Raw genomic sequence first — 60,519 nt, 5'->3', positions numbered from 1 at the left:
TCAGGAATGAGCCAGCAGAAGCTGTACATAGATGAACCAAGTGTGTACAGGAGGAAGTGAGAAGAGGCATCTGTAAATAGGGAGGAAGTTATCATCCCATAATAAAACAACAACAACAAGCCAAAGACTGATTTTCTGTGTCCGGATGAAAGAAGCAAATGCGGGGTGACTGGTTGTGAAGCAGTGAGGAGTCCTTTCACTTGCAGACCCTGCGGGGGTTGTGCTACATACATATAAGGCATCCCATGATTGGCCTCACTGTTTTCACATTGAGGGACAGCAGGTGCATAAATACAGAGATTGCAGATAATATTTAGCCAGGAATTATACAGAAGAAGTCAACAGAATGTAAGAATGAAATGGTAGACTCTACACGCAATGTAGGAGGCAAATCTAGCCATTTATAGACCAAGCACAATAGAGGAACCGGAACACTCCACTCATCTCTCTGCTTCAGACTAGGTTCACACTCACAGTGGGAATGAATTTGTGCGAGTTCACCTGAAGTCACACAATTTCATTCCCACATGTCAGTCCTGACTTCAGGGGGGCAATTTCAGAGACATATGTGTGGGTTTATGCACAGATGTCAATGGAAATCGCACCCCGAAGTCGCAAAAAGTAGTACACAAACTACATTTGGGAATCAGTGCGGCACCGCAAATGTGGTGCTGCGACGATTCAGATGGTGCCATTGCCAGCAATTGCCTCTGATTTGGCATGCGATTTGACATGTCAAATCGCATGCCAAATCACTCCAATGTGAACCTCTGTCAGGGATAGAAGGCATGCCTAGACCAGAAAGGTAACAAGTAACCTGAGATATCTGTAGAGTGAGGTGAGCCCAGTAAAGATGGTGACAAAAGTATTCACCTTTTCCTATTTCCCATGAAAGAGATCTCTTTGTATACAGCACAATGTATGGATCTGTCTATATACAGCACTATGTCTGGATCTTTATATACAATACAATGCACTGATCTGCATATTACAGTAAAATGTATGAACCTTTCAATATACAGTACAATGCATGGCTCTCTATATACAGTACAATGCATGGCTCTCTATATACAGTACAATGCACCGATCTCAGTGTATACAGTGCAATTCATTGATCTGTATATACAGCACAATGCATAGATCACTATATACAGTACAATGTATAGTTCTCTCTATATATATACACAGCACTATGCATGACTCTTTATGTACAATACAATGCAATGATCTGCATATTACAGTAAAATGCATGAAGCTTTCTATATACAGCACAATGCACGACTCTCTATATACAACACAATACATGGGTCTCTGTATAAAGTACAGTTTAAGAATCTCTCTATATATGATACAGTGCATGAATAGGGTTGCCACCTCATCCCTTTAAAACCAAAGCCATTAATTACACAGGTTCTGTGGCTGATTAAGATGGTAATTGGTAATATCTGCTTTAACCACTTAATAACGCTCTTCGCGGCCGTTTACCACGTGATCGCTCCGTCAAATGACGGAGTGATCACTTGTAAACAAACCATGACGCCGGTTCCTCCCTCCCCCTCTCTGTACCGATCGGAACAGCGGAGGGGGAGGAGATCGGTGTCAGCAGCGATGTGGGCTGCATCTGCAGTGCCCACATCGCTGCTCACCGAAAATTAACCACTCAATTCCCTGCAAATACTCTGCAATACCCTGCCATTACTCTGTATTACTCTGCAATACCCTGCATTACCCTGCATTACTCTGCATTACCCTGCATTACTCTGCATTACTCTGCATTACTCTGCATTACCCTGAAATACTCTGCAATAGTCTGCATTACACTGCAATACTCTGCAATACCCTGCCATTACTCTGCATTACTCTGCATTACTCTGCATTACCCTGCATTACTCTGCAATACCCTGCAATACCCTGCAATACCCTGCAATACTCTGCAATACCCTGCAATACCCTGCAACACTCTGCAATGCTCTGCAACACTCTGCAATGCTCTGCAACACCCACCAATACCCTGCAACACTCTGCAATGCTCTGCAACACCCGCCAATACCGTGCAACACTCTGCAATGCTCTGCAACACCCTCCAATATCCTGCAATGCTCTGCAACGCTCTGCAACACCCGCCAATACCCTGCAACACTCTGCAATGCTCTGCAACACTCTGCAATGCTCTGCAACACCCACCAATACCCTGCAACACTCTGCAATGCTCTGCAACACCCGCCAATACCGTGCAACACTCTGCAATGCTCTGCAACACCCTCCAATATCCTGCAATGCTCTGCAACGCAATACTCTGCAACGCCATACTCGGAGATACCCAGCCATACTCTGATATACCCAGCCATACCCAGCCTTAGTCAGTGATACCCTGCAATACCCAGCCATAGACACCCCCCCCCCTCCCGCCGCCCTCCGGTGCTTCTACCGACTCGCCAATACTATCAAATCCAGAATCTTTTTTTTTTTTCAGGCTTCCCAGCTTAGAGGTGAGATGCAGGGTCTTATTGACCCCACATCTCACTGTAAAGAGGACCTGTCATGCCATATTCCTATTACAAGGGATGTTTACATTCCTTGTAATAGGAATAAAAGTGATCAAAAAATTTATTTTTGGGGAAAAAAATGTCAAACTAAAATAAATAAAGTAAAATGAACAATAAATATTTTTTTTTTTTTTTAAAGCGCCCCTGTCCCCATGTGCTCGCATGCAGAAGCGAACGCATACGTAAGTCCCGCCCACATATGAAAACGGTGTTCAAACCACACATGTGAGGTATCGATGCGTACGTTGGAGCGAGAGCAATAATTCTAGCCCTAGACCTCCTCTGTAACTCAAAACATATAACCAGTAAAAAAAAAAATTAAATCGTCGCCTATGGGGATTTTTAAGTAGCGACGTTTGGCGCCATTCCACGAGCCTGTGCAATTTTGAAGAGTGACATGTTAGGTATCGATTTACTCGGTGTAACTTCATCTTTCACATTATGCAAAAATTGGGCTAACTTTACTGTGTTTTTTTTTTTTTTTTTTAAGCACAAAACTGTTTTTTTTCCAAAAAAAAGCATTCGAAAAATTGCTGCGCAAATACCGTGCGAGATAAAAAGTTGCAACGACCACCATTGTATTCTCCAGGGTGTTTGCTAAAAAAACATATATAATGTTTTGGGATTCGATGTAATTTGCTAGCAAATAAATGATGATTTTTACATGTAGGAGAGAAATGTCAGAATTGTCCTGGGTGCTCCAGAACGCCTGATGGCGCTCCCTGCATGTTGGGCCTCTGTATGTGGGCACTGTGTAAAAGTCTCACACATGTGGTATCGCCGTACACGGGAGTAATAGCAGAATGTGTTTTGGGGTGTAATTTGTAGTATGCATATGCTGTGTGAGAAATAAACTGATAATATGACAATTTTGTGAAAAAAAAAAATAAAAGTAAAAAAAATCTTGATTTTGCAAAGAATTGTGGGAAAAAATGACAACTTCAAAAAACTCATCATGCCTCTTACTAAATACCTTGGAATGTCTTCTTTCCAAAAAGGGGTCATTTGGGGGGTATTTGTACTTTTCTGGCATGTTAGGGTCTCAAGAATTGAAATAGGCCGTCAGTACTTCAGGTGTGATCAATTTTCAGATATTGGCACCATAGCTTGTGGACTCTATAACTTTCACAAAGACCAAATAATATCCACCAATTTGTACTTATTTTTACCAAAGATATGTAGTGGTATAAATTTTGGCCAAAATTTATGAAGAAAAAATTACTAATCTGCTAAATTTTATAACAGAAATGAAGAAAAATTCATTTTTTACAGAATTTTCTGTATTTTTTCTTTTATAGCACAAAAAATAAAAAACCCAGCGGTGATTAAATACCACCAAAAGAAAGCTCCATTTGTGTGAAAAAAAGGACAAAAATTTCATATAGGTCCAGTGTTGCATGACTGAGTAATTGTCATTCAAAATGTGAGAGCACCAAAAGCTGAAAATTGGTCTGGTTATTAAGGGTGTTTAAGTGCCCAGTGGTCAAGTGGTTAAAATAGCCTCAGAACAGAACCTGTGTAATTAATATATGCTCAGGTTTAAAGGGGTGAGATGTCAACCTTATGCATGAATTTCTGTATACAGTATAGTGCATGGATCTCTCTACAACACAGTCCACATATACACAAAGCTTCTGCAAAATCTCAGCATATAAACAAGCAAAATTGACATTCCAAATTTTGCTACATCAATGTGATATTAGGATTAGTCACTGCTTGATTTCTACCTCTCTGAACTCCATATCAGATCTCATGGATACCACTCACCTCTCTGTACACCACTTCCAAAGAACGTCTATGGCTGCCAGCACCAATGAAAGAAAAAACCTACACACAGCAGGGAGCAATGACCCCTTTGGTGGGATGACTATTATGCTACCTAACTGAAACAGAACCTGCAGTAGACTTGCAGAATGTTTGCAAAGAAAGTTGATCTGGAGTCATGCAATGCAGACTTGCTGCAATTGTGCAACAAGCTTGTGAAGCCTGGCAAGTCTAGCAATAGCATAGCAAGTCATTTTCAAACTTGCAGCCCAATTACTTACTATCTGGGTTGGATCCTCCACTCTTTCAAAAGCACCCAAAAACAGAGAAGAGTCTGTGACTTTGTTTTTATTATTTATTTGCGTGTTAAAAACTTGGATAGGGATGGGAGGTTATGGGATGTCCACTTGACTTCAGAAAACTTTCAGCAAAACTTCAGGGGCATCTTCCTATATACAGTATATATACAGTCTCCTTTACTTTTGTCCTGCATAACTTGCTCCAGTTGAATCACTTTTTCTGACAGGCTTAGTCAGATTAGCAATAACCCTTTACAGGCAGGAACTTGTAGTCCCTTTTTGTGCAGCACAGTGTAGTGAAACAGCTTGTAACTCTTCCTCTGTGGTCACTGATCCCAGCACCACCTCTTCAGGCACTGCCAACCCACCTGGTTTACTCTCCACACCAGTCCACTTGACTGACTCTTTACCAGCCCACCCGGCTGACTCTCAGGAGATCTCTCAGGGAAGGATGAAGACTTAAGCGCACCACTGTCTTCAGGGAGACTGGCTACATATGGCAGTCTCTCTCCTTGTTAGTCCCCAACAGTGATGACTACTCACTCTGTCCTCTCTTGCTCCCGTGCCTCCAGGGAAGCCTCCTCCTGTGGGATTTAGTAGGATTCTTCCAATACCCGAGCCCTGGTCAAGGGAGGGTACCCCCCCCAGACTAGGGGGCACCCCTGAGGGCCACCAACAACCTCCACAACACTGTATCTCCATCTTCCACCAGACTGCCCCTGCTGGCCTGGCCTATGTTTATTTATGGAGTGGTCCCATCCCTCAGCTAAATTTTTCTTAGCAGCTATGCGTTGTGTATAAGCATGTGTTTCATGTTTATTTATATAATGCATTGTTTCATTACTTGCCCTGCCACTTACATGTAGTATTGCTGTAGCCACCCACTTCACCACTATTGGGGCCCTTCCATTAAACGGGAATCTATGCAGATGTAATATAGGGCCACCCAAGCTGACAGCTGCGCATCTGTCTTCCCCCTCTGTTTTTCTCTGTGGGGGGTGGAGTGGACGGTGTGTAGCTCGCGGCTACTGTGGTAACGCTGTGATGCAGCGTTCCTCATTGTGCATGTGTAGAGTAGCGGGATGAGTGCTGTGGATGTCTATGCTGTCTGATGCGCACGCATCTTCCGACGCATGTGCAGTATTTTTCTGTCTGGTCCAAGTTGACGTCCACAGGCGTCCTGCGGTGTGGCAATATCCAGCACACGTTTTCTGACTATATAAGGATTTTCGGGATCAGTGCTTTTCAATAGATAAAAGATCTTTGAGGTATGTTACATGTTCAAGAGTCAGCAATTTTTGATTGGACTATAATATCTTCATAGTCACCTGCCAAACTTGTTAGTGTTCAATTTCAGGCTGCAAGGTTACCTCTAGCTCTTTTATTTCCAGCAAACTATATCAGTTTGATTAAGCTGAAGTATATCAACCAGTGGCTTAGACTACTGGTGCAAAAACAATGCATTCTATCCATATTTATATATTTTTTTATAAGCGCATGACTATAGTATAACTGATGTTTGCACTGCTGCTACACCGACCACCCAACTCCGAACCTTATCCCATTACCATTAAATGAGACCACACCTTTTTGGAGTAATTAGTGGCCGTAGCAGCCCCTTTATTAATCAAAACCAATAATTAACATATCAAAACCAAACATCAATAGAATTATCATTTAACTGATCAAACTGAAACTCGTTGGTCTTCTGCAGGGCATTCCCCCTCCCCACACCATTAACATAACGAGCAACATGCACTGCGGTCGTATTAACGGTAACTAGGCCTCAAGCTGACGTGCTAGCTCAGAGACAACCAACTCTTGACCGCAGTGCACCCATTCACCATCTTCCATATAAACCATCGTTATATGGCATCTCAGCAACGAGCCCATATCTCCAATGGGTCCCGCATCAAACTCAGTGGGGAGGGGTTATCTTCCTTTACCTGCACCGACCAACACCCGCCAACCGCTACGACATCCAGCACCCCTGCGAAAGCAAAAGAAGTTAGCACCTACCAAACTACATCACCTCCAGTCCAACCACCGCCCAACAAACCTTCCTTTATTGTCTGCTTTGATAAGGGAGGGAGGGTGGGAATCTTTCCTTGCGCCGACTGACGCTGGGGCGGGGTGCGCTCTCTCCTCCTGGCACTAGCCCCGCCCCCCCAAAACTTTCCTACCCAATCCCCTGCTTCCACAGTTAACTCTACTCATGCCAGCCCTCCGCCTACCCCGTGGTCCGTCTCCAGGCTGTTCTTGACTATAGTATAACTGATGTTTGCACTGCTGCTACACCGACCACCCAACTCCGAACCTTATCCCATTACCATTAAATGAGACCACACCTTTTTGGAGTAATTAGTGGCCGTAGCAGCCCCTTTATTAATCAAAACCAATAATTAACATATCAAAACCAAACATCAATAGAATTATCATTTAACTGATCAAACTGAAACTCGTTGGTCTTCTGCAGGGCATTCCCCCTCCCCACTCCATTAACATAACGAGCAACATGCACTGCGGTCGTATTAACGGTAACTAGGCCTCAAGCTGACGTGCTAGCTCAGAGACAACCAACTCTTGACCGCAGTGCACCCATTCACCATCTTCCATATAAACCATCGTTATATGGCATCTCAGCAACGAGCCCATATCTCCAATGGGTCCCGCATCAAACTCAGTGGGGAGGGGTTATCTTCCTTTACCTGCACCGACCAACACCCGCCACAGCAAGCAAGGATAACACCTTATCCTTGGGCGCACCTCCACACCCTCAAGGCTCGCTCAATCCCATCCTGTAAACCTAAGGTCCATAGATCGATCCCCACGGCATTAAGACGCACTCCGTCATCTCTCAGATACCGCCATGTGTCAATCTCCAACTCCAAATGCCGAACCGCCAACCCCCCATTCCTTACTACAAAACGCCTAGTCTCTCGGTTCACCTTCCTCCTGGCCTTGTTACTCCGACCCACTGACCTCGCGAACCTCCATGTGGTCCTGGCAACCATGTCCGACCACACAATGATCATCCCAGGAAAATCTGCCTTAGGTGCAAGAAATCATACTTGATGTCCCGCGTTATGTCCAACTTCTAGCGAAGGCCAAGAACATTGCCCCCCACATGCAAAACCAACACATCCCGGGGCCTATCAAAAACCCGCAAAACGGTGCACCTCGAGCACCATCCTGCTCCAGAGCATGCCCAGGAAAACCAAACCACTTCAATCATGCCTCCCGCCTTGAAATGCCCAGCTGCCCACCTTCCGGCCTAGCATCACCCCTCCTAGCCCCCCAGCAGACGTAAGAGTGACCCATGATCCAGACCAACCCTGCTGGAGCACCTGAAAGAAAAGAAAACACAAACCAAATAACAGTTAATGTACAGCTGTAACACAAACCCATGCTGACAGCCCCTGGTTCTCCCAACTAAACCCCCACCAGTTCCGGCCCAACGTAAGAACGAAACCTCCACGATACCCACCGGCCAATCCTCTTCACAGACACCTCATCCAACCCCCATCCGACCGCCTCCGTCACGGCCCCAATCTTGAACGAACGTGAGGAAAACTTTTCCCCTCCCAAACCCAAAGCCATCAAACCTTTCCGAAAAAACCCCTATAAACTGTAATCGCGACAAAAATTCCCCATTCGCGTGCATCAACAACGGGCCCGGCAAGGCCGGCCGACGATCCAGGAACTCACGCACCACGAAAACAGGACAAAGCTTACAGTCCGGAATTGCGAACACCACAACTTCCTCGCCCTTGCCCCCTTGGTCCGTTTTCGATATGCGCACCAGCATGCTCAACCTGTCACCCGTACAAATCACATCCTCAAAAAAAGAAAAACGACCCCCCCGCACCTTCTTAGCCGGGCTGACCAATTCCCCTATCCGGAAAACGCCAAAAAATGCCACAACAAACTCAGCTTTAAACAAAATTATTTCCTAAGTCGACACACACGCCACCGCCAGCTGATCACAAAGCCGCCCAATAGATCAAAAGACACCGGTCTCCCGTCATCCTTGACCTGCCGACCCTTCTGATACCCCTTCACCGCTTGCCTCACCCAAAAATCCTTTGTGCAATCGTGTTCCCCCCGCAGTTCGAACCAGAACGCCAAGCCGGCTACTTCCGCCCCAGGCCAGAAATCGATATGCCATCCTCCAATTGTCGGGACAAAAAGTAAAGGACCATGAACCTACGATCCCGAACCCCCGCCCCAACTTGTGTGCCCAGAGATTCCCACTCCGCCCCAATCTTCTTACAGGCCGCCCAAGTACCCGCACTCACCGACCGCCTGCTCCAGTCGGAGACTCTTCCAACGCAATCTACCACAGTCCCTCCGGGCACGGAACCCCGGAAACATCCGCCGTTGGTGCCAGCTCCCGAAACCTGTAGATGAAGATGTTCAATTGCAGACATCGCCGAACCAAATGCCACAGCATCCTCCCCACCGGCGGAGAAGCTGCCGATATCCGGTTCAGTACCTGCACCACTCCCAAATTGTCAACATGAAAACGTACCTTCAGGTGCCTGAAGGAGTCCCCTCAAAGGGTCACCGCCAGCATTACTGGAAAGAGCTCCAGGAGCACCATGTTTGTCAGCAAACCACCCGTGCTCCAGGAATCGGGCCATGGGCCCGCACTCCATTGTCCTCGGAAAAAAGGCCCCAAACCCTGTCAACCCCGCCGCATCCGTATAGAGTTCCAGATCGAAGTTGCCCACCGGCCCCGACATCCACAAAGCTCTCCCGTTGAAACGTTACAAGAACACATGCCAAATCCGAAGACCCTCCTGAAGATCCTTCGACACTCGCACAAAGTGCTGCGGTGAAACCACCCCCCCGTGCTAGCCGCCAGCCGCCTCTGAAAACCCTCCCCATGGGTATTATCCAGCAGGCAAAGTTGAGCTTCCCCAGCACAGACTGAAGAGTCTTGAGCTGTACCTTACGCATGCCCACCAACCCGCGTATCCCCGTCTTTCACGCATCCAGCTTGTCCGCCGGGAGACGACACTCCATGGCCTCCGAATCCAAAACAATACCCAAGAAACGAATCACCGTAGTCAATCTTTCTGTCCTATCCGGGGCCAAAGGGATACCGAAACTCTCCGCCACACACTCCAGCGTTGTCAACAGCACCGCACACACCGCCGACGAAGCCGGTCCCACGCACCAGAAATCATCCAGGTACTGTATAACGGAATTCACTCCCGTGACGTCTCTGACCACCCATTCCACAAAGGAACCGAAATGCTCAAACAACGCACCCGAGATGGCGCATCCCATTGGCAGACACCTATCCACATAGTACCCGTCATGCCAACAACAACCCAGAAGATGAAAACTGTCCTGGTGCACCGGAAGCAGCCGAAACGCTGCCTCAATATCCGTTTTTTGCCATTAGGGCCCCCCGGCCATAGCGCCGAACCCCAGAAAAACCGCCGCATCGAACGACGTGTAAGACAACGCGCTCAACCGGGGGTCAATGGCATCATTGACCGACCCCCCTCTTGGGTGCGACAGGTGATATATTAGCCGATGCATACCCGGCCCTCTCTCGGGTACCACCCCCAACGGAGAAACCACCAGATCGGGAAGGGGCGCACCCGAAAACGGGCCTGCTCTCCGACCCAACGCCACCTCCTTCCGCAGTTTCACTGAAACCACCTCCGGACGTAGCAACGTGGACCGCAAATTTCCAGACGCCGGCGGGACCACCCCTAGGACCGCCGGGATCCGAAACCCTTCTGCAAACCCCTGTCCCAAAAGCCACCTCCCTATCCGGATATCAATCTAGAAAAGGTCGCATCTTTTCCAGTCTCACCGGCGGCGACCCTCTTGTTCGCAGGCTCTCCAACCCGACCTTTTTCTTGCTTGAAACACCGAGAAACGGGTGGGCTCCCCCACAGCTGGAGCACTCGAGTCTACAACTCCTGAAAAAACGGATTCGGCATCCTTGCCGACGACACCAAGCGCATCCACAGACTGATGTCCTCATGATCCCAGCGAAGTCTGATCGCCCTCCTTCGACGAAATTGCTCGTCATAGCGTAGCCACGCCAGTCCCCCGTAGACTCTGTGCGACTCACCCATCGCGTCAAGGTAGCGAAACAGCGCCGAACAATGCTCCGGGTTCCTCTCCCCTCTCATGCTGGCGAGAATTGCAAAAGCATGCAACCAGTTCTGGAACATCCGAGGGATAAGCCTGTAGCGCCTCTCCTCCTCCTCCTCGTTGTCCTCCGGCTTGACCCTATCTGAATTGAACTTCCCCAAAGGCAACAGGGAGAATAACTCCACCTATTCCCCTTTCCATATCTTCTCCCTAACCTCCTGCTGTAAATGCGCACCCAGCGGCCCCTCAAAACACACTCACACCTCGCAATGGGCCGCATCAGCCAGTCTGATCACATCCTGTTTTTTGCTCGTGTCCCCCGACGCCCCGGCTTTTTCCCCAGAGGACCCTGGTGGCACCGCGGACGCAGCAGCCACCCCCGCATCGCCCGCCCCAATTACCATGGCCTCAGCGGGCGCCGCTGGCGGAGGCGCCCCCGCCGCGTCTCCCCCCGCCCCCGCGGACCCCGACTGGTCCGGAAACCCCACCTGCCCCCCCCACTCGGTCCCCAGGAGCGATCCACGCAGCCCCCGGCGAAACTGTCCCGGAACCGCCCTGCACAAATTTTTCCAGCAGCTCCCTCAGGCCCACCCAAAACCCCTTCATCCCCCCCATCCGCCGGGGCGCGGTCAAGGACCCGCTGGGCCAGAGGGAGGGGAGGCGGGGAGGAACCCCCCGCCCAGCGAAACATCCGCGGCCCGCTCCCCACCCCCCCACAGACCCCCCAAACCCCTCCCCCCCAAATACCCCAAATCAACAGCAGACTTACCGGGCCGCCTGGAAGAACTCCCACCAGCCGCCGATCGACCCTCGACCGATGACGGAACGCCTCTCGGCATCTCTGCTTCGGATGATGGCAGCTCACCCTCGGACCGTTCTGGACTCTGAGCCTCCTCTCCTCGCGGCAGCCGTCCTGATGGTCCCGCCCGGACTGGCGGAGAGCTGCGCCTGGGCCGCCCCTGTCTCCGCCCAGCGATCGATGTTCCAGTCGTCATTCTGTGCTGTGCGCCCCCGACCTGTTCCCGCTCGCCGCCTCCCCTGATTCCTGCAGTCCTCTCCAGTGGAAGCATATGAGCCAGCAGCAGCCTCCGTGTGTCTCCCTCGGAGGAGCCCCGCCCCCGCAACGACTGCACCAGGGGCCAGGCCCAAGTCTTCCCACTCTGCATGTCAGTCCGCCTTATTCCCACCGCCGGTGCGGCCGGCGGCCGTGCGATGCTGTGCCCGCCCTCCCGCCACCGTCCCGCGGCCGCCACAGCCCTTACGGCCGGCCGTTTTGCTGTAGGTTCGTGGGGGGGGCGGCGCCAGCGTTCCCCGCCTGGCGATGCGCAGGTGCCCTGGGGGAGTCAGGGGAGAAATGAGCCGGCGGGCGGGAGCGCCTCGCCCGGGCCGAATTCTCCCCCGCTGGCCGAATACTGTCCTGGGCATCCCCCAACACTGCCTCCACCCGATCTCGCAGCCAGCTCTCACCGTTGGCTGCCGCCGCGGCGCCGCGACTGCTGCACGAGATCTCCCAGGGCGGATGCCATGCTGTTCCGAATCTTTCCTTGCGCCGACTGACGCTGGGGCGGGGTGCGCTCTCTCCTCCTGGCACTAGCCCCGCCCCCCCAAAACTTTCCTACCCAATCCCCTGCTTCCACAGTTAACTCTACTCATGCCAGCCCTCCGCCTACCCCGTGGTCCGTCTCCAGGCTGTTCTTTATACTTAAAAAGGCTATATGCAGAGTTTTAGAGAGTAAATTGAGCATATATGGAAAACTTTTTAAATTGTCACGTTTGTGGCAGACCTCCCCCTTGATGAAGGTATATTTGTCCCTGCCTCAATAATTATACCTGTTTTCAGAGTCAATATGGTTTCATTAATCATTAATTTGATAATGATTATGTTATTAAATTCATCTATACTTTATGGGATTATAATTCAATCTCATCTTTTTTTGCTCATTCAGAAATCAAATATTTGAAGTGCCCGTCGCTGAGTCTCTGTGAGGGTCCAGGGTAAGGTTGAAGTCCCCCCCAACAATCAAAGAGACACAAGTATAAATGATTCTCCTTCAATGCATGATAATAGCCTGGAAAAGTGGCCTGCAGTAACACACTGTTAGTAATAAAAATTGACTCTATATGACAGCGTTCTATTCAGCAACATACACCATTGTCCCGTTTTTTTTTTTAAAGCATTTTTTGTACATTTATATTATAGTTACCCTATGCACCCCATTTTACAATCTCCATTCCTGATTGTTGTTTTTTTTGGGGGCCCCACAGATCCCTGAGGTCATCCCCTCCTATCCATCAGGAGAGCGTTTTGTGGTGTGGTAGCAGTGATACTTTGTTGGCTTGGCAGGTCTGAGCCTTTTCAATACTAAGTATGGTGAGTTGACACTAGATGCATATATAAGTACGCATTGATATTGTATATTTCATATTTACATATATTGTTGGTTTTTATTATTCAAAAATTTCTCTTTCAATTAAACAAAAGCTCCTTAGGAAGCGATAATATGAAAACCGTGAAACATGTTGAGCACCCAGTTGTTTTTAAATCTTCAGGACCTATGAACACCCCATCAACATATGCCACGTCCTAGTGGAGGTTTCTTTGATTCGGTTATTAATACCCCACAGGAAGTACACAAGTGGTTCTAATCCTTTGGGGTTGATCAACGGGTTCTTTTCATTTTTCTTTTTTTCTTTTTTCTTTGTATTGTCTAATTAATGTGTACTGTTTGATGTGTATTTATGAATTGAGAATTATTAAAATTTTGATATCATTTTTTACATGTGCCTTTAAAGTCCATTCCTTTTTCCATTTTTCAAATACCTCTGAGGATTGGTTGAGGCTCCATAAATATTCAAGGCAGCTCCTCCTAACCTCCACCCACTAATTCTGGAAGATTCTACAACCTTCTAGACCAGAGAGAGGCACCAGAGAGTTGTCAGGCTGAGTCAACAAGTACTGAACTTTAGTAAACCCTGACTCAGATTCCATAGCTCAGGCTTAGCCCTGAGCTAAACTATAATTTTCCTACTCTCATTTCTAGCACACACTCAAGGGTGCTATCGTTATTTTTGCTAATTCTACCTACAAAAGTCTTCCACACTTGGACTATTCTATGGCTGTTATGGTAAAATCATCTAGTCTATTTTAGAATCATTTGCAAAAGCCATTGGGGTTGATTTTCTAAAACTGGAGAGAGCAAAATCTGGTGCAGCTAACTAATCAGCTTCTAACTTCAGTTTGTTTAATTAAAATGGAAGTAAATCCTCCTATCGTTTTCAGCCAAGGAAGCTGCCACCTTAGCCTCTGTTTAATCTTCAACTGTCATGATGCTGCATATGTGATCAGGTATGACATCAGCCATTGGATGGTTTGATAGTTTGGTTGAGAGCACAACCAATGTGACAGTTAGCATTTCCGGCATGCCGGGATTGTAACTGTTTTTTTTAACTACTAAATCAATGGGTTTACTTCCGCTTTAAGATTTGACCAGAAAACCTGGAAGCTGATTGGTTTATTTGCAGAGCTTCACAAGATTTTTCACACTCCACTTTTATTTTATTAAATCAACCCTATTGCATCCCCAAATTTTTAATGTTGCAGGTGAGCTTATCTTTTTCTTTTCTTTTTTTTTTTATTCTTTATTTACGGATTGCAGGTAATACAGAGACAAACTGTAAAAAACACAAGTCACTCAAGTTTCCAAGGCATTGAAATTAACATTTAGTACATCATGGGGGACGGATTATAGCTTATCCTATTACAGCTGTACTGGCCCTAAATATACCAGGGCCACAACATCATCTCAGTTCTTTGAGCTGTCCACCCAGTAATCTCCTATTTGCCAAGGCAGTCCTCGAGGTGGCCCTCCTCCAAGCCAACCCTGAGGGGTCTCTGTTGATGGCTGACCATATTTCTTAGAATTTAAAGTCAGACCCGGGCCACTCCAATGGGCGACAATCCCTGGCAGGAAAACTGAGAGAATAGCATGATAAAGCCCTGGTAATCACCAATTATTTTAGTTAGGATTGGGAGGTAGGGGAAAAGGGGGGGGAGGAGGGTAAGCAGAAAGAAAAAGAAAAGAAAGAAAGAGTGGGAAAACAGGGCCAAAAGGCAGAAGGGGTACAAGGAGGGAAGAGTGGACCAGAGTGGTCCATAGGAGGAGAGAGAGACGAAGCGGACTCTAGTGGTTTCCCAAGACCGGGTCTTTCTCACTGCTCTCTTGTCAGTGCTCACAAATAAGTTCTGTATTCATCAGAAAACCTGAACAGGCTCCAAGGCATCCATCGAGTGGTGTGTTGCTCCTCCCTATCACCCAGTGCCGATGTGAGCTGTTCCATGCGATAGATGTCGCAAACTCTCGCAAACCATTGTGACACTAGCGGGGCGAACTGCTGCTTCCACATGTTAGGTACGCATGCCCTGGCTGCATTCAAGAGGTGTTTAATAGAGACTTATGATACTTCTTACCTGCAAGTGGGGTCATGTTGAGGAAGATCGCCGATGGATCGTTCCTAAGATCAATAGCCGTGAGGTCATGTATAATCTTGAGGACCTGCCCCCAGAAATGGGACAACCGTGGGCACTCCCAGAAGTTATGTAACAGCGTCCCAGCTTGCTCACCGCATCTCCAGCACAATGGTCTGTGCCCAGGGAACATGGCTGCTAGGACTGTGGGGGTCCTGTACCAGCGGGTCAACATTTTGTAAGTGATTTCCTGGTATTTACTGCACAAAGATGATTTGTGTGCAAAGAGAAGTGCACTAGTCTTTTGGTCTGGCGAGAACTTGACATTGAGGTCCCTCTCCCACTTTCCAAGGATCAACGGGTCTCCCTGGGATAGTTGGTTCAGCAGGATACGATATGAATGAGAAAGAGACCCACGGATCGGTCCCTCTCCCGAGCACAACTCCTCAAACGGTGTCAAGGGTCTGCAGAAACCATCACTATTTGGCAAAGATTTTAGGAAGTGAGAGAGTTGGGCAAGTTTCCACTTGCCCATGGCTGTGGTCTCCAGTGACCCGTACATAGTCGGGACATTCTTCCATGTCCTCGGGCCTATAAAGTGAGAGGCTCTTATTAGGTCTTGGTCTGGGCTTAGGCGAAAGGCCTTGTCTGCCATACCTGGTTCAAAGTGTGGGTGACCAATAATAGGGGTCATGGGTGAAGAAAAGCTGGGCACACCCGCCAGTGTGAAATATCTGTCTACTTCCCGTAACATAGACTCAATCAGGGAGTGTGCCCGCGTTACCCCTGCACAGCCAGGTCCACTCCAGGGTAAACCCTCAATAGGGAATGATAGTGACTCTCGCTCAAGATGGACCCACAGCTTATCCTTCAGATGTTTGCACCAGTCTACCGCCCTGTTCATATGGACAGCCGTACCCCACCCCTGTTCTTCGGCCTAAGCAGCAAGGTTTAGCTGAGCCCTGGTGGCTTGCCCTGCCACACGTATCGGACAAAGATGGAGCGCAGTGCTTTAAAGAATGATTGGGGAATTTTTACAGGCAAGGCTTGTAAAAGATATAGAAGCCTCGGCATTACATTCATTTTGAGCACGTTGCATCTTCCAAACCAGGAGGTTGCTAAATTTGACCATCTCTCTAGGTCCATGGTGAAGGTTTTCAGGAGGGGCTGAAAATTCAGTTGGAAAACAAGGTGCGGGTCCGGGGGAATCTTGGTACCCAGGTATTGTATGGAATGAGATGCCCAGCGAAAGGGAAAGTTAGTACTTAGACGCGCCTGAGCGTTGGAAGAAAGAGAAACGTTAAGTGCTTCCGATTTCTGCAAGTTAATTTTGAAATCTGACAATGCTCCATATTGTCTTATTTCCGATAAGAGATTCGGTAATGTGGTATGTGGCTCTGAGACATAGAACAGGAGGTCATCTGCAAAGGCAGCGACTTTGTGGTGATATGACGAGGTTTCCAGTCCCTTAATGTCGGCGTTTAGTCTGATATGATGAAGTAAGGGCTCAATAGAGAGCACAAATAGAAGGGGGGACAGGATCGGTACTTTAAGGCACCTGGCTCGTTCTATGACATTCACAGTCCTCGTAGTGCTGTCTCTGGCTTTCCTGTTATGAATAAACCCCACCTGATCCAAAGGTATCAGGCGTTGAAGAATAGGCGCCATCCGTTCCGCCAGTATTTTGGTAAATAGTTTAAGGTCGCAATTCAGTAAGGAGATGGGTCGGTAGCTAGCACAGAGAAGCGGATCCTTCTCCAGCTTGGGTATAACCGATATGCTTGCCTGTTAGAGTTCTGGCGGGACGGACTGGCCCTCTAATATGGCATGGAAGGCCGAAACAAATGGCGTGGCCAACAAAGAAAGGAATGTCTTATAGTAAGGGACCGTAAACCCATCCGGGCCAGGTGCCTTGCCTTTGGGTGAGACTGCCAGGGCAGCCGACAATTCCTCCGGGGAGATTGGCTGTGAGAGCAACTCCATTTCCTCCAGCGTAAGGGAAGGGAGGTTCGCCGATGCCAGGTATGAGTCAATGGCCGCTGAGCTGGCCTGTAGGGCATCTACCAGCACCTGGGGGTGCAAATTGTAGAGGACCTCATAGAAGGAATGAAAACACTCCGCAATACCCCGTGAATCATGAATTTTGGTTCCCATAGGGGAGGAAATGGCCGGAATAAAGGACGCATTTCGTTGCACTCGTAGGGCGTTCGCTAGAGACCTACTGCATTTGTCCCTCACCTCCACCTCTAGAGCATCAGTCGGCAGAGATTTGTGTCGCTGTTCACACGCATGTAGTTTGGTGATAAGTTGGGTGAGAGCTTCAGTTCTAACAACTTTGAGTCTATGTCCATACTTGATAAGAATGCCCCTAATGTAACATTTATGAGGCGCCCAGACCATGAGAGGGTTGGATACTGAATCCGATTGTTTTCAAAGAAACTTTCTATTTTCCGAAGTAAGTCTGAGTGGGTCTCCGGGTCCTTCAGGAGAGACTCATTCAGCCGCCACCAGGACTGACCGCGCGATTCCTGTTGTAGCTTCAGCATCAAGGAAATCGGGGCATGATCGGACAAAGCTATATGTCCGATTCGAGTGTCAGAGACCAGTGGTAGGGCATTGTGGGCAACTAAGGACATATCTATACGCGAGGAGCCATGAACGGCCAAGAAGAACGTACAGTCCCTCTCCTGCGGGTGGAGGGTACGCCACACGTGTGTCAGCCGGTGGGAGTGGAATAATTCTCTTATGTGGGTACGTGTTCTTACAGATAGGGCAGAAGCGCCCGTCGATGAGTCTCTGTGAGGGTCCAGGGTAAGGTTGAAGTCTCCCCCAACAATCGAAGTACCTTCCGAGTATGCAGCCAGGGCATCCAGACATGCATCCAGGGCTGGCAGTTGGTCCACATTCGGCATGTATAGATTAGCAAGAGTAAAGGTTTGCGAGTGGAGTGTACCCTTAAGGAAGAGATACCTCCCTTCACTATCGGTTCGGATGTCTAACAGTCGCCACGGCAAGTTTTTAGCAAGGAGGATGCACACTCTCCTCGATTTTTAAATAGAGGAGGTACTATGGTAGGCTATAGGGAAATGTTTACTGTAGAGCCGCGGTATTTGATCTGCCCTGAAATGAGTCTCCTGGAGGAAGGCCACCTGGGGCCTCATCCGCCACAATTCTGTTAAGCAGCTGGATCTTTTTTCAGGTATATTCAGCCCTTTTACGTTCCAGGAAACCAGTTTCAGGGCCATGCCGACCGCTGTACCTGTTCGGTGGTCACCACCAGAGTCCGAGAAAAAGGGGGGAGCCCAAGTACAAGGGAAGGGTAGGTAAGGAAGGAAGGGTAGTAGAGAGTGGGGGGAAGCCCCAAACTAGTGGGAAGAGGGGCGAGGGTAGGGGTAAGGATGGGTCGGGGAAATTCTAATGCTCCTATCGGAGTGAACCTGCCGGTTAAGGCAGCGAGGCCTAGTGGGGGAAGAGGTAGGGCACTGCAGAGGGAGGAACTTGTCAGTGCAGTACCCCTCCAGCAGCCCAGGGTCAATGCAGCCTCAAGCGGGCCTGCATGGGGTTTCTTCGGCATCTCAACAGCAGTTCAAAACTTCAGTCTGCATAGAACAGTTAATAACATTAAAACAATGTAAGATTATATAACCATAATAAACCTTTTAACTCAGTTTGTATATAGCCTTGTACCACCCAGGTACCAACCCACCTCCCCCCTCCTCATATCTCCCTCCCCTTCAAAAGGAGGAAGAAGGAGAAAAAAAAGGGAGGGGAGTCCTCCCACCCAGCTTGGTGGCATGTGACAGGACCACGGGTCTCGTGGCTACTCAGGTTGGCATCCTGTCTCCCTCAGAGGCCTCCGGGAGGACAACCAATCCGTAATGCCTCTGTCTCTAGGTGTCAAGAAGGGGGGTAGGAATGTCTCCAGGGAGCATCCGGGTAGTGTGGCAAGTCATCCCATAGTAGTTTCTGGCTCACCCAAGATGTCCTAGGGGGCCTGTAGGCAGACAGTAACTCACAGCCTTACACAGCTTTCTCCAGCTCAGGCCCTCATCCAGGTGATAGTTAGTTCAGGCCCGCTGTCCCCGTTTCCCTCCCCCCCTAGGACCAGGGATGGTGAACTCTGTGAGAGGTGGCTCTGGGTGTCTCTGAGGCATAACAATTAACTAAAGTCCATAAACTCCAGGTGTCAAGATGGGTGAGGAAACTCTACTCACTCAGGGTTCGTGGTCTTGAGGCGCCTGCGATCTCCGGCGTTGGGATCGACGGATTCGTCTCGACCTCTGGGGTCTGGCCGGTGGGTTGTTCGCAGAGGCCCCAGTACTTTGGGGAACAAGAAATGTCAACCAGTCAGGGATAGAGACCGGGGGTAGACCCAGTGATTCCAAGAAAGACGGAACCTCCGAGGGGTGTCGAAGTGCATAGGGCCTACCATTTTTGCGCACTATGAGATGAAATGGGTGACCCCACTTGTAGGGGATTCTCTGTTCATTCAGTTTCTCCAGGAGAGGCCACAGGCAGTGTCGCATCTGAAAGGTTCTCCGGGAGACATCTGGCAGTAGGGTGGTCTGGGCTCCGTCAAATTCTATGCTGCCTTTGCGCCATGCTGCCTGTAGGACATCCTCCTTCACTTAGTAGTTGTGAAGACAGCACAGAACGTCACGTGGCCTGTTCTCAGTGGGGCTTCTAGGTCCCAGTGTCCTGTGAACTCTGTCAATGGCAATCTCCGTGTCAGCAGAGCGGTCCAGACAAGTGTTAAAGATGGCCGTGACTGTAGCTTTAAGGTCAGCCTGACCAGTAGCTTCGGGCAAGTCTCTGATCCTAATATTGCGTCTGCAGTTGCGATTTTCAAGGTCATACACTAATAGTTGTAGTTGTGCAACTCTGTCTGTGAGGGTATCTTGTGCGTCTTTCAGGCCTGCAACATCAGTGTTCAGAGAAGTCACATCAGTCACTAATGTAGCCACCCGTGCGTTCGTGGCCGAAACCTCCTGTTTGACCCCTGCTATTTCATTTCTGAGGGTCATTTCAATCCTGGCCACCATGCAGCTAAAGTCCTCTTTAGTGGGGAGGTTCTGGAGTAGGGCCCACACGGTTCTGTCCCCCAGAAGTGCTGTTGGGTGGAGCAGTTGCGTGTCCCTCTGGGTACCTGAGGCGAATGCAGGCTGGCTGTGCGGCTCTGGGGTGAGGGATCCACCGCGGGAGGGCCCCTGTGAGAGCTTATCTTTAAATCAGGAAATGGTTTATTTTTTTCACATAACATTTTTTTATCCAATATAGAAAATGTATACAAACAAAACAGTACAAAAATTCAATGAAGTCACATTACTAGCTTCAAATGGAGTCTACAGTAATCGGATACAACCTATGAAACAGCCTGGGATGAATAGACCAGGAACAAAATGTGTGAGTAGGACGAAGCGTTATTAGGTGGAGGGTCTCTTTTTCATTTTCACCTCCCCCTCCCTCCCTCTCTGACACAACCAAGGATAGGAGATAGCTTAGAAATTTGCTCCTGGTCAGAATTACGAGCGTATCCTGAAGTGGTGTAGTTAGTGACAACAGAAAAAAAAAAAAAAAAAACACAAGAGGGAAAAGAGTGGGGGGTAGAGTAGAAGTTCAAGTCAAAGGCAATGTTTTTGACCACTAGAGGGGGAGGGGAATAGGTTGAGATAATATGGGAAGGAGGACAAGATAGGGAACAAGGAGAAAAAGAGATGAGATGGAGGAGAGAGAAGATAAGGGAAGTAGTGGGGGGAGGGGGGAGAGATGAGCTTGGTCTAGATGGGTAGAAGCAGGATTTGATGGGGTGAGGGGAGGGGATGTGGGGCGAGAGGGGGTGTTTGCAGGTCAGCCTCATGTGGATCTGGTCCCCAATTCCTCCCATATACTCTAAATTACTAAAGGGCCCAAAGCCGTTTTTGCAGGTTAGCCCTATGGAGCGTATTGACGGTAATGGTTGGTTGTTGTAAAATGAATCCAACATGCCCAAATGAGTGGGACTTTATGCATCCTTTCTTGAGAGATATGTATCAATTCTTTCAAATTTTTTATTTTTGAGACTCTCCCCAGCCATTCCCTGACCGTCGGAGCGTTTTTAGATCGCCAATGCTTAGGTATGCAGAGTTTAGCCTCGTTTACCATGTACACGGCTAGAGATTTGTAGTAATTCTTTTTTGCTAATGATGTGTGGTGTAGGAGGAACTGGGCAGGAGTATAGTCTAGGGTGAATGTAGTGACATGGGTAATGAGGCTATGAACCTCTTTCCAGAAGGGATGAATTTTTTCACAGTCCCACCAAATGTGGAGCATAGTATCCTCCATCTTCTCACATCTCCAGCACATATTAGAGATGGTAGTGGAGAATTTGTGAAGGCGGGATGGAGTTCTATACCATCTAGTTATTTATTTGTAGCAATTCTCTTGAATGGCAACATTCAGTGAGCACTTGTGACCATATTCGTATACGGTATTCCATTCCTGTTCGATTAGAGGTGTGAGAGGTCTTGATCATGGTTGTCCTCTTCCGAAAGGAGGGTGTATAAGAGGGATAAAATATCCCTATGTGGCGTTTTGCGGTGGCAGAGGGATTCGAAGGGTGTGAGTTGTCTCTTCCACTTGGTTTGGTGAGTATGGGTGCCGAATTTGTCTATAGATCCAAAAGGGAAAAGAGGCGGTCCTAGTGATGGTGTTTACTTTCTCTAGAGGGATAAGGGTCCCACCAAAGAAAAACTGGAGGGCTAGTACATCTTCAAAAGGCCATTCCTGGTGTAGAAAATGCTGGGATTCGCCCGGAGGGAATGCAGGGTTTCCTCTCAGTGTGGTTAAGGGGCCTGGAATAGGTGCAAGTGACCCAGAATGTTAAGCTTTCTTGAATGCCAGGAGAGAGGGGTAAATGAGCAGATGGGATGAGATGGTTGGTGGCCAATGCTTGTGAGGTAGCCATGGAAGTAGGTGTAAGGGTTTGGGCGTAAAGGAGTTGTCAAGGTGTACCCAATTTGTTTTTTAGAGTGTGGATATTCCAATCTGCGATTCTGGCAAGATGGCACGCTGTGTAATACCTGCATAAATCTGATAGCCCAATACCCCCTTTTGTTCTGTGCAATGTGAGGCGGGAGTATTTAATACATGGTGGGGAACTCTTCCATATAAAAGCGGAGCAGGCTTTCTGATAGATCACAAAAAAACTCAGTGGTAGATGTATCAGTACAGATTGAATTAAATAGAGAATGCGCAGGAGAATGATCATTTTGATTAGGGCTGATCGGCCAAACCATGAAACATTCAGTCTCATTCAGACTGCGGACATACTGTACGAGATTACCAGAGAATGCGGACATACTGCACAAGATTACCAGACTGCGGACATACTGCATGAGATTACCAGACTGTGGACATACTGCACAAGATTACCAGAGACTGCAGACATACTGCACGAGATTACCAGAGACTGCGGACATACTGCACGCCATTACCAGACTGCAAACATACTGCATGAGATTACCAGAGACTGCGGACTTACTGCATGAGATTACCAGAGACTGCGGACATACTGCATGAGATTACCCATGAATTGGGGCCCCGATGACAGCTTTGCAGAGTGCACAGAGGACACAGGAGGCTGTATTCACCCACTAGCCAGCAGAGAGGGGGCGGGGCTGGGAGAACCACTGACGCTCTAACCCCACCCCATGTAGCCTGTATGCTCAGAACAAAGCAGCTGTAGTGGGAGCCAGTGATCGGAGTGGGCGCGTCAGTGGAGCTCTGGCCCTGTCTCCACCCCGGACCTCTGTATTCCCCAGCCAGTATAGAGGGGCAGGGCTGGGAGATCCACTGACGTGCCCACTCCGATCACTGCTCTAACTACAGCTGCTCTGGTCTGAGCATACAGGCTACATGGGGCGGGTCAGTGCGCCAGTGGAGCTCCCGGCCCCGCCCCCTCTCTGCTGGCTAGATCAGGAATACAGCCTCTCATGTCCTCTGTGCCCTCTGCAAAGTCGTCATCAGGGCCCAAATTCACGGGTAGCGTGGGCCCCCCTACAAAGGTTGGGCCCAGGGCAGGTGCCCCGTTTTCCCTGCACTAAAAATGGCCCTGATTGAGACAATTGTATGTTTTCACTGCACGTTTTTGGAATTTAGAGTAATGCTTGCAGTAAATTGATTGTGCACACCTGTTTTCCAAACAATGTTGTCATATATATAGTGTGTGTAGACTGCATTCCTTTGTGGTATTCATAAACCACAAACTATTGTGTGAAGCGCGTCTACCCTTTTTTGTCCTTTCCCTGCCTATCAGTATTGTTTTCATGGATTTGTGACACAGATATGAAGCCGTTTTTTGCATGGTATGAGAGTGTAGCCATCAAGGTTTTTTATAACTGAAAGCTAGTTTGAAGATCTTCAAAGGTCCTAAAGGAACAGTTTGTAAATATACCGTATGTCTCAAGTGAGTGACACAATTGTGTCCATCTCCATCCGCAGCTTATCTTTAGCACCCATTCATTTGGGTACATAAAAATATAAATTATGGGTGCGCATGCGCGAGGGTTCCAAGATGGCCGCCTAAGCCGGGAGCTCCGCGCCACGCCGTCTCTCCAGCACTGCTAGCGGGCCACCCAGCCAAGCTACCATTTCTACGCGCTGTGCATCGGACCCCACATACATTGGGGATCACCCGGAGACCGAATCGTTGACCCGGAACGAGCGTAGGCCTCGTAGAGGCCGAATCCCATTTCCGCGGGGTGTACCAAGATGGCCGCCGGACTTTAAGCACTCGTGCACTCGTGCTGAGAAGTTCTCACCGCACCGGAGGGCTCAAAAACTGCATCTAAAGGTACACTTCAATCCCTTCCACAATAAGCGCCCCTTGTATGCTTAAAACGGGGGCCAGGAGGAACTTACACGGGGAGTTTAACTCCACCACTCCATCAGGGAGTCACAAGATGGCCACCGCAGCGGCCACTGCCACTCAGCCCTCACCACAACATCTAGAGCTGACTCCAGACCACAGATCAGTCATAGCTCCGGCTATCCTCCACTTCACATCAGGACCTCACAGCATGGGGACTCCCTCCCCCACTTCTACAGAATTGCTACTCAATCAAGCTTTTGGAGACCAGGCCCTCTCCCCGGCGGTCCCCCCTGCTTTACCCACCCCCAGCCCTCAGGGCCCAGTTACAGATATGACTCAGTCATCCATGGAAGAACTATTTCTCAAGTTCTCAACACTCCTAGGTAGATAGGGGTCTAGCGGCTAACGCTGCAGCCATCACGGGCGAAATCAGGGCTGATTTGCAGAACATAGGATCCAGGATGGATGCTATGGAAGACAAAATTGAACAAACAGTAGCCATCTCCCATCAAAACACCGGGCTCATTCAAACTCTGCAAGATCAATTGGATACAGCATTCTCACGCATTGACGACCTGGAAAATAGGTCAAGGAGACTGAACTTTAGAATTAGAGGCCTACCAGAATCCATTACAGATGTTTCCACGGCAACTCAAGATTTGATCCGAGCTCTGTTCCCCAATATCCCAGCAGCCCGCCTGGAACTAGACAGAGTCCACAGAGCTATGGGAACCCCCAGGAAGGACGGGTCTCCCAGGGACATCATCAAACTAGCAAAATTAATACACGAACAGGGATTGGCAGATGTCTGGAGAGAACTAAACCCCACCAAACGAGACTATACTCACTTTTCACACCCCCACAATTCTTACGCCAGAATTGACCACCTATTAGTGAAATCTTCAGTTATCCCTGCCATACTTCGATCAAAATTATTGACTCCTCCCTTTCGGATCACTCATTAGTTGTCATGACCATCCGTTCGCAATACAATAGATCGGGCCAGAGGCAATGGAGGCTGAACGAGTCCATCCTATCAGATCCTGTCCGAGTCTCTTTGCTATCTGACTCCCTTAAGGAATACTTTCAATTTAACGACGGAGATGATGTATCGGCGGAAACACTTTGGGCGGCTCATAAAGCCTTTATTAGGGGGGAACTCATCAGATTATCATCAGCCATTAAAAAGGAGAGAGAGGCAGCAATTAAAAAACTAGAGAACGACTACGTGTCCCTAAAAACCAGGCATAAACAAGACCCGACCCTTAATTTACTCCCTCAATTGGACAGGACCAGGCTCGAACTGAACCTAGCTCTGACAGCTAAAGCCGAAAAACAAATGAGATGGTCGCAAAATAGATTCTATACACAAGGTGATAAGATGGACTCTATGTTGGCCAATAAATTGTCTCCCAGACTCAAAACACAGGCTCTACCAAAGATTATAATCCCTGGACAAGGCCCCACAGCTAACCCTACAAAGATACTGGGTGAATTCACAGAATTTTACAATAAACTTTACTCACCATCCCCAGCCCCTGCTGATCACTCTATAGACGCTTTCCTAAACGACCTTCTTAAACGCAGCACTTATAACTGTCATCCCAAAACCTGATAAAAACCCAGAAGAGGTTGGGAATTACCGCCCAATCTCTTTAATTAACTGTGACATTAAAATACTAACCAAAATCCTCGCCACCCGGTTGGCAGAATTCATTAATGCGTATGTACACAAGGATCAGGTGGGTTTCATTCCTGGTAGACAAGGCCCAGATCAGATAAGGAGAACCATAGATATTATGTTCATTCTCCAAACAAACTGGGTGGGAGGACCCCAACAATCGGGTATGCTTCTCTCGCTTGACCTACAGAAGGCCTTTGACTCGGTCTCCTGGCCTTATATTTTTGCTATCCTCCGCAAATGGGGCTTTGGAAAATGCTTTACTGGCCTAATATAGGCCCTATACTCAACCCCTACAGCGAGAATCCGAATCCAGGGCTTCTACTCCAAACCCATTGCCATAAGACAAGGAACTAGGCAAGGATGCCCATTGTCCCCTTTAATTTTTGTGATGGCAATCGAGACCCTTGCTATAGCTATTAGACAAAACCAAGACATAAAAGGGGTGGTATGCGGATCTCGTGTTCACAAGTGTGCCCTATTTACGGACGATATCATGCTTTACATCACTTCTCCCATAACTTCCTTGCCCAATCTAAACGCCATGCTAGATTCCTTCTCCAAGATGTCAGGTCTTCAAGTGAACTACAGTAAATCCCAGGCTCTCAACGTCTCTCTAACTCCCTCCACTGTCGAACTTTTAAAGCAGAACTTCAATTTCCAATGGAGCGAATCCTCCATCAGATACCTAGGTATAAACCTCACAGCTATGATAGAGACTTTATACAGTCATAACTATCCCCCGATGTATCGTAAACTAGAAGCAGATTTACAGAATTGGTCCCATCTTCCCATATCATGGCTAGGCAGGATACACGCTATCAAAATCACTCTATTACCCAGATTACTTTATTTGTTTAGATCCCTGCCAATCCCCATTCGTAAGGATCACCTCTCAACCTTCCAAAACAAAATCCTAAAATTCATTTGGGGTAAGAAAGGTTATAGACTAGCCCGCAATACCCTCTTCGCTCATAGGAAGAGGGGTGGTTTAGGCCTCCCACATTTATTCCGCTATTACCAAGCAGCTAGGCTAACACAGTTATCCGTAATTTACTCAAAATATGAGAAGCCGGACTGGATCCATATTGAGAATCAGGCAGCCCCCACTTTTACCCTAGACTTTTTACTATGGACCCCCCAGAAAAATAGACCCGCTATCTTGTCCCCAACTCTCTCCCACTCATTTAAACTATGGGATTCCCTGCGCTACTCTGCCTCCTTGGTCTCAGCAATTAAACCTTTAACTCATATTTTCAATAATCCTCGCTTCCCTCCAGGATACAATGTACTTGCCTTCAAATGGTGGGTTGATAAGGGTCTTTACAGGATAGGACACTTTTTCACAGCCACAGGACCTATCACCTTGCAATTTTGTATTAAGAAACTAAGCCTTCCTAAGACCGAAATTTTTCGGTTCCATCAGATTCAACATTTTCTACACTCCCTTTGCAAAGGTAACTCAAACCCCCCGCTCTTTACAGAATACGAACTTTGGTGCGGTCATGCCATGGACCAAAAGGGGGAGATCTCCTTAGTCTACACGTCTCTCACCACCCCCAAAACAAAGGCACCCTACATGGTCGCCTTGGAAACTGACTTCTCTTTCCAATGGTCATTGGATAAATGGCACTCAATAGGGACTAGATCCTTTCGGGGTCTGCTCAACACAAACCTTATGGAAGCAGGGACAAAAGTACTAACCAGATGGTATTACACGCCAGTCAGAGTTGCACACATGTTCCCAAAAGCCAGTCCGCTCTGTTTCCGGGGCTGCATGCTTACGGGGACGATGTCACACATCTGGTGGGAATGCCCAAGAATCCGCCCCTTCTGTAAGAAAGTTTTTCACCTGATTGAAAGATTGATTGGTGCCAAGGTTCCCAGGTCTCCCACGGTGGCTCTCCTTAATGATCCAATTCCCCATCTCTCTAAACCCTCCAGCAGGTTGACCCAATTTGTACTGCTGGGAGCAAAAATCTCCATAGCCAGGAATTGGAAGGAACCAGGGGTTTCTTTTACAGTAGTTAAGAAAAATATTTCCTGGATCATGTCTCAGGAGAGGCTCGCCAGTATGCTGGAGGACACGTCTGATAGGTTCGTAGCCACCTGGGAGCCCTGGGCCCGAGTAATGGGCCTGACCAACTTCCCATATGTATGAACTTCTCTTATTAAACCTGACGCAAGTAGTGACGCTCTCACCACCCCTACCCCCCTTTATCTCCCTCCTCTTCCTTTGTCTTTATCTTTCCCTTTTCTTTCTTCTTGTTCGCATATGTTCTTTTGGTTTCCATACTATGGACTAAGGCTAGTCCGGAAAGGTATAAAAGTTTCTATAAATGTCTCTTAGGCAATGTTTGTTGGTTGACACAAAGAGTCTGCTGCGATTTGCTCTGGTTTGCTTCTCCCAACAGAGGAGCCTTAGAACGGCCCATGGGCTGACCGGCTGGTAAAACAGGAGTTCTCTGGTATGTGATGGACAACTTCCTTTCACTTATCTCCTTTTATGTTCATAATTTGTGGGCGCCTATTGCCCCCGACACAGTGTGATCCCAATTGGGGTGTCGGGGGTGCTAGGTGGCATCCCGTCTATATTTTTTATATCACTCCCAATTGTCATGTCAATCCATACCAGACACAGTGAGCTCCTTTCCCTGTCATCTTCATTTGCTTTTAATAATACAGATGCCTTACAATTCGCAGTGTGCCCTCTCCGGCTTATGCTGTTTGCCTGTACAGTTTGACATGTTTACCACGTTCTTCATATATATGTGAGACGACATGTTGTCGCTGTCTATTGTATGGATTTTATTTTTCTTTGATACAAATAAAAATTTTTTGAAAGTAAAAATATAAATTGTTGCAGTTTTCTTTTGGATAAAGCTGGGAATAGTTACAGTTGGTGTCAAACGTTTTTATATTTGTCTTCACTGAGGAGATTTTACCTTACTTCCGGATGTAATTGTAAATTACATTGTCATACGCCATTCGTGATGGTCACCATATGAAATACTATTATATGAAAACACATAATATTAAAAAAGATCTAACCGTAATAATTTAAATAAGTAATCAAAACATGTTTGCCACTCTTTACGCGAGTGATGATACTTTTGATTGCACTCGTGCTGAATCCCTTCTCTCAACTACTACTTTGCTTTCTCTTTCGTCTCTACAATGCAAATATCTCGAGAAACCAATTAAAACTGAGGAGGTTTTGCTGGCTATAAAATCTGTAAAAACCCATAAACACCCAGGCACTGACGGGTTCTCAGACACGTTTTACTGATCTTCTAGCCCCTGTACTCGTTAGTAACTACATTTAACGCCATCCTTGCCAGTAGCACATTTCATTCTTAAACACTGACAGCTGCCATCTCTGTGCTTCCAAAACCCCAGACTGATGACTCCTCTTGATCAAACTATCGACCCATATCCTTCCTCAACCTAGACATCAAACTGTTAGCTAAAATCCTAGCCACTAGACTTAACCATACCATTGGCACCCTAATACATAAAGACCAAGTGTGATTAATCCCAATTCGTCAGGCAGGGGACAACATCCACTGTGCTATTCTCTTGACTTGTTTAGCCCACAATCGCAAAACTCCCTTATACCTCTTGTCTTTAGATATTAGAAAGGCTTTTGACAAGGTTTCCTGGGCTTGCTTACGATTCATACTAAGGCGATGGGGATTTGGCTCTCAGTTTCTTTCCTGGATCTCTGCATTGTATGCCGTCCCCACAGCCTTTGTTTGTTATATTGGCCACACGTTGGAGTTTATGATCAAAAGAGGTACACAACAGGACTGTCCGCTCTTATAGTAGGTGAGGTTAAAAAAAGACACATGTCCATCAAGTCCAACCTATGTGTGTGATTATATGTCGGGATTACGTTGTATATCCCTGTATATTGTGGTCATTCAGGTTTTTTGAATAAATGCTCTGTATCTCCCTGTGTGCATAACCCTCTTATAGCTCACTGACACTGGCTATTATAGTGTTTCTAATTCATGTTTAGTTCATACTTGGACCAATGTTTGCCTATACTTTACCTTATACCTTCAAATATAATTGTTTGAATAAAAAAAAACGATTGAAGCTAAATGTTGGTTGTGGATGTGCAATGATAAGGTAGTACTGATAGGCAGCACTAACAGGCGGCACTGGTGGGCACTGATAGGTGGCACTGGTGGGCACTAAAAGGTGGTATTGATGGGTGGCACAGATGGGCACTGACAGGCGGCACTAAAGGGTGGCACTGAAGGGCATTGCCAGGTGGCACTGAAGGGCACTAATAGGGGGCACTGATATGTGGCACTGATAACTGGCACTGATGGGCACTGATAGGTGGCAGTGATGGGCACTAATGGGTGGCAATGATGGACACTAGTAGGTGACACTGATGAGGCATTGATTGGCATCACTGGTGGGTATTTATATGTGGCACTCATGGGCATTGATGGCACTGATTTATTGGCACTGATATACACTGTTGGGTACTGATTGGTGGCACTGATATACACTGTGGGAACTGGCAGATGGCACTGGCAGGTGGCACTGGCAGGCGGCACTGGTGGCCACAGATGAGGTGGCTGTGCCTCTTCCTCTTCAGGACTGATGTCCCTTTCACAGGCCAGGCTGTCAGCGTGAGGAGAAAAAAGTGATTGCCAATCTTCTGTCTTTATCACGTGATCAGCTGTCATTAGCTTTCAGTGGAGACTATGGTCATTATCATTATCATTGTCACCATGTAAAAGACAATAAAATTTAAAACAGTATTTACCAAAGAGAAAAAGCTAATATTTATGATACGCAGTCCTTCAACAAAACTGAATATCATGAAGTTAAGTTCACATTTATACAGTCTTGTAAGGTGGCCATTATCTTTTTTTTTTTTTTTTTTTTGTTTACAAACGATTTTTATTATTTGTAAGGTCAGAGTATAAAACAGTTAAGCGAAGGTACAGGTATAAAAGCATATGATAATAACAATAAATGTAGTACAGGAATATAACAAGGATTATGGTTAAATGAATAATAGAAAAAAATCTGTAAATTTGCACATTGTTGTAATGTTGGCTATATATAAGTGGTAGAGGTGGGAAGGGTTATATAGCGATTGATACTTGCATGTTGCGGTGGGGGGGTGGAAGATAGTAAAAAGCTGAGCCTAGGTTCACCTTTTCTCACCCTATATCTCCCATTCTCTCTTAAATTAAAAGAGCGGTATCCCATGGCATCCACTTCTTTTGGTAAAGGGGCATTGAGTCGTATAGCATGTGGTGAATTCTTTCTGAAAGTTTGATGTTCATCATGCGGTTAAGGATTTGTGGCCAAGGTACCGTAGTGGAGCACCAATTAAAGGCTATGGCCCAATGTATTGTGCTTAGGAATGTATGGATTAGGGTAATGTTGTTCTTTGGGATATCTTGTAAAGGGAAGAATAGGAGACATATTTGGGGCGTAAGAGAGAGCTTTTTACCGGCTATTTTTTCTATAACTTTGCTGGCCTTATGCCAAGTATTTTTTATGTGAGGGCAATCCCAGTAGATATGTAATAGGGTTCCCTGGGAGGGGCAACCCCTAAAGCAAAGAGGAGAAATTGAGGGATAGAAAGTGTTAAGTTTGGCAGGTGTAAGGTACCATCTATGTAACAATTTGATGGAAGATTCTCTAATTGAGGTTGTTTTTGTGCATTTATGTAGGTTTGTAAGGATAGAGTCCCACTGCTCAGAAGTATATGTGGTATTTAGATCAGATTCCCACTGTAGCATGGGGAGTGTTTTCTCAGGCATATTGGACTCGTTTAAGCACTTATAAATCTTGGAGATTATGCCCCTATCTCGAGGGAAGGAAATGCAAATTTGCTCGAATTGTGTGTAAGGGGGGTGGAGTGTGAGTGAATAAAATTTCTGATAGAAGTGTTTTATATTGGTATAGTTCTCTAATTCCGAGGGTGGGAGATCATATCTTATTTGTAGACTAGTGAAGGTGAGAAATGAGTTATTGTGAGAGAGTGATTTTAGGTGCGTTAGATTATGTAGCTTAGGTGGCCATTATCTAATATACCTTTGTCCAGGATTGGTATGGAGGTTTAATGTAAACCACAATATAAACTATCCACCTAGGTAAGTGAGAAATGTAAGGTTATGTACACTTTGAATATCTAATTGTGTGTAAGGAAATAAAACAAAATAATTTTTTCCTGTACAAGATTGTATGACTGAAGTGACCACAGCTGCACCACATTTACCAAGTGAAAATTATTTTCCTGAAATAATCTTTATGTATTTAGAAATTGGAGGGAGGTGAATTGATAATTCCCTTCAGCATTTCCGTTCATTTCAGGAGCAGTTGCTCACCACTACAGTGATGCATTACAATATTGCAGCTTTGGAGTCTTGGGTTCACTTGTAACTTTTTCTCTGTCAGTATGTAATTTTATATATTGTCTTCAGGCTTCCTCAGGTTTCTTTCCACAGTAAAAAGAAAAAAAAAACGTATTGGCAGGCCTGAATCAGCATTCTGACAATTCTGAAATGTTTCAGAATTCCTGGGCTGACCAGACACAAGATTCTATACATACAAAAACCCCTAAAATAACAGAATAAATTACATGCTGTACATCTATGTGTTTCCCGTTTAAAGTGGAGCTACACCCAAAAGGTGAAGTTCCGTCTTAAGGCCTTCTTGCCCGCTCCTGGGTATGAAATGGAGCTCTTGGGGAAGAGGGGGGTAGGGGGAGCGGGTACCCGATTTTGACAGGTACTCACTCCCACTTCCGCTCTGACTACCTAGGTGATCGGAAGCTGAAGTTCTCCTCTTACCCTCCCTCTTGCAGTCATCTGGGACACATAACAGGTCCCAGAAGACTGTGGGACCATTCACAATGCGCAGCATCGCTCATGCATGTGCATTGGGCACCCAGTTGTGAAGCTGCAAGCTGTCACAGCCAGAAGCCCATAGTTAAAATGCCAGCACCGGGAACAGAGGATACAAGATAAAAAAGCTTGGGCTGCACATACTGCTAGATCATGGGATAGGTAAGTGGCTGTTTATTAAAAGTCAGCAGCTACAATTTTTGTAGCTGCTGCCTTTTAATTCTCACACAGGAGCCTGGAGCTCCTCTTTAATATAAAATAATGATACTGAACTGAATCCCTATTGCTATCACTGTTTTATTCTGGGGTCTGGGGGAATCCTTCAAATATTGTCTATGTCCTGGGGATCCCCTGATACCAATAATTATACTCACAGGCTATTGCACATTACTATGGTCAAAAAGGAGCAAAAAAAAAAAAGATTAAACAATGTAACCTACCTATCATATTTGACAATAAATCAACATTATTTTCAGTAAAATGAACTACAAACAGTAACAAATGTGGTGTTCCCTAACAGTAGTTGGTGAAAAAAAAGCATTCTTTCATTGATGGTCAATGTAAAATTATCCTTTTTACAATGGTGGTCAGTATAAATGGGAAATCAATTCCAAATTGCTGAAAGCTTTTTGAACCCCTAGCAACTTAGCAGGAATCCTAGGATGTCACAGAACCCTGGTAGAGAAAGGTTGTTCTAGAGCTGATCGTTAGTCCCATTTGGTGTGGCTGGTAGGTTAATCTGCATCTACCAGTGCATGCACTAAAGTGTGTCAGTGGGACATTATACAATAGACTTTAATGGGGCAATAACTATTGGCAATGGTAAAATCTGCTTAACAGACATGCATAATATGTGTTTTCTGTATAAATTAGGGTGATATAAAGAGGAAATTAGCTGAGTTTTTCTCTTCATCCATTTTTATACTCCCAGTGCTCAAAATTAGAATTGTAAATCAACAACTACTGTAAATGTATTGTGGGAAATGAAATTTCAGCTAGTGTCAGTATTTATAATTACAACAGATGTCAGAACATTGATAACTGTTTATTGAAGCATTTTAAAGCATACAATGTAACAAATATATACAACAAACATTATATTTAGACTACACTAATAAGCAAGCCAGCACCCCTAATTCATATATAGACATAATATGAAAAGGAGATTTCTACATTTCTATGTAGGCTTTTATGCCATGCATCGATTGAGCATCTTCATCACATCTCTGTATATAGGTCTTCACTTTAGCAGTGATGTCCATGGCTGGAGTGATGCTTGCTTATGGGGACATGGTTTCTGGAGCTGAACCCTCCCTTATGATGATGGTGGTGTTGGTGGTGCTGGTGTTGGTGATGGTGGCCACTAGCTTCATGGGACTTTCCTGATGAATGGTGTTTTCCTCCAGTGCTGGAGTGCAGGACAGCTGTAACAAATGGATACGTTATGTCAATATGATAAGCTTTGCCATTCCAGGCAATATGTAAATACATGTTCAGTCAAAGTAGTTCAGAAGACAGTGCGCTATTATGAATCCAGCAAGTCTACTAAAATTTTCTTCAAGGGCAAGTATACTTTAATCAAAGATAAATTAACCCACCCTCCTTAGTCTTCTTTGCTCTATATTTTAGAATATAAAGATAGGTGTAGTTAGTTTGGATTGTATTTGCCTGAAATTAGAAATTGCACATCATGATGTGTGCACAGTATTAATAACCCCAAAAACATTAACACATAATAGTTTAGAGTATAGTATCTGTGGTAAGAATAACTACGGTAATAGAAATTATAAATTATTCATTATGTAAGTAAACTATATTCAAAATATTTCCACACTAAATGTGGGAGGCATATAATTTACGTTAATACTGTATATGAATTTACACATAGGTTTTTATTATATATGGAACACATTGTTTTACTTACAAATGTTTACATGTCCCTCTGCACCTATCCTGAAAAAGAGAAAAATGAACAGAATTTTATCATGAATTCCATTTTGTAAGTTTTATGAACATTAACTGGTAAATAACAAATGAACAGGTTATCAGGCAGAAAACCCAGATAACAAGTGATTGTGCTGCAAGTTTGAAAATGACTTGCTTAGCTATTGCTAGACTTATCAAGCGTTACAAGTTTGTTGCACAATTGCAGCAAGTCCGCATGGTATGACTCCAGATCAACTTTCTTTGCAAACATTCTGCAAGTCTGCTGCAAGTACTGGTTCAGTTACATTGTGCAATAGTCATCCCACCACAGGGGTCACCGTGGCTGAATTTTCATGCTGTAGACTTGCAGAGTTCTTGCTATAGACTCACCACTGCAACTTTGCTCTTGCTAGAGACTTGCTCTGCAAGTGTACAACTTGCCAACGAAAAATGTGCAGCAAGTTAACAGACTTACAAATCAACGCTGCCACAAATTTGTGGCAAGTTATATTTGCTATCTGGGTTGAGAACAAAAATGTATTTCTTACATATAAAGAAAATTCAGATTCCTTGGTTCTGACCCTTACATAAAGTACCTGTCCATTTGAATATTGCTGCCCAATTGTGACAGATTAGTAAAAATATTTATGTCTGTAGGAATCTACAACTATTGCAGACCCCTAGCCTAATAATACTCTTGATGTCCATCCTGAAATTTACACTCTGGTTCTGCCACACAACACAGTCATCCTGGTGACCTGACTTTTCTCTGATGCAGCTAAATAACACAGCTAGGCCACATCCCTACCCCAAGCCTGGCAATGGATATTAAAAGAGCAGCAGAAGACTGATGAAGTAATATCTTTGTTTTATCTTCCAGTTAGCACGTTCCTTGTCTGACATGTGAAATATATACCTGTGCTCTTCTCCTTCCAGCATTTTCTTATAAGTGGCAATCTCAATATCCAGAGCCAGTTTAACATTCATCAGTTCCTGATATTCTCTTAGTTGGCGAGCCATGTCCTGTTTGGCATTCTGTAGGGCAGCCTCCAATTCAGACAATTTTTGCTTGGCATCCCTGACAGCAGCTTCACCACTTTCCTCAGCTTCCCTGATGGCAGCTTCAAGTGCAGCACGCTAGAAATTATGAAATAACATGTAATCTTTTTTTAATCTGGTTAATTGAGTATCACCTGCTTTGTTTTATTTGAGTTCAATAAGCTTGACAAAATATACATGAGCAAAAAGGATCTCAATGAAACAAGTGCTGAAAATGTTATATTTATCTAAAAAAAATTATCAATTAATTTATATATTACAAAGATTTTTTTTTATATATATTCAATGTAAAAATGGGAAGTAAAAAACATTTCTGGTAAGTCTAAATCTGGAAAAACATAACATTAAACATTAAACATTCATCTAAACAAGTGCAATGAAACTGTTAAAAACCCTAAATCAGAGGTGCTAACAATATTGTAAAGTTGGCCATAAAATAATAAAAAAGACTCTGGATTTATACCTGGGATTTGGCACATTCAATTTCACCTTTAAGCTTCTGAATTGTTCGATTGAGATCTGCAATCTCATTTTGACTGTTCTGCAGATCGTTTCCATTTCTTCCAGCTGCCATTCGCAGGTCTTCAAACTGTAGATAATAAAAAAAATTGAAAATTCAGAATATTTGTGGAAACCAAATGTTTTAATGTGGGATGTGTGACTTTAAATGAGGCAATTGACTTGTGGAGGTAGAGTGGTTGGTAAACATTATTTACTTGTAACAATAATATAAAACAGATAAAAAAAAGTATTTTCATATATCTGCACATACACATGCCAAAAACGTCCTTTGACGCCGCAATACAGGGACATCCTTGGTCTATCTCACACCGGAGATGGGGTTGGCGGGGCTCCACTTTGGTGCTTGCGCCAGTGGTGGATTTCACTCGATGTTGTGCATGACGTTGGTCGGGGGCCCGCCCCATACCTGGATTACTTTAGCAGGTGAGATTGATTGCCTTACCTATGTGTTTGACACCAGGGAGGCAACACACACAGCCCATTCACTGGATACACATACATGTAAGGTATGCACAATTTTTTCTTTTTCTTTTTTCAGACCTTTTTTCTTCCCTTTTTTGACACATTTTATACACCCATGTACCATTGTGTATGTATATTTATATACACATAATATTTATTAGAATATACACATATCATTATATATATATATATATATATATATATATATATATACATAGATAGATAGATAGATAGATAGATAGATAGATAGATAGATAGATAGATAGATAGATAGATAGATTTTTCACTTACACTTATGTTTTTTCACTTTTCACATTTTTCCACCTGTTATATTTTTCTCACATATGTTTTTCACATTTTGTTACATATATTTTTTTCTGGAACACCATACTTGCAATCCTTCCCACACATGTGGAATGTGTTGTGTCAGTCAAGCATGCCATGTAGGTATTTTCCTGGCTGGGATGTGGCCCCTTGCCTCAGCTCTGGAACAGACAACCATTTGTGTATGTGCATCTATCTTATAGCAGCTCTGTTGCATATGGGTTACCAATAGACATGTGCACACTGAAATATTTTGTTTCAGAATTTCGTTTTCATCTGAAAAATACATTTATTTAGTTACCCCCAAAATTCATTTTTATTTATTTCATTTTTCGTTAAAAATTGCATTCGTCCGAAAATCCAAATTAATTAAGGTCGAATCTGTCATTGAAGGCTTATGGTGTCTGTCGAATGTTCAAAGAAGATTCGAAGGAGCAGCTAAACCAGGCATGTCCAAAGTCCGGCCCGCGGGCCAATCGTGGCCCGCGGTCTGGTTTTGAACGGCCCGCCTGGTTGTTTAAACACATATATCTTTTGTGGCCCCCGGCGATCTCCCGGCGCCGGGGCCACAAAAGATATATAGTCCGGCTGCCTCGGAGGGAGGAGACGGGACGAGTGCTGTGCACACAGGAGGAGAATTTCCTGTTTACAGGGCAGCTGTAATAGGAAGTCCTGTCTCTGCCATTGGATGACTGTACTGTCCATCAAAGGAGGCGGGACTTTCTCTTAAAGAGGCCGTTGTGTAAACAGGAGATTCTCCTGTAAGATGTCTTTGGCGCTCGTCCTGCCCTCCATGGCTGCACTGATGGTAATGTTAGCTGCATTCCTGGCAATGGTGAGTGAATTCCTAGCAATGGTGGCTGCATTCCTGGCAATGGTGGGTGAAATTCCTGGCAATGGTGGGTGAAATTCCTGGCAATGGTGGCTGCATTCCCGGCAATGGTGAGTGAATTTCTGGCAATGGTGGGTGCATTCCTGGCAATGGTGCCTGCATTCCCAGCAATGGTGAGTGAATTCCTAGCAATGGCGGGTGAATCCCTGGCAATGGTGGCTGCATTCCCGGCAATGGTGGGTGAAATACCTGGCAATGGTGGCTGCATTCCTGGCAATGGTGGCTGCATTCCTGGCAATGGTGGCAGCATTCCCGGCAATGGTGGCTGCATTCCCGGCAATGGTGGCAGCATTCCCGGCAATGGTGGCTGCATTCCCGGCAATGGTGGCTGCATTCCCGGCAATGGTGGCAGCATTCCTGGCAATGGTGGGTGAAATTCCTGGCAATGGTGGGTGAAATACCTGGCAATGGTGGCTGCATTCCTGGCAATGGTGGCAGCATTCCCGGCAATGGTGAGTGCATTCCTGGCAATGGTGGCTGCATTCCCAGCAATGGTGAGTGAATTCCTAGCAATGGCGGGTGAATCCCTGGCAATGGTGGCTGCATTCCCGGCAATGGTGGCTGCATTCCTGGCAATGGTGGCTGCATTCCCAGAAATGGTGAGTGAATTCCTAGCAATGGCGGGTGAATCCCTGGCAATGGTGGCTGCATTCCCGGCAATGGTGGGTGAAATACCTGCCAATGGTGGCTGCATTCCTGGCAATGGTGGCTGCATTCCTGGCAATGGTGGCTGCATTCCCGGCACTGGTGGCTGCATTCCCGGCAATGGTGGCTGCATTCCCGGCAATGGTGGCAGCATTCCTGGCAATGGTGGGTGAAATTCCTGGCAATGGTGGGTGAAATACCTGGCAATGGTGGCTGCATTCCTGGCAATGGTGGCTGCATTCCTGGCAATGGTGGCAGCATTCCCGGCAATGGTGAGTGCATTCCTGGCAATGGTGGTGGCTGCATTCCCAGCAATGGTGAGTGAATTCCTGTCAATGGCGGGTGCATTCCCGGCAATGGTGGCTGCATTCCCGGCAATGGTGGTTGCATTCCCGGCAATGGTGACTGCATTCCCAGCAATGGTGGCTGCATTCCCGGCAATGGTGGGTGAATCCCTGGCAATGGTGGCTGCATTCCTGGCAATGGTGGCTGCATTCCTGGCAATGGTGGCTGCATTCCCGGCAATGGTGGCTGCATTCCCGGCAATGGTGAGTGAATTCCCTGGCAATGGTGGTTGCATTCCCTGGCAATGGTGGTTGCATTCCCGGCAATGGTGGTGGCATTCCCGGCAATGGTGGCAGCATTCCCGGCAATGGTGGCAGCATTCCCGGCAATGGTGGCAGCATTCCCGGCAATGGTGAGTGAATTCCCTGGAAATGGTGGGTAAATTCCCTGGCAATGGTGGGTGAATTCCCTGGCAATAGTATGTGCATCCCTGGCAATGGTGGGCGCTGCATTCCTAGCAATGGTGAGTGAATTCCTAGCAATGGTGGCTGCATTCCTGGCAATGGTGGGTGAAATTCCTGGCAATGGTGGGTGAAATTCCTGGCAATGGTGGGTGAAATTCCTGGCAATGGTGGCTGCATTCCTGGCAATGGTGGCTGCATTCCTGGCAATGGTGGCTGCATTCCCGGCAATGGTGGCAGCATTCCCGGCAATGGTGGCAGCATTCCCGGCAATGGTGGCAGCATTCCCGGCAATGGTGAGTGAATTCCTGGCATTGGCGGGTGAATCCCTGGCAATGGTGGGTGCATTCCTGGCAATGGTGAGTGAATTCCCGGCAATGGTGAGTGAATTCCCGGCAATGGTGGGTGAATTCCCGGCAATGGTGGGTGAATTCCCGGCAATGGTGGGTGAATTCCCTGGCAATGGTGGGTGAATTCCCTGGCAATGGTGGGTGCATCCCTGGCAATGGTGGGCGCTGCATTCCTAGCAATGGTGAGCGCTGCATTCCTAGCAATTGTGGGTCTGCAGGATAGACACTGACCCTTGTTTTGCTTCACAGTTCTTTATTTAAAATTTAAAGTTTTTTTTTTCCTGAAGCTTCCCTCTTAAAGTGAAGGTGCGTGTTATACGTCAATAAATATGGTGTATCCAAATAATACACTTGAGTTCATCTCTTCACCACACACAGCCACAAAGGCAAGAGAATTCTTGTTGGGCCGTGTATTAGTGCTCGGATGGACACGCTTAGACCGAATTTTTTTTTTTTTTTATAAAATTTTATTCAAAGAAAAAGAAATAAGGACATACAAAGGCATACAAAAAGGCACAAACAGCGATAAGGAGAAAATATGTAAATATCCAGGGCATGCCATGGGGCAGAGGGAAACCGTGGTACGCCAAAGAGTTCAGCGAACAGTAATAGCTTAAAACAGTGGGGACCAACCGGATGAATCGGGGACTGTTTTGAACCCTAAGTAAAGCAGGTATTAATACCGGCTCCCTAGCGGAGCAAAAGCCTAGAATACATTATATAGATCCAGATAAGTAGGAGGGATAGGAGGGGGTGGAGGGGAGGGGAGGGTAGACAAGGACACGGGAAGGGGGGGGGGGAGGGGGAGGGTATGGGGGGGGAAGAGCAGGCAGGCTAGGAACAAGGATAATATCGTAAGGAAGGGTTCATATGCAGTGATCACAATGGTGAAACCTGAGGAGCAGACAAGGACCATAACAGCCTAGGCATTTAAGTAGATCCTGGAGATATGTTAGGAGTGGAGCAAGTCATTGTAAATAAAAGACAGTTGGTCCAATGCATGTTGATCAAGTGATGACATGGATGCTTTGATAAAAAGACGCCATTTGGCGAAAAAGGCAGCTTTTTGGGAGGCATGAGAGAAGTCAGCCAGAAGCCTCTCCTTATGCATAAGAGATAGCAGGTCCTGGAGAAGTTGGGAGGCCGAGGTGCCGGGAGGCGAAAGACAAAAACGAAGTATAAGGCGATGGGCCAGAAGTAGACATAACAAGATCCATTCGACTGTAGCATGCTGGGAATGGGGCCCTAAAATAGGTCCAGCACCCGGTAGAGTGGACCGTGGCAGCAGCAATGGGTCCCAGTATCCGAAGATTAGAAGCAGAGGTTCCTTGGGTAATTTCAGTAGAGTGATATCGAAAATAAATGCAATGACTTGGTCCCAGAATGTAGATATTGTCTGACAAGACCAGAAGCGATGAGAGAGGGATGGCTTTGGGTCTTTACAGTGAGGGCAGGATGCCCCATCTTGTTTTGCTTTGGGAGACAAAAACGGGATGTAGGCCCTATGAGCAATCTTAAGCTGTGTCTCCCTCCAAATTTCGTTGGGCGTAAGTCTCAGAACTCTGTTGAGACCCAGCATAATCTTGCAGACAATGTCGGGGTCTGGGAAGGCCAAAGACCAGTTTGCAATGGAGGTGCTGGAGGCCGGAGGCGTTGAGCGTTCCAGAAGGGGTTTGTAGATATCTGAGATCCTAAAACACTTGTCCCGTAGCAGGTGATCCATGAAACTGGGTTGGAAATGAAGGAGCTCTTTTTTGCAACTTTGAGTGATAAAACTGACACACTGTTGGTAGTGCAGAAAGTGCGAGGCGGGTATGGAGAACGATTTCATCACTGAGTGGAAAGGAAGAGGTCTGCCAGTAGCCGGGTCGCACAATGAGGAGAAAAGGGATAGACCCCGTTCAGACCAAGACGAAAAAGCCTTGCAGTGGAGGCCTGGAGAAAAGCAAGGGTGTCTTTGAATAGGCAGGTGTGTAGAAATGAAGGGTGGGAGATTGGCCAGTTTCCTGGATTCCCTCCAGGCTATCGCTGTGTCTCTGAGAACAAGGTTGTGTTGGTGAGGGAGGGGAACGGATTTCCAGCGGCAATGCAGCAGGGCAGTCAAGGAGTAAGGGTGGGCCATAGCAGTTTCGAGATCAAAGTTGGAGTACCTGGACGAGTGGGTGATCCAATCTAGGCTAGTTCTGAGTAAACAGGCTAAATTGTACAATCTAACATTGGGTAAACTGATACCCCCTTTGCCCCTGGGAAGGTGCAGTTTTCTGTAGGCAATACGTGGTCTTTTGCAGCGCCATAAAATTTTTGAGATAGCAGAATCCAAAAAAGTAACATCTTTATGTTTAAGCAATAGTGGTAGAGTTTGCATAGGGTATAAGAGTTTGGCAAAGCTGACCATTTTCACAAGGTGGCACCTTCCCAGGAGCGAAAGGGGCAGATCCATCCAGTTGGTCAATTCTTGGGAGATCTTAGATAGCAGAGGAGGATAATTCAACTGGTACAACGAGGAAGGTAGCTTCCCAATCTTAATGCCTAGATATGTGATGAAAGAAGGGGCAACCGAAAATAAGGAGCCAGCGGCCCAGGATGGGGTGGAGTGGGAGCCAATAGGAAGAATCTCACTTTTAGAGTAGTTAATGCGGAGCCCTGAGCAAAGCCTAAATTCGTCAAAGACACTTTTAATAGTGGGAATGTCAGCTGCTGGATTAGATGTGAAGATAAGTACATCATCTGCGAACAGAGATGTGCGGAGCTCCTTGCCCCCTATGTCAATGCCGTGGAGTGGAGCAGTATAGGTCAGGTGTCTAGATAGAGGTTCAAGGGCTATGTTAAAAAGTAAAGGGGATAGAGGGCAGCCCTGTCTGGTGCCTTTGTGCAACGTGAAGCTGGGTGAGAGGAGGCCAGCCGCCACCAGATTGGCGGAAGGGGAGGCGTACATAGAGTTTATGAGGTGGGAGAAGGGGCCTGTGAAACCTAATTTGGAGAGGGTTAGAGAGAGCCAATCGAAACTAACATTATCAAAGGCTTTCTCTGCATCTAACGTGATAATGGCATAGGAACCCTTGGGGTTTTGTTTGGCTGCTTCAAGAGCTAGTAAAACTTTGCGGATATTTAAAGTGGCTGTTCGCCCTTTGGTAAAACCCGATTGGGCCGAGTGAATTAGGTGAGGTACGATATCAGCTAAACGCGTGGCAATAATCTTTGAGAGGATTTTTATGTCTAAATTTAGGAGGGAAATGGGTCTGTAGGATCCGGGCTGTAATGGATCCTTTCCTTTTTTGGAAAGCAGTTTAATGATAGCTTGGTTCCCCGAGGGGAGGTATGGACCTCCCGCCCAGATAGCGGAATAGACGGAGAGGAGAGTGGGAGCCACCATGTTGATGTGGTTTTTATAAAAATCGCTAGTAAAGCCGTCGGGGCCGGGGGCCTTGTGTGAGTTGAGATGGCGGATGGTGTTTTCTATCTCAGGGAGAGTGAGGGGGGCATTAAGTGTCTCCAATTGATCCGGAGAGATAGAGGGGAGGGACAAGGTGTCTAAGAATTGTCGAGCCTTCTGTTGTACGATGGGGTCCGGAGCGTACAGATTAGTGTAATACTTTAACATTGCCTCATTGATGGCTTGTGGGGAAGAGAGTGTACGGCCCGTGTGGTCAGATAAGGCGGTGATGTGTGTAGGGCGATGACTACCTTTACATAATCTGGAAAGAAGTTTTCCAGCCTTATTACCGTACCTGTGGAGGGTGGCAACTAGGTGAGCCTTTTTCGTGCGCTCAAGGGTGTCCGCCCAGTTGTCAAAATTGGACTTGGCAGAGACCCATTCGTCGTGGTGTTTAGGGGAACTGGCGGAGGACAGCTGCCGTTGGGCAGAATGAAGTCTGGCACTGGCCAATTTGTAGTGTTGGAGAGCGTGGCGTTTAAATGATGTGGCATAGCTGATAATGCGCCCCCTAAGATACGCTTTTCCGGCATCCCAGAAAAGGTTAGGATTAGCGGAATGGGTGGCATTCGCAGACGTGTATTCTGCCCAGGCCTTGTCTAGATATGTGCGGAAATCTGAGTTATTGGTTAGGAAAGCGGGGAAGCGCCAAAGGTTAGGGTGAGGAGGGAGATCCAGTCTATCTAGGGTGACTACCACAGGGGCATGGTCCGAAATCGCAATGTCGTGTATCTCGGTGTCAGAAATGAAGTTTATGATATCGTCTGACCCAAAGAAATGATCAAGTCTCGCTAGAGATCTATGAGGGTTAGAGTAAAATGTGAATTCCTTGTCAACGGGGTGCGAAAGACGCCATAGGTCCGTCATGTGTAGTGAGTCCATGGTGGACGAGAATAGGGTGGGATTTGAAACAGCCGCGCCCGATATCAGTGGTCTTGGAGAGGATCTGTCTAACGAGGGATGCATGACGTCATTGAAGTCACCACCTACCAAGTGAGGCAGGTGGGTGAAGTCAAGTAGCCATGTAGAGAGTTCCTTATAAAATTGTGTAGTGGGGTTGTTAGGAGCGTATATATTGGTGATGAACAACTCTTTAGTACCTATCCGTACCGTTGCGGTAAAAAAACGGCCTTTATCGTCTGAGACGGTGGATAGGATAGTGCATGGGAGGTTTTTGTTTATTAAAAGCAGGACACCAGCCTTCCGGCCCAAAGATTGAGCTCTATGGACTGAGCCCACCCACATTTTTTGCATGCGCGGGAAGTCGGATGCAAGTAAGTGGGTTTCCTGTAGAAGGGCAATATCTGCCTTGAGACGTTTAAGATGCCGTAGGATCTTCACCCTCTTATGAGGAGAGCGAAGGCCCTTGACATTCCAAGAGACTACTCTAAGATAGGCATTGGTTGGGGGTGTGGTAGGCTGGCAATCTGGCTGAAAGGTGCAGGAGAGATTAGATGGCCTGGGTTGTAGAAAATAAGGATCAGAAGAGGTAAGCCTCGTGCATGGGTCCTAAACGGATGAGGGGGAGAACCCCGGTAAGCAAGGAAGGGGAGCGGGGGGAGGGGGGTTTGGGGGGCTTGAAAGGGTAAAACAGTGGTAATAAATGAATAACCAAACGAATAAACAAAAACACACACTTCACTTTTTTCCGCATGAGTTCACTGTGTAGGGAGGGACGCTCCTCAAACAGAGCCCCAGGAAGAAAATGGAGTGCCAGCGGTTCGTCTCGAAGATGCTCAGTAAGCAAGTAATTCAGGGACGAAATTCGCAGCGTGGCGGCCGAGAAGTAGCGGTGGGGAAGGAATACACAGTGGAGTCATGCCAGAACTGTTACGTTGTAGTAACCACAGTAATGTATGGCTTAGCAGAACTATACATAAAAAAAGAAACATGAACGAGCATAGTATAAAACAATACAAAATGCGTTAATAAACATAACCTGAGTGGTCCTAGTGAGCTCGGAGAAGAAACATGAAGGTGGGGCAGAGAGACAGGGGGCCTGCAGTGCCCAGCGTCTGAGTCCTCCATGGTCGGTAGGAAACCATCTCCCGGAACTGGAGAATAACAGGCCTTATGACCCGGGCGGAGGAAGAATAAAAAAAAAAAAAGATAGGTCAGCATTGGGGAGCAGGAGAGACTTCAACGTGGAATATTGCAGTGTCGGTGATCCGGGGCAGATGCTCTAAAGCGCTTTGGTGAGTCCTTCCTGGGGCTCCTCTGATCCAGAGCACAGAGTGATGAGGCCGGTTTGGAGGGTCTGACTGGCAGCGCGTCTGAGCGGAGAGAACGCAGAAATGTTTCTGCTTCTGAAGGGTCCTGGAAGGAGAGTTGTTCCCCCTTAGGGGACTTGAGACGGAGCACTGCGGGGAATGCCAGGGAGAATTTAATCTGCATTTTAAACAGTTCCGAGCAGATCGGTTGAAAAGCTTTGCGTTTCTTTGACACTTCAATAGAGTAGTCCGCAAAAATAAGAATTTTGACACCATCAATAAGTAAGGATGGAGATTGCCGGAATGCTTGAAGAATAACGGCTTTATCCGCATAATTAAGGTACTTGGCAATGATGGGGCGAGGATTTTTGCGGTCAGCGTTGAAGGCGCCCATGCGGTGCGCCCTTTCCACTATGAAAGAGCCTGAAAGTCCCATGGCCTCTGGCACACGTTTGGAGCAGAAGTCGTTCAATTCAGCCGTGGGGAGAGCCTCGGGGACACCGACAAATCGTAGATTGGATCGTCTGGATCTGTTCTCCAAATCATCTAATTTCTGTATGATATATTGTACTGTTTTTTCCTGGGACCGCTCTGTGGCCTGAGACTGATATAAATCATCTTCCACCTCAGAAACTCGGTGCTCAAGTTCATTGAGCCTGGTACTATGTTCTGTGAGCTGGGCCTTGATTTGCTTCATACCAGCCTGGATGGCTTTTTCCACCGAGGCAGTGATCATAGGGGACAGCAAGGCCGCCACCGCCTGAGCTATGCGGTTGGTATGGCAGTCCTCACCAGGGGACGCCGAATTAGCATCCCCATGTGTAATGTGCGGGGTCCCTGTGGCTTGTCCCCGAGATTGGGGGGGTCCGGTGAAGGCAGGGGATGTGTGAGAGGTGGGCCCGCTTACCTCCATGGCAGCATCTGAGAGATCTGGAGCCGAGGCCTGCGACGCCGGAGCGGAGTAGGCCGAAGCCGGGGGCTCGATTTGCGGCCGTTCGGGTGGCGCCGCCGTGGCCGCGTACGACCGGGCCCCCGTTTTTTCTACAAAACGATCCATGTTGACGGGGATCGAGTGGGGGACGCACTGGTCCGAATTAGGGTTCTGTGTCCGCTGGCGGTGGCTTTATAGGCCGATTTGGGAGGCTCTGTGGCGGGAGCTAAGCTGAGACGCAGCTAGCTCATGCGGCGCCGGAACCGGAAGTAGACCGAATTTTAATGGTTCAAAGAATGTCAGGCAAAATGGTCGGCCCTCGCGCATGTTCAGTTCATCAAATCTGGCCCTCTTTGAAAAAAGTTTGGACATCCCTGAGCTAAACTGTATGACTCTGTATAGTTTAGCTCCTCCGTTGAATCTTCTTAGAACTTTCAACAGACACCATAAGCCAAAGATTTGATGTTTGTATGTTTTACGCTGCTTTGTTGAATCTTTGTCGTTCATGTTGAATGTATATAGTTCAAACAGAAAATGGACTGGTGATAGTGATCACTGATCAGACAGGTAACAAGATAGAGTATATAGAATCTATATAGAATCTCAATCTATAATATAGAATCTATAATAATAAATCCCCCCCAGCCCACAACACGGGCAGCCTCTGAAGCTATCACAACACTAGCAACACTAGTATCACTATCAAGTTCACAACACTAACACAATAGCAGCAGATTATTATGAAAAAGTTAAGTTGAACTGCAGCTTGCTTCACTATTGTTCTGCTTCTGTGCTTATGCATAATTGCTAAATAATTTAGATTCTCTGACAAACGGACCAGCTAAGATTGACTGTCTTCTGAAATGATTCAGTGTGTGTTTCTCTCTGCTAGCAATCGTAAGTGAAAGTAAGTTGGCTGTACGTGTGTACTTAGTTCTAGCTATTTTACTGCTCCTCCTCTTTGGTTACAATCAGCCAATAACATTCATCATCATTCTTCATCATTATTATTTTTTATTTTACTTCCCCCACCCAATTCCAGCAGCGATCGTTTCTCTCTATGTGGAATCTTTTCTCTCTGTATGTAGAATAATCCTGGACTAAGAGTTAAGGTTAGGCAGTTTCGACCACAGGTTTGATAGACCCAGATTGTTATTGTCAGTGTCATGTTGAATCTCCTATCTATATCGAACTGTTGTCACAAGGAAAATGAAAATAAAGCATTTGTTTATGTCGGATCTTTTGTTTTTTGGATTCTGCACTTTCGTTATCGTTTGTTAAAATGATAACGTAAATACCTGAAATTCAGACGAAATTCGTCCGAATGCACATGTCTAGTTACCAATGCCTGTTAATAGGAAATAACTTGTATTATACTCTATCATTACCTACTATCTCTTATGTGCTGGCAAGTTGACATATGCATCTATTACGTGTGCAGATATATGAAAATACTTTTTTTTATTTGTTTTATATTTTTGTTACAAATAAATAATGTTTACCAACCACTCTACCTCCACAAGTCATTTGCCTCATTTAAAGTCCCACATACCCCTTTTTGGTTACATATTCGTACTCGGGATGGAGGTAAATATAATGTGCCTCATTTAACCACTTGGGTACCGCGCTATTGCCGAATGACGGCATTAGCGCGGACCTAGATTTCCGGGACTACGTCTATTGACGTCGTCCCGGTTACGAGCGGCCTGCGCGCCCCCTGAGGGGCGCGCGCGGCGCGCTCTGTGATCGGCGAGTCCGTGAGACTCGCCTGATCACCGATCCGTGTAAGGGGTCGATCCCGACCCCTTATCACGTGATCAGCTGTCAGCCAATGACAGCTGATCATGTGATAGAACGGAGCCGGTAATCGGCTATTATTCCTCCTCGCGCTGACAGCGCGAGGAGAAAAAAAAAAAGCCGATCACCGGCGGCCGTGATCGGGACATCAGTCCCGATCACGGCCAGCAATGAAAGTCACCACATGCCACCTGCCAGTGCCCACCTGCCTCCCGCAGTGCCATCCTGAAGTTTAACAAAGTAAAAGTAAGTGCCCCCCGTCTGTGCCCATAATGCCCACAGTGCCACCCACAGTGCCACCCACAGTGCCACCCCACAGTGCCACCCCACAGTGCCACCCACAGTGCCACCCACAGTGCCACCCAATCTGCCTCAAAGGTGCTGCACCCCAGTGCCGCCCATCAGTGCCCAGCAGTGCCGCCCATCAGTGCCCAGCAGTGCCACCCATCAGTGCCCAGCAGTGCCACCTATCAGAGCCACCTATCAGTGCCACCTATCAGTGCCCATCAGTCCCATCTATCTGTGGTACCTATCAGTGCCCATCCGTGCCACCCATCCTTGCCACTTATCCGTGCCACCCATCCGTGCCATCTTATCTGTGCCCATCTTTGCCCATCAGTGCCGCCTTATCTGTGCCCATCGGTGCCGCCTTATCTGTGCCTATTAGTGCCGCCTTAACTATGCCTATCAGTGCCCACCAGTGCAGCCTATCAGTGCCCACCAATGCAGCCTATCAGTGCCCACCAATGCAGAACATCAGTGCCCACCAATGCAGCCTATCAGTGCCGCCTTATCAGCGCACTTCAATGAAGGAGAAAAATGACCCGTTTGCAAAATTTTATAACAAACTATTAAAACATGATTTTTTTTTTTTTTTTTTGCATCTTTTTTTGTTTGTTTAGCAAAAAATAAAACTCCGAGCTGTAACTAAATACCACCAAAAGAAAGCTCTATTTGTGGGAAAAAAATGATAAAAATTTCATTTGGGTACAGTGTTGTATGCCCGTGCAATTGTCATTCAAAGTGCATCAGCGCTGAAAGCTGAAAATTGGTCTGGGACTGAGGGGGGTTTAAGTGCCCAGTAAGCAAGTGGTTAAAGTCCCAAACTCCCCCACTTTATGATTTACCAAATGTTTTATATCCATTTGTTATTCCATGCATTATTTTATTTGAAGGCTCATATCTCATTGGAAACTGAATATGTTTAATATATTAAGATATAAATCTACTATTTTAAAAGTAATTATCATAAGTAAAAGATATTGCAAGAAAAATAATTAACACATATGTTTAAATGATATCTAGCTCCCATCTCCCCATAAAAAATAGTATATTTTAGATTACCAGTACTTTGATGTGGTGACTGCATTAAATTTCCTTTTTATGCTAAAAACATTTTCAGAAAATAAAGAAAATATGAGCTGATCTTGCCAGAAAAGCAGTGTCTTGGTTACTTCTAGTGAGTTGAATTGAGGACTCAAACAATGTTTTCTTCTTTCTGTAAACTATGAATCCCACCCACTAACATGTAATGTAAAGAGATGGAGAGGAAGACATATTTGAAGCCATAGCAAAAACCATGACCGCCTCCATAGATACAGTAGAGTGAGGGGAAAGAATTGTGTTTTTTGTAGTATTTCCAAGTGAAAAAAAAGGAAAAAAGGCCAAAATGAAAACAAATGCAGGTACCACATTGAAGGAGCTATAAAATGCAGTATAATGCATTTTTGGTAGGGAAGAGGTGCTCTTAAATGCATTTTAACTTTGGGCAGAACTATACATAGCATATTATGTAATTTATATGGAAAAGGGTTGGCTGAAATCAAAATGTAAAATTATGATCTATTATACAGATGGCCTCAAGCTAACCAGTTGACAGCACACTAATGGTGTTTTAGCACTGGGTACCTGTACTGGCAACATTAGCCTCACTAAATTAATATGTTGTTTTAAAATAAATCATGGCAGAATATCGGCTGTGGTGAACATATAATTGCTTTCCTCTCAATCACTTCAAACTATTGAACTATTCATAGCTGCTTATATCTATTCTGAATTACTATGCATGATGACACCCGTTGCCTTGTAGCTCCAATTATAACACACTTACCCTGGATTGGTACATGGCTTCAGCCTCTGCTCTGCTTCTGTTAGCAATCTCTTCATATTGAGCTCTGACATCGGCGATGATACCATTGATGTCTAGGTCTCGGCTGTTGTCCATGGACACAAGAACTGAAGTGTCGGAAATCTGAGCTTGGAGTTGATTGATTTCCTGAAAATTTAGAAAATATGTACAGCAGCTACAGTACAGCAGTATAAATGAATTAATGAATGTGCTTATGACCCAAAAGGAGAATTTTTTACCGCATCATACAGGGTCCTAAGGAAGCTGATTTCATCGCTCAGGGAGTCGGCCTTGGCCTGAAGTTCAGCTTTGTTCATGAAAGCAGCATCAACATCCTAAAGTTAGAAATACAGAATCATTTGTGTTATTAGTGTTGCTTTAACAGACAATACAGAAAGTTGTGAATAATTTTAAAATGTTTACCCTCTTTAGAGAAACAAATTCATTCTCGGCACCTGTTCTTCTGTTGACTTCATCTTCATATCTGTAAAAAGACAGATGTCCTTTACATGCTAAACAATCTGTATATTATTAACTGTTTTTATCCAATGTTTGTAATTATTGTATTACTAATCGTTATGCCTTAAACCCATGTTTAGTTGTTTTTAACATTCTAAACCATTTGAGTCACCAGTACCAATTTAAAATGGTGTGAGTAGAGTGACTATTTGTCCCAGTGCTATTTTGAAATGGAACAATTGAAATGGGAATCAGTAGCTCCTATGCACCCCAGGAGGGGTTTTGGTGGAAAGCCCTGCTGGGGCGCACAGGCGCTACTGATTCCCGTTTCAATTGTCCCATTTCAATTGTCCCCTTTCAAAACAGCATAAGGGTCACGGTGCACTGCAGAAACGAACGCAAACATTATGGGGTTGATTTACTAAAGGCATACTGTACCTCCCATCGTCCCGGATACTGCTGGATTTTCCCGTGATTTGCGGTAAGTCCCGGGGTCCCACATATCTGGGCTGGAGTCCCGGTTCCCAGTGCCGAATCAAGTTCCGACACTGGGCTCCACTCAGTGGGAGTATCCTCACTGCAGCCAGCCCCCTCCCCAGCGTCCTGGCAACCGATGACAGCAGAGGGTGCGCACTGTGGAGAAAAGTACCTTTGTGCAGAGCCGCTCTCCCTCCCAGCTCCCCCCAACTCCTGACTTCAAGTTGTTCCTGTAAGTAAGGTAAGAGCGGGGCCGGAAAATTGTAGACAGGTTCCCTGGAGGCAGTGGTATCGCTGGAGCGGGTGCAGCCGATCACCCCCCACTTGTTCTCTTGCGGCCACACTGTGACAGGGGCACAGCTGTGGGCTGTATGTTCTACAGGGCTTGCTTCTCCCTCTGTCAGGACCGGGGAGGCTGTGAGTATATGATAGGGAGTGAGGCAGAGTGGGCTCTCTGTGATGCCACCCTCCCAACTTCTCCGGTCAACACTCACAGAGATCAAAGAGACACAGAGCGGGCTATAGGTGCATTCTTCTTCAGCAGCCTTCTATCAGCATCGGTGGTGGAGATTAATAAAGCAGCGGCAGGACTGAACAACTTGCAGAGGGGGACACTGAGTTGCAGGCAATCAGTGTGCAGTAACCTCTAGCAACCGAATGGTAAGCAGCAATGTGCAGTAACCTCTAGTAAACAAATGGTAATCACTAATGTGTTGTAACCTCTAGTAATTGAATGGTGAGCGGTAATGTGTAGTAACCTCTAGCACACAATCACTGAGCGGTAATGTGTAGTAACCTCTAGTAATGTGTAATAACCTCTAGCAACCAATCAATGAGCAGCAATCAGTGAGCAGTGACTTCTAGCAACCACAGTGGTGAGCTGTAATGTGTAGTAACCCCTAACACACGTCTTGGTGCACAGATCAGCGTGCCAGCACCAACCACATAATTTCAAGAAGCCGGCTTGGGGTGCACACTATGACCGCGCACTGCCAGCCCGAAACTTGCCTGCCCAGCGTCTGCTATATGGAGAAAAAAATATTCGGATTGATTTTCAGAGAGCATTTGGCAGGTGATAAAGAGGTGTTGTATTGCCTCTTCACCACTCGCTTTAACCCCTTCAACCCCACATTAGCATGCTGCAACCGTGTGCATTCCACACAGTTGTGGTGTACTTGCAGAACAGTGCCATTCACTTGAACAGGTGACGTTGAACAGAGGGTATAATTAATGCCGCAACTGTGAAGCAAAGCATTGTGGATACAGTATATATACACCCACAGGTGCTGCCTCTGTAGCTAAAGGGGATAGTAGTAGAGGCTCACAGGGGATGCCAGATTATCCCTTCCCAGCCAGCATAATTTAAGCACACCCATATTTTGCCACAGCACACTACGCTTCCTACAGGTCAATCTCCTCCTAAATGTCCCTCATTCTCAACCTCAAAAGTTGGGCGATATGCTAAAGGCAAAAAGACTGTGTACTTTGCAAAGTGCAGATTTACTCTGCAAGTGAAATTGCTCTGGAGTTTAGTAAAAGAACAGAAGCTCTACTTACTTCCATCATTTAATCACGTGTAAGCAAAAATGCTTTTTTTTTCCTTGCACATCATTGGGTGCCCTTTATATAGTGAAGCCTTACCTCATTTAGTAAGCTCTGGGGGCAACTAGTCCATTTGCATTTAGTAAATCAACTCCTATGCTTCTGTTTAGTATTTATGTTGGAAGTGTAATGTTGGTTGGATGATTGGGATGATGTTTGCATCAATTGCTAATGTAAGTGAATACGTCATCTTAACTTATAATATGGTGGAAAATATGAAAAAGCCACTATTGTAATCATTTGTGCCCACGTCAACAAGATTTAATCTTACTGTAATATTGCGCAAATTATTTCTGAAAACTATTTTTTCCCCTGCATGCATTGTAGCATTAAAAAAGAACAAAGATTTCCTAAATTGTATATGTTCACTTTGAGTTTTACAATATTGCTACCTTACCTGAAAGTTGCACTCAACAGACTTGAATTAATATATTTTGTGGTAAATATCTGGGGGTTCTCAAATTCTGTAGATGTTGTGTTAGGAAAAATTATAGGAAAATGCATTTTCTCATTTTTTTTTTACTATTTATTATCAATAAATTCCCAAGACATTTTTATGTGTGTATATATATATATATATATATATATATATATATATATATATATATATATATATATATATATATATATATATATACACTTTATATATTTAAATCTGTTCCAAATTAAAGCCCTGCCTGTTCCCAAAAAACTAAATACAGTATCAAAGCAAATGTATACCTTTATATTAGTTTGTAGCTGAATACAATCTTTGCCTCTATTTACACCCACCAAGTTCTGTTGAGAGCTGACATAAACACACTGGCAACTGTGACAGTTACCACCAGAGGTATGCCTTAAATGTAGCATACACTGTACATGTTTGATTTAAGGATTTTTGATTAAGGATTTAATAACATAAAGAACCTTTCTAACAAGCTTTATTTTGAGAAGCAGTTTAATTGTGAGCTTAGTTCTGCTTTAAGAACTAGATACTAGGACTTAAGGACTAATACTAGAATTTCCATATTGGCAGTCTGAGCCTGGACCCAAAACATGGAGAAAGTAAAGCTTTACCATTATATGCAGGGTACTCCATACATTTATGCATTAATGTGTAATAATATTGGTACCTTCTCCTTAGTTCTACTACAGTGCCCTCCATGCTGTTCCTCTCTGCATCCAGACGCGCTCTCTCACATTCTAGATTCTCCAGCTGTCTCCTGAGGTTGCCAATAAAAGCCTCAAACAGAGGTTCAATCTGACATCTTGCTGTCTTCTGCTCTTGTAGAAAAGACCATTTGGTCTCCAGCATCTTGTTCTGTTGTTCCAAAAATCTTACCTGTGTTGAGAGTATAAAAATAATTGCTTATGGATATAGAAATGGGTTAATATACAATAATATACATGCTTTGCACATCTATATTTCATATTAATAAAACAGTTCATTTGAATTATAAAAAATAGATAAATTGTGAAAATTAAATAAAGTCCATATACACAACCAAATAGAATCATATGAATGTGAAAATAGAAAGTCCACACTTAATATGATAAAGTGAAAGTTTCCATATAAGTGTCCATCATCCATCACCAAAAGCATCCAAGTAAATCTACCACCAGCTATAGAATCAGCTTTCCAGCTTCAGTGGACCCCTTGTTACAGAGGGTCAGAAAAGGCCTATGGCTTATAACTCAGCCGGGGCTTTTCTCCACGTCTCCAGGTCACTCCACTCTCCTGATGATGTTCAATAGATATGGTAGAGGTTGGACACCAGAAAGAAACCAAAAGCTCCACATAGAGTAAAACATCTCTGGGTTTATTGTAAAAGTTCTCATTCACAACAATGAATGGATAAAACAGCCTGAAGTTTGGTGTGTCAGCCAGCACAAAACCAAACAACCTCTTTCGTGTCCCTATGGATGGGTTGTTTGTTGTGCAGCCTTTGGTTTCTTTCCGGGTCCAACCTCTACCATATCTATTGAACATCATTGGGTGAGTGGAGTGACCTGAAGACGCGGAGAAAGGCTTCGGCTGGGTTATAAACCATAGGCCTTTTCTGACCCCCTGTGACAAGGGGTCCACTGGAGCTGGTAAGCAGTTTCTAAAGCTGGTGGTGGATTCACTTGGATGCTTTTGGTAATGGATGATGGACACTGATATTGAAACATTCACTTCATCATATTAAGTGTGGACTTTCTATTTTCACATTCATATGATTCTATTTGGTTGTTTATATGGACTTTATTTAATCAGCACGATTTTATTTATTTTTATACTTTTTAGTTTGTGATTGTGTTGCACAAAAAATTGCTGCTTATTTTTGTTTGTAGCTATAGATATTATTTAGTGCAGTTTTTACTTTTTTTTACAAGTTCACTAGAATTACCTGCATATCACTCATATGGAAATTGGTTCATTTAGGAGGCTGAAGAGTATGTTTTCATACTTTCATTTAAAGTCAATGAGGCTGATTTACTAAAGGAGTTAAAAATCTTCACTAAAAAATGTGTGTGGATATTTCCTTCAATTATTCAATAACGTGAAAAGCAAATTCCTGTTATTTATAAATATACAATCATGTGCAGGTGCTTTTCATATATTTGGATAATTGAGGTGAATATTAACAACTTAAGGACCTGGAAGGATTTGCCCCCTTAATGACCAGGCCATTTTTTTGCGATATGGCACTGTGTTGCTTTAACTGACAATTGTGCAACGTTGTACTGAAACAAAATTTGTGTTCTTTTTTTTCCCCACAAATAGAGCTATCTTTTGGTGGTATCTGATCACTAGAGATGGGCGAACGGTTTGGCCCGAGCATAAGTTTCGGGCCGAACTTTGGCTATTCAGATGTTCTGCGAACACCAAACAATATGCGATGTTCAGGGCAAATTCGAAAGCCGCCGGAACACTGTTAAAGTCTATGGGACACTAACATGAAAAATCAAAAGTGTTCATTTTAAGCAATTATATGCAAGTTATTGTCATAAAAAGTGTTTGCAGACCTGAGTTCTGCCCCAGGGGACATGTATGAATGCAATTTTTTTTAAAAAAAACAGGCGTGGTTTTGGAGCAGTGATTTTTTAATGCTTAAAAGGAAACAATAAAAATTAAATATTTCTTTAAATATCGTGCCTGGGGGGTGTTTATAGTATACCTGTAAAGTGGCGCATTTTTCCCATGTATATAGCAGTACCACAGCAAAATGAAATTTCTAAAGGAAAAAATGTCATTTAAAACTGATCGTGGCTGTAATGAATTGTCGGGTCTCGGCAATATAGATAGAACTCATTGAAAAAAAGAGCATGGGACCCCCCCAGTCCATTACCAGGCCCTTTGTGTCTGTTATGAATATTAAGGCAAACCCGAATCAAAAAAAAAAAAAAAGTGTGGGGGTCCCCTAAAATCCATACCAGGCCCTTCAGGTCTGATATGGACATTTAGGGGAACCCTGCACCAAATGTAAAAAAATGGCGTAGGGGACCCCCAAAATCCATACCAGACCCTTATCTGAGCACGCAACCTGACAGGCCACAGGAAAAGAGGAGGGAAGAGAGAGCACCCCCCCTCCTGAAGGCCACACCAGGCCACATGCCCTCAACATGGGGTGGGTTCTTTGTGGACAAGGGCTTCATCCCCACAACACTTGCCCGATGGTTGTGGGGGTCTGTGGGTGGGGGGCTTATCAGAATCTGGAAGCTCCCTTTAACAAGGGGACCCCCAGATCCCGGCTTCCCCTCTGTGTGAAATGGCAACGGGGTACAAATATCCCTTCCATCTAACAAAAAAAGTGTCAAAATTTTAAAAACAACAAAAATCTTGGGACTAGTCCTTTATTAAATAAATAAAAAAATAAAAATGTCCCACGATGACCATTCATCTTCTTCTATCACGCCGCCCGGACCGAAAAAGAAAAAAAATCCATGTCCAACCCGCCTCCATGGGAGGCTCGCGCCATCTGATGCGTCTTCGCTTGTGACAGCTCTTATATAACTGAGGGAGGGGCCACCTGGTGATGTAAATGGGTGACCCCGTCCCCCTCTGATGCCATGGGGACTTGCCCCTGGCTTCCCCATGGCGTCAGAGGGGGGCGGGGCAAACCGGTTACATAAATGGGTGACCCCACCCTCCTCTGATGCCGCGTGGCCCCGCCCTCAGTTATATAAAAGCTGTCACAAGCGAAGACTCGTCATTTAGCGGGAGCCTCCCATGGAGGCAGGTCAGACGCGGATTTTCTTTTTCTTTTTTGCTCTGGGCGGCATGATAGAAGAAGATGAATGGACATCGTGGGACATTTTTATCTTTACATTTTTTTAATATAAGACTTGTCCTAAGCTGTGTTTTGGTATGGATTTTAGGGGGACCCTGACGCCATTTTTTTTTTAAATAGGTTCGGGGTTCCCCTTAATATTCCTACCAGACCCAAAGGGCCTGGTAGTGGACTGGGGGGATCCCATGCTCTTTTTTTCAATGAGTTTTATCTATATTGCCGAGACCCGACAATTCATTACCGCCGCAATCAGCTTTAAATGACAATTTTTCCTTTAGAAATGTCATTTTGCTGTGGTACTGTTCTAAACATGGGAAAAATGCACCACTTTACAGGCATACTATAGACACCCCCATGCATGATATTTAAAGGAATATAAAAAAAAAAAATCGTTTGCTTTATTGAAAACAATCACTGCTCCCAAAAAACTGTCGTTTAAAAAAAAAAAAATTGCATTGATACATGTCCCCTGGGGCAGGAAGGAGGCCCCCAAACACATTTTATGACAATAACTTGCATATAAGCCTTTAAAAATGAGCACTTTTGATTATTCATGTTCGTGTCCCATAGACTTTAACGGTGCTCGTGTGCTCTGCCAAATTTTTTGCCTGTTCGCATGTTCTGCTGCAAACTGAACAGGGGGGTGTTCGGCTCATCCCTACTGATCACCTCTGTGGTTTTTATTTTTTGCGCTATAAAAAAAAAAGAGTGACAATTTTTAAAAAAAATAACAGTATTTTTTACTTTTTGCTATAATTAATATCCAAAAAAAAAAAGTCTTCATCAGTTTAGGTCAATATGTACTCTTCTACATATTTTTGATAAAAAAATTGCAATAAGCTTACATTAATTGGTTTGCATAAAAGTTATCACATCTACAATATAATGGATAGATTTATGGCATTTTAAATACTTATTTATTTTTTACTAGTAGTGGTGGTGATCTGCAATTTTTACCGGAGCTGCGACATTACGGCAGACAAATCGGACACTTTTTTGGGACCAGTGACATTTATATAGCGATCAGAGCTAAAACTAGCCACTGATTACTGTGTAAATGTTATATTGGCAGGTAATGGGGTAAACACTAGGGCGCGATCAAGGGTTAAGTTCTCCCTAGGGAGGTGTATATAACTGTGGGGGAAGTGTACTGACTAAAGGAGGAGAGAGATTGCTGTTCCTGATCACTAGGAACAGCAGATCTCTCCCTACTCCCCTGTCAGAATGGGTATCTGTTTTACATACACAGATCATGGAAAATCACAACTGCCAGCCATGCTCATTGGCTCTGGCGTCACGCGTACGCCCCCATATCGCTCTTACAGTGGCCGATGCACACCTACAGCGATTCGTGGAGTTGTGCCAGCCTGCCGCATTATAATGACGGCGGCTGATTGGCAAGCGGTTAACTTTTGTATTACAGTTCTCTAAACCTTTATTAAATCAGCCCTATTGAATTTATATTCACTATATTAAGGGCAGTATATTTCCATAGACATCCTGTGTATGACATTTTAAGTAAAGTATATACTGGGAAATAATGTTAAGTAATTTGCAGATCATTGTGGGGACAGTCATACATGATAACATCAAACTGCACTGGTTGTTCATGCTAAATAAATTGCACATTTAGGGACACAACTTTAGGACTTTAATCAAACACAACATAACACATACACCTTGATGTGCTTTTCTTTTTTACCTTATAAATATTGTCGGCCACTTAATCATATTTACTTTGTATGTATCTCTTCCTTTCATTATAAATGAATTTGACAATTCTCACCTTGTCAATGAAGGAGGCAAATTTATTATTCAGGCCCTTAATTTGGTTCTTTTCTTCTGTTCTAACTCTTTGGATGTTTGAGTCAATTTCCAGATTGAGAGGAGCCAGAAGACCCTGGTTTACAGTAACTGCTGTGATCCCTCCAGAACCAGACATTCCTTTAAATCCATGACCATGTCCAACAATACCAAATCCAGATCCATGTCCATGTCCACTTTTTCCTACATGGAAACTTCCCACTGAAATCTTATGTCCCTTTGACCCAACAGAATGGTCACTCTTGCTGCTGAAACAATGCTGGGTCTGGTGAACATTTTTAGAAGAGTGTGATAAGAAGCTGTGTGACCTGGAAGGTTTGGGCAAACAAACAGAAACGGAACTGAAGTGCTTGTGTCCAGATGAGGCCAGGATGGAGCGGTGAGACATGATGGATCTCCTCTTAGAGATGATATACAGAGAATCCAAGGTGCTGTCTACTCTCCAGAGCAATGTTCAATGCTCTGACACTTGCTAGGCTCTTTTTATACTAAACTGGGTGTAGTTAATAATATTGACATTGTTATGACTTCCTATGATTTTAGCTTGATGATAATAGTTTATCCGTTTGTCACAGAAAATAAAACAGTAACCCACCTATATTTTCAAAGCTGTGACACTTTTACTAGTGGCTAATAATATAATAAAACAATGTTATATTAGTATAAGCAATATGAGCTGATGTTATTACAAGAAAATATTGCCATGTCTTGTATACGTCCCAGTAATGCCTTACAAGTTGGTTCTACTTGGAATGGCCCAATATTTAAAAAGAAAATCAAGATATTGAATTTCAGGGATTTCACTGAATTCATGTTAAGATTATGTAACGCACCCTGTAGGGACTACTGATGAACTTCCCAGATAGCAAGGATAACTTGCCACAGATTTGTGAGAATCGTGAGAAAATTGTGATCTATCGTCTAAGAAAAAAAATTGTGATTCTCATTTTAGCCAGAATCAAGCAGCTCTAGTACAAGTAGACAAAAAAACAATACTAAAATGGTACAATAAAAATATAAATCTTTATCTTTCCTATGGGCTTGGATCAGGAACTGGCCTGTTTAAAATAAGAGAAAAATCTATTATTATATATAGTAGCACCAAAATAAAGTATTTTAATCTATAGACAACTCAAAGTGGATGTAAAGCCTATTCATGAAATTTGAGCTGGGCACATATCTAGTGTTTTCTTATCTCTATTCAAAGCACTATGTCCTGTAGCTTTCTCCTGCTCCATTCTTATTTTTTCAGCATGATCACTTCTGACAAGTTCTCCGACAACTGACATAAAACCAACCAGAGTTTTGTGTTGTGGAGGATGCTATAAATAGATTAGTAGAAAGCTGAACTATTCAACAATAAACTCTGAAAGTCTCTACCTTTGTGGAGGGGGGGTGTGTGTCCAATCCGCTGTCTTGGCTATATGGCCAGACTTCACTGCAGTGCTGAACAGGAAGAGAAAATCTCCCAACACGATGTGAATATTCTAAAGAATAAAGCAAGCTGGAGACAGCAGATATACATGTAAAACTTATGTAGGGAGATGTGTTTCATTTCTGTATATCATCTAAAGGTTATTCACTTCACTGGGTATATGTGAGGGTTTACATCCACTTTAACTTCAGCTGGTTACTGGTAATTGGGACATGCTACTTCTGAATAGCATGGTCATGTGATGCTGTACCCAAATAAAATTGATGTCCTTTTTGCTTTCCCACAAATAGAGCTTTCTTTTGGTGGTATTTTATTATCTCTGTGATTTATATTTTTTGCGCTACAAATGAAAAAAGACCGGCAATTTTGAATTAAAAAAAAAACAATATTTGTTACTTTCTGCTATAACACATACCCAATAAAAATTTTTAAAAAAA

The 60,519-nt window shown here is 45.2% G+C and overlaps 1 protein-coding gene across 1 annotated transcript; it reads right to left on the bottom strand.

The window, feature by feature from the left end:
• Positions 1–33,631: 33,631 nt before the first annotated feature.
• LOC143983831 (keratin, type II cytoskeletal cochleal-like) lies at positions 33,632–59,088 on the bottom strand. Its single transcript, XM_077483929.1, has 9 exons — positions 58,610–59,088; positions 53,683–53,891; positions 50,456–50,516; positions 50,272–50,367; positions 50,015–50,179; positions 36,056–36,181; positions 35,450–35,670; positions 34,532–34,560; positions 33,632–34,031 (listed from the first exon to the last, which is right to left on the bottom strand). The coding sequence occupies exons 1-9, from the start codon at positions 59,033–59,035 to the stop codon at positions 33,853–33,855; spliced, it is 1,512 nt and encodes a 503-aa protein (XP_077340055.1). The 5' UTR covers positions 59,036–59,088; the 3' UTR covers positions 33,632–33,852.
• Between the last annotated feature and the right edge of the window lie 1,431 nt (positions 59,089–60,519).

This window comes from Lithobates pipiens, unplaced genomic scaffold, assembly GCF_037356315.1.
Source record: "Lithobates pipiens isolate NorthernLeopardFrog02 unplaced genomic scaffold, aLitPip1_a1.2 Scaffold_16, whole genome shotgun sequence".
Taxonomy (NCBI): domain Eukaryota; kingdom Metazoa; phylum Chordata; class Amphibia; order Anura; family Ranidae; genus Lithobates; species Lithobates pipiens.
Note: the sequence above shows the minus strand (reverse complement) of the source record. Positions and strands in the feature narration are given on the sequence as shown.

What these genes read in the sequence shown, in the direction of transcription:
- LOC143983831 (XM_077483929.1), bottom strand. Translation starts at nt 59,035, where the DNA reads ATGTCTCACCGCTCCATCCTGGCCTCATCTGGACACAAGCACTTCAGT. An exon ending in CTGGAAGGAGAAGAGCACAG is followed by an intron (nt 34,561 to 35,449) that starts GTATATATTTCA and finishes TCTCTTTTTCAG; the next exon opens with GATAGGTGCAGAGGGACATG. An exon ending in AGAGGGACATGTAAACATTT is followed by an intron (nt 34,032 to 34,531) that starts GTAAGTAAAACA and finishes CATTTGTTACAG; the next exon opens with CTGTCCTGCACTCCAGCACT.